The sequence below is a fragment of the Muntiacus reevesi genome, chromosome 1 (genome assembly GCF_963930625.1).
Source record: "Muntiacus reevesi chromosome 1, mMunRee1.1, whole genome shotgun sequence".
Taxonomy (NCBI): Eukaryota; Metazoa; Chordata; class Mammalia; order Artiodactyla; family Cervidae; genus Muntiacus; species Muntiacus reevesi.
This window is the reverse complement of record NC_089249.1, coordinates 21,797,432-21,869,520: the sequence shown is the minus strand read 5'-3', so window position 1 is coordinate 21,869,520 and position 72,089 is coordinate 21,797,432. Positions and strand designations below refer to the sequence as shown.

The 72,089-nt window shown below is 45.1% G+C and overlaps 1 protein-coding gene across 3 annotated transcripts; it reads right to left on the bottom strand.

The window, feature by feature from the left end:
* Positions 1-30,026: 30,026 nt before the first annotated feature.
* On the bottom strand, positions 30,027-60,798 carry USP18 (ubiquitin specific peptidase 18). Of its 3 annotated transcripts, none has more exons than XM_065939343.1 (11): positions 60,718-60,798; positions 50,167-50,274; positions 48,976-49,072; positions 47,827-47,972; positions 40,279-40,358; positions 39,855-40,001; positions 39,312-39,407; positions 38,722-38,889; positions 33,089-33,220; positions 32,562-32,611; positions 30,027-30,981 (listed from the first exon to the last, which is right to left on the bottom strand). In XM_065939343.1, the coding sequence occupies exons 2-11, from the start codon at positions 50,168-50,170 to the stop codon at positions 30,936-30,938; spliced, it is 966 nt and encodes a 321-aa protein (XP_065795415.1). In that variant the 5' UTR covers positions 50,171-50,274; positions 60,718-60,798; the 3' UTR covers positions 30,027-30,935. The 3 variants fall into 3 exon arrangements, with proteins under 3 accessions (XP_065795415.1, XP_065795424.1, XP_065795433.1); XM_065939352.1 differs by lacking the exon at positions 60,718-60,798 and adding an exon at positions 60,533-60,711; XM_065939361.1 differs by lacking the exon at positions 60,718-60,798 and adding an exon at positions 60,413-60,458.
* Between the last annotated feature and the right edge of the window lie 11,291 nt (positions 60,799-72,089).

Genomic DNA, 72,089 nt, shown 5'->3' with positions numbered 1-72,089 from the left:
TGTCTTTCTTCCCGTGTGGGTCTTCCCATTCAACGGTAAACAACGGCTGGTTGGCTGATGACAGATGGAGGCAGAAGAATGCATCCTTGAGATCGAAGCAGGTGAACCAGCTTGTCTGAGGGGGTAAGAGACTCAGGAGAGAGTAGGAATTTGGGGCCACTGGATGGATGGTGATCACTGCACTGTTGACAGTGTGGAGGTCCTGGACGGGGCAGTAGCTGTTCCCTCCAGACTTTTTAACTGGTAAGAACGGAGTGCTCCAGGGAGACTGACATTTGATAAGGATCTTGGCATTTTGTAGGCTCTGGATGTGGTCCTGAATTCCCAGGCATGCCTCCCATGGTAATGGATATTGTTTTTATCTAACAGGACTAGCTCCTGGCCTCAGGTCCTCTACAATGGGGGCATGGTTTTTGGCCAAACCTGGAGGCCCCTCCTCTGCCCAAACATCAGGGAATTCTTTTAGCAGTATGGGGGGATTTATTTATTCCCTCCCTGAGGAACGGAGATGCCATTCATCTTCCCTGGGCACAGTCACGGCCATCATCAGAATCGATTGTCTCCCCAAGGTGAGGCTTGCAGGCTTTCCGGGAGTAAAGGTGATTTGTGCCCCCAGTTTTGTCAGTAAGTCTCTACCCAGCAGGGGAATGGGGCATTCTAGTAAGTACAGAAATTCATGAGTCACCAGATGGCCCCCTCGCTGACATGAACGGGCCTGGCAGAATGAGCGGGCTGTCAAGTCCCCTCTGGCCCCGACAATAGATGCTGTTCGGCCTGTGAGGGAAGCCACAGGTGTGGTTACCACGGAGTGCTCAGCTCTGGTATCCACCATAAAATTCATTGATTGGCCCCCCACTTTCATCGTGACCGTGGGCTCCCAGAGGCCCAGGATCAGGAAGCCAGGTCTTCCCTAGTCTGATACTGCTCCAGCCAGGCGGATAAGGTTTTGGACAGCCGGCTCAGGCTGGTACCTTTCTATGTTGGGTTGACTGAACTTCTTCGACCCTTTAGATGTCCCTCTGCAATGCGGGCGCTCATTCCTCCAGCGCCCAGTCTCTTTGGAATGGGCGCGCTGGTCGTAGCACAGTTGTGGTCTCTTCTTAGTTTCCCCTTTCCAAAAGGGAAGAGTCTGTTTCACTGGATCTAAGCTCCTCAGTGCTGCTGTTAGCAGGGCTGCTTTCTGCTCATTTTTTCTGAGCAGTTGGGCCACAAATGCCCTACTCTGTCCCCGTCTGTTTGTGCAAAATCTTGGGGGTAGGGTCTGTGCTGTTAGAAGCAAGGAGTCTGTGTGTGGAAACTTATCTGAATGTCCTGGAGTCCCAGTGACTACCTGGTGTACTGCTTGGACAGTGAGCAGGTCAGAGTGCCCTCTGGCGGCCATCCAACGTCAGCTCAGTTCCGTTCAGTTCAGTTGCTCAGTCACATCAGACTGAGCGGGTAGGCCTCCCAGTCCATTGCCAACTCTCAGAGTTTACTCAAACTCACGTCCATTGAGTCGGTGATGCCATCCAACCATCTCATCCTCTGTCATCCCCTTCTCCTCTTGCCTTCAGTCTTTCCCAGCATCAGGGTCATTGCAAATGAGTCAGCTCTTCACATTAGGTGGCCAAACTATTGAGTTTCAGCTTCACCATCAGTCCTTCCAATAAATATTCAGGACTGATTTCCTTCAGGATGGACTGGTTGGATCTCCTTGCAGTCCAAGGGACTCTCAAAAGTCTTCTCCAATACCACAGTTCAAAAGCATCATTTCTTCGGCACTCAGCTTTCTTTATAGTCCAACTCTCACATCCATACGTGACTACTGGAAAAACCATAGCTTTGACTAGACAGAACTTTGTTGGCAAAGTAATGTCTCTGCTTTTTAATATGCTGTCTAGGTTGGTCATAACTTTTCTTTTATGAGAAGTCTTTTAATTTCATGACTGCATTTACCATCTGCAGTGATTTTGGAGCCCCAAAAAATAAAGTCTGCCACTGTTTCCACTGTTTCCCCATCTATTTGCCATGAAGTGATGGGACCAGATGTATAGCCCAATATATACATCTGGCTTACTTTGTTCCATACCTGTTCTTATTTTTTAGAGAACCTATATACTGGCATTGTCCATAAGGCACCCAGCATAGCTTTCTAGTGTTGTTAGACTGATTATCCTTAGTATGACTTAATTGTTCCCAGTATAGAGGAGATGTTAAATGGGTGCAAGGTGTAGCTCCTACAGAGTTAGGGGGCAGGAAAGCAAACTTAGTTACAGACATGCAGAGCCAGGAACGGCTAAAAAAAAAAAAAAAAAGGAATATTCAGGTCTGCTCATTGTTTTCTCTACTTCCTTTGTTCTCAGGAAGGGGAAAGAGAAAAACTGATTTCTCTCTTTTTTATCCCTTTTCACTGCAACACAAGTACCTTAGGACCCAGCAGTCCCACAGCTGGGAATAAACCTAAGAGAAAATTTTTTAAAAATTTAAAAGACAAGGGAACCCCTGCAATCTCGGCCCAACAAGGTACAATAGTCAAGTCTGAGAAGCACACTAAATGTAGAAATTACAGATGAATGGAAACAGAGGATGGGGCACATGTACACAATGCAGTATTTCTCAATGATAAGGAAGTAGGAAATAATGCCAAGTCCAGCCACAGGAAATAAGGTAGAGATGATCATTCTGAGTGAAGTAAGGGAGACAGAGAGAGACAAGTATCATGTGATATCACCTGTAGGTGGAACCTAAAAATGGATACAAATGAAGTTCTTTCCCAAAGAGACACAGCCTCACAGACTTAGAAAAGAAACTCCTGGTCACCAAGAAAATCAAGATGCAGTAGATGGAAAAGAAAAAAAAAACAAAAAAACCACAAGATTTTAATTCATTCCTGTTCAAATTATAGGGTAAAAACAGAAAAATATGGAAAAAGAAATGTTGATTCTATTCCCCTCGGGCCATAGTGACCTGAGCTGATGTCACATCCCTGCAGCCTGATGGGCTTGGGTAGCAAGGCTGGAATGTCCCGGGGCTGAGGGAGCTGGGAGCGAGTAGCAGGCAGTGGACCTCCACAATGAACCTGGGGTGCCTGTTGCCCTCTGCAGAGTCCCCAGCCTTCAGAAACAAGTGGGAGAAATTAAGAGTTTGGAATTAACACATACACAGTAACATATATCACAGAGATGATTAAAAAGTAACTACTGAATAGCATAGAAAAGTTGAGCACACTATAATCACCTATATGTGAAAATGAACCCAAGGAGAATAAATAAACATCCTGCATAACTGAATCACGTATCTGTACAACTGAAACAAACACATCGGAAATTAACAATATTCCAACATAAAATAACAAGGAAATTACAGGGGAAAAAAGAGTGGGACATGAAGAACTGCTGCCCCCTTGTGGCCTTCTAATTTAACAACACCTTGAAAAGCAGTGCGGCTGGGTATTTAATATGCACAAGGATCAAGGGGCTGAAGGTAAAAAATACCTGCCTTCAAGAAATGTCCTAGGTGTTACTGGAAAAAAAAAAAATTCAAAACAAGGCAGGCATTCAAGTGGTCAATTTCAAGAGGTAAATTTAACTCACATCCTTTCAAAGAATCACATGAAAAGATGTCCACATCACTAAATATTAGAGACATGCAAATCAAAACTACAATGAGGTATTTCCTCACATGGTTAACAATGACCATTGTCCAAAAGTTGACAAACAATAAATGCTGGAGAAAGTGTGGGAAAAACAGAACTCTCCCACATTAGTGAAAAGATGGACTATAAGTAGCCGCCACGAAAAACAGTGTGCAGGTTTTTTAAGAAATGGTCATGAGAATGAAACTAGAATACTCCCTAACAGCATACACAAAAATAAACTCCAAATAGATTAAAGACCTAAATAAAAGGACAAATAATATGAAACTCTTAAAGGAAAAAGCAGAACACACTTTGACATAAAATGTGGCAAGTTTTTCTTTGACCTATCTCTTAGAATCATGAAAAATAAAACAAAAATAAATAAAGGAAAAAATAAAAATAAATGGGACATAACTCCCCTTAAAAGCACTGGCACAGCAGAGGAAACCATAAACACAACAAAAAGACAAACCCCATAATGAAACTAACATGTGCAAACAGAGATGCCCACGAGGAATTTCTCACCAAAACATACAAACTGCTTATGCACCTCAGTATCAAAGAAACAACCCAGTCAAATAGGGGCACTAGATTAAAATGGACCTTTCTCCAAAGAAATCATAGAGATGGCCATGAAGCACATGAAAAGATGCTCAGCATCTATAAGCGTTAGAGAACTGTGAGACAGAAGTGGCATCACCTCACACACGTCAGCATGGTCAGCATAGAAAATCTAGGACAATAAATGCTGGAGAGGGAACGGAGGGAAAAGAACCCTCCTCCCTGTTGGTGGGAATGAAAGTCATTAAATCCACGAAGGAGAACAGGACAAAGGGTCATTAAAAACCAAAGAGCAAAGTACCATAGGACCCAGTAATCCCAGTCCTGGGCACAGATCCAGAGAAAACCATAATTTTAAAAGACAGATGCACCCAATGTTCATGGCAGCATTATGTACAATAGCCAATACATGGATGATGCCTAAGTGGGTAAGAACAGATGAATGGTAAACAAGATGTAGTACACGCACCCAGAGCAGTAATAGCTCAGCCATAAAAAGGGTGACGTCGCGCCATGTCCAGCACCAAGGAAGGAAGCAGAGATGATCACACTAAGTGAGGAAGACAAAGGAGGACAAGTATCATATGATATTTCTTGGAGGAGGATTCTAAAAATGGGTACAAATGAACTTCTTTAAAAAAAAAAAAAAAAAGAAAGAAAGGGTCTCACAACATAGCAAAGCACCTTATGGTTACCAAAAGGGAAAGGTGATGGGCAAAAGAAATGAGAAGGTGGAGATGAACATACACACACGAGTCTTTGTAAAATAATCAACAAGAACCCACTATAGGACGAGGACACTAATCAACACTGCATAATAAACTATATGGGAAGAGAACCCAAAAAGAACATGTACTATGCATCACTAGAACATTTATGCATCACTATGCATGAGTGAATCATTTGTACACCTGAAACAAATAACTTCTACAACACTGTAAGTCACCTCTACACCATTACAAAATGCAGATTACAAAAGGAGAATGCTGGCTCTATTCCCTTCAGGCCTTAGTGACCTGGGTTGCTGCCATATCCCTGAAGCCTGGGCAGGCTTGGGTCCCTTGGATGGACTGTCTTGGGGCTGAGGGAGCTGGGGAGGATGTGCCAGCCAATGAGCCCTGCCCCATGGACCTGGTAAGCCTGTTCCCTTACGCACTGGCCCACAACCACCAGATCCTGGTAGGTCCTCCTGCAGTGAAACTACACCTACTGCACCCAAAGGACGTGGAGCCTTTTGGATGGAGGAGCTTTGAAAGCCCCCTGGACTCCAATGTTTCCAGTTGATGGGGTTCCCACCCCCAGCTTCCTTCCTTAGGGTCACCCCCACTATGATTAAAGCACCCTCCACGAAGTGGTGTTGCAGGAACTGGGATATGTCCAGGGGATAGGGGTAAGGAAGGGAGAAGGAATGGGACACAAGCTTTGGGTATTTCTTCTGGCACAATCCACTCTAATTGACAATCCAGAAACAGGACTTTCCCTAAGGCTCTGGTTCCCCCGGTAACCAGGGGAGGGGCATAAAGACATGCTTGTGGCCACCTTGTGGCCATTTCCCATAACAACAACTTTAAATCCTTTGCTCACCGGCACTGCGGTGCCAACTAGGCCACACTAGGCCTGCGAGCTGTAAGTTAAACACCTGCCCTCAAGAAAAGCCCTCGGGGACGTCAACAGAAAAATATTAAAAACAGAGCAGGCCTTCAAGAAGCCAATAAGTTTAACTCACACTGTTTAAAAAAATCACATGTAAAAATGTCAATATCGCTAAATATGAGAGAAATGCAAATCAAAATTTCAAGAAGGTATCACCTCCTAACAGTCAGAATGGCCACAGATGGAAACTCTACAAGCAATAAATGCTGGAGAGGATGTAGAGCAAAGGGAACCCTCCTACACTGACGCTGGGAATGGAAATTGGGAGCAGCCACCGTGGAGGACATCGGGCAGGTTCCTTAGCAATGAAAATTAGAATGAAATTAGAATGCTCCCTAACACCATACACAAAAATAAACTCCAAACAGATTAAAGATCTAAATAAAAGGACAGATACTATGAAACTCTTGAGGAAAAGAGCACATGCCTTGGCATAAAATGAAGCGAGTTCTTTTTTGATCCATCTCATAGAATCATGAAAATAAAACAAAAACAAATGGGACCTAATAAACATTAAGAGCATCTGCACAGCAAAGGAAACCATCAGTGAAAGAAAAAGACAACCCTCAGAATGGAAAAAAAATTCTTGCAAACAAAGATACCTATAGGGAATTCCTCTTCAACACATACAAACCATTAGTACAGCTCAATGTCAAAAAAAACAACCCAATAAAAAATCAGCCAAAGAATAAATGCACATTTCTCCAAAGAAGTCATAGAAATGGCCATAAAGCACATGAAATGCTGCTCAGCATCGTTAGTTCTTAGAGAAAGGCAAATCAAATGTACAATGAGGTATCACCTCACATTGATCAGAATGGCCACATTGAAAAGCCTACAACAATAAAGTCTGCAGAGGTTGTGGAGAAAAGGGAACCCTCCTACACTGTTGGTGGGGACGTAAGTCAGTACACCCACTAGGGAGAACATTATGGAGGTTCTTAAAAAACTAAACATAGAAGTACCCAGTGACCCAGCAATCCCATACCTAAGCATAGATCCAGAGAAAACCAAAATTTAAAAAGATACCTGCATCCAACGATCATGGTGTCACTAGTACAATAACCAAGACACGGAAGCAACTTTAGTGGACAAGGACAGATGAATGAAGACAGAAAATGGGGTACATGTACACAATGCAATATTACTCAGATTAAAGAAGGATGAAATAATGCCATTTCCAGTTACCAGGAAGAAACTAGAGATAATCATACTAAGCAAAGTAAGTGAGAGAGAAAGACAAGTATAGGATATTACTTCCTGTGGAATCTACACATGGATACAAATAAATTTCTCAAAAGAGAAACAGCCTCTCAGACTTAGAAAAGAAACTAATGATTACCAAAAAAGAAAGGCAGAGGGACAGGGAGTAATTAGCTGGTTCAGATCAATATATAAACCTTAAAAGAGATGCTAAAGGGCTCATAATAGTCACAAGTCCAAGAGGGCTGTAAATAACACCTGCCCTCAAGAAATGTCCCGGGGTAAATCAATGGGAAAAAATTCCAAACAGGGCTAACTTTAAAGAAGCCAGATTGAAGAGGTAAACTGTTCTTCCAAGATGTAAAATAATAATAAAAGCACATGGAAAGATAGTTCACATCAGTAATTATTAGATTAATGCCAAACAAAACTATGAGTTATCACCTCACACTGGTCACAATGGCCTTCATCGAAAAGATCTACAAAGAACAATTACTGCAGAGAATGTAAAGAAAATAAAATCCTCCCACAGTCTTGGTGGGATGTAAATGGTGATGCCACGATGGAAAACAGCATGGAGTTTCCTTGAAAAACTAAACAGAGAGGTATCATATAATCTGGCAATCCCATTCCTCAGCTTAGGTCTAGAGAAAATCACCATTCAAAATGACACGTGCACCTTGATTTTCAGGGCAGCTTATTTACAATAGTCAAGACACAGAAGCTACCAAAATGTCCACTGACAGAAAAATGAAGACTACATGGTACATCTAAACACTGGAATGCTACTCAACCATAAAACAGAATGAAATAATGATATTGGCAGCAGCTTGGATATACCAAGAAATTATCATACTATAAATACTTTTCAGAGAGAAAAGGACAAATATCCTAAGATATCACGTACAGGTGAAATCTATGAGTTCATACCAATGAGCTAATCTACAAAATATACTCATAGACAGAGAAAATCAAATTATGACTAGCAAAAGAAAGTTAAAAGGGACAGATAAATTAAGAGGTTGGGATGAAAATATACATCAAGTTGATAATGAAAAGGGACCTACTGAATAGAACTGAGGACTCTACTGAACAAACTGCAATAACTTATATGAGAAAAAAACAGAAAAAGAACAGATATACATCTATGTATAACTGAATCAAGTTCACGTACATCTAAAACAAAACATCAGAAACCAACTCTACCCCCAATATAAAATAACAATAAATTACACATTAAATTACACAAACTTGGTCTAGAGGAAATCAAACAGTGGTGACCCTATGAATTAGATATGTGATATGCTATGATATTAACATGATACCACCAAAGGTTTTTTCACTCAGCAGAATGCAGAGCAGCAACTCACTCAAAGGTGCCTGACCTCATGTGAATGTGACAATATAAAGAAAAGAAAAAGGACCACAGGTTAATCAGGGCAACAACCCTCAATTCAGATGTTGGAAATCTCAGAGTGGAATAGATACACTGAGGTAAAGAGCACATATGGGGTCTCTGCATACAGGATCCAGACCTATGTGGATGGGGTGAGACCTATATAATCCCCAGACCCTGTACCTGGGGTTGCCCATCCACAGTCTCCACGGTGATCCCCCAGACCCTGAATCTGAGGTCACATGTCTACAGTCTCCAGGGTAACACACCTCCCAGGCCCTGTACTGGGGTCACATGTCCACAGTCTCTAGGATGACCCCCCTCCCAGACCCTGCACCTGGGGTGGTAAGACCCTTGGTTAGGACACCAGGTCTCTGCTGGTTGGGCCCCTCTGGCGGAAACGAGTGAGCTCCTGTAAGCTCCTGGCTTGGTAGATAGAAGTGTTGGGTCAGTCTCCTTCCCCCACACTTGTTCCAAAGAAGGCCTCCTCTTTCCCTTTGGTTCTATGTGATATTAACTGGTTTTACAGCTGTCACGATAATGCTGAACACACTACCTTGGTGCTGGCAGTCTCGGTCTTTCGTTGTCCTGCTGAGGTGCTGTGAAAACTCGCCAGACGCTGGGCTGGAAGACAAGGGGCAGGTCTGGTCTCTGCAGAGCATGGACAGTCTACTGGAAGGAGAGCCCGGCAGCAACCTCACCTGCTGCTTGTTGGCTTTTTGCCTGATTCGTGTGCCCTGCAATCAGCTGCGAAGGTAAACCTGCTCCTTCTTGCCATGGTCATGCTGGTGAATTGGAATAATTACCAGGTAGCTCACCTGAGGAGTCTCCAGAGCCCCAGGGATGCAGAGCCTGATAGGGGTAAACAGGGAATAGGCACAGGCCTGTATAAAATGATACTGTAAGCATTAATTCCTAAACACAAGTCAAGTAAAGCTCACATGTATGCTTCCCTTTTTCTTAGCTTTGAGTGAATGATCTCCCTCTGTACATGATTCTGACCCATGCAGATGGGGTCTCACAGAGACTCACATAGTCCCCAGCGGCCCCCCCCGCCCCGCCCCACCAACTGGGGTCACATGTTCCCTTGGTCAGGACCCCATGGCTACGGTCGATGTGAGAGTTGGACCATAAAGAAGGCTGAGCACCAAAGAACTGATGCTTTCAAACTGTGACGCTGGAGAAGACTGTTGAGAGTCCCTTGGGCAGCAAGGAGAGCCAACCAATCAATCCTAAAGGAAATCAACTGTGAATATTCATTGGACGGACAGATGCTGAAGCTGAAGCTCCAATACTTTGACCACCTGATGCAAAGAGCTGACTCATTGGAAAAGACCCTGATGCTGGGAAAGATTGAGGGCAGGAGGAGAAGGGGACAAAATGGGATGAGATGGCTGGATGGCATCACTGACTCAGTGGATATGAGTAGAGCAAACATCAGGAGATAGTGGAGGACAGGGAAGCCTGACGTGCTGCAGTCCACGTGGTCACAAATAGTTGGACACGACTTAGAGATTTAACAAAGGCAATCAGGTAGCCCACCTGAGGTGTCTCGATGAGCCCAGGGGAGGTGAACTTGTCAGAGGGAAAGACTAAGAGCCCTACCTCAGCACTGACCCCTGGGAGGGCCATGGAACCCCACAGTGACCCAGAGAAGCCCACCTCAGCGCCAGACCCCAGACGTCTGAGCAGTGACCTTCAGACGCAGGCACGGAGTTTTCCGGGACAGAGGCCAGGCCGGGTCTCTACCCAGGTCTCCATGTCCTACTGCACAGAGAACGCGGTCAGGTGTACATGTTTTCACTGCAGAAGCTCACGGTCTCACCTAAACATAATCAGTGTAGACAGGGCTTGGGGAGGTCTGAACCTACCGTGTAGACAGACCTTGGTCAGTAGCTTAGGGCTTCACTCCAAGGAGGCACAGGTCACACACCCGGGGTCTCTCATCCTTGGACAGGGGGCTCACCTGCGTGTGGGAATTAGGACCTTTCTTGAAGAAATCATCACCGGCTCCACACTTCACCCACACCAGAAAACGGAACAAAAGCGTTGTCACTAAACATTTCAACGGGTAAAACAAAACTGTAACCAGGTTCTGCAGACACGTGGTGGTCCGTGCCCGGGGAGAGCCAGGAGCCCAGTGTCCGGCAAGGACAGACCGGAAGTGGCCCGGCTGCAGCGCCCCAGGCTTCCAGCAGGAGGCGCTGCCCCGGCCGCCCAGGCAGGACTGTCCTGCAGGGTCCCGCGGGGAGAGCAGGCCCGTCCGTCCTGATGGTCAGTTAAGGGTGAAGCGCGCTCGGGTGGGGAGGGGGCCTGACACCTCCTAGGCTCCCGGGCAAGTGACTTCGTGCAGGGGTTGACGCCCACAGGGCCCCGCACTGCATCCAAGCGGAGAATGCAGGCAGAGATGGGGCACAGACGCCTTCAGAGCAGAGAACCCACGGGGAGCTCCCCGCCTGCCCACCTCGGGCCCCAAGGCCCCAGCCCATGACCCATTAGCGCACACACACACACACACACACACACACGCAGACGCCACATACATATGTGCTGAGCGCCTACACCATGCCCACAAACAGCCCATGTCCGCCCGCACACGCATAGCACACACAGGGGGAATAAAATGAATACCTAAAGCGTTCCTTCCTAAACACAAGTGAAGCTCACATGCGTTCTTCCCTTCTTCTGAGGTTTGATGGTTTTCAAAATAAAAGGTTTATAAAGTAGCTAATGGTGAATGACTTTTGGTTCATGGGACTTTCTGAAGTTATTCCACAAATATTACAAGATGTGAGAGATGACTGTAGATATTCCATGTGTCCCTCAACAGAAGAATGGACAAGCAGACCATGGTCCATCCACGCAATGAATGTTGTCCAGCCTAAAAGGAAGGCAGTTCTGACACACGCTACAGTGTGGATGAACCCTGAGGACATTATGCTCAGTGACATAAGCCAGACTCGAAGAACGAATACAAGCCCCTAGAGCAGTCGGCTCCATATTCACAGAAAGCAGGATGCTGGGTGCCAGGGGCTGAGGGAGGGGAAAGGGGATTGAGTGTCTCATGGGGACTGTCTCCATTTTGCAAGATAGAAGTAGCGACTGAACAACAACAAGAATGCCCACAAGCATGCACTGCAGCAGCCATAACAGCTGAGACACGGAAATAACCAAAATGTACATGGACAGATGAGTGAATAAAGAAGTCATATATGCATAGAATGGAATATGATTTAACCTTGAAAAAATAGAATGCCATTTTCAGGGATAATCTAGAGTTCTCATAGATTAATCTAGAACAATCATAGTAAATGAAGTACTTCAGAAGGAGAAACTGATACCAATGAGCTATTTTATAAAAGCAAAATACATGCACAGTCTTAGGAAACAAGCATGGGAGTTATGGAGTTTTACCAAAGGGGAGTTATGCGTGGAAGGGATAAATTGGGAGGTTTTGATTAATTTATACTCACAAATACATATAGAATATAGAATCAACATGGACCTACTTTAGAAAGTGTGGTGTGCTACATACCCTATAATAATGTGTATGTGAAAAAAAAAGATGAATCAATATGTGTATGAAGATAACTGATGAAGAATCTCTCCACCTACAAACACAGCTATCCTCCAAAAGAAGTAAACATTAAGTTTAAAAAAAAAAAAAAGAATCAATGAGACAGGTCTCTGGCATGTTTCAGAAGAAACTATGGACTAGGAGTAACCCTTAAGCTCTGGTTACTATAGTAACAGGAGTAGAACATGAAGAAATCCTGTCTCCTTGTGGCCATTTCCCACAACAGAAACTTTAAAGCTACTGCTTATGCTGCTGTAAAATAAGAAAAACTTTTTTCTCTTTGGTCTTTTGATTTCTTCTCTACTTTAGCTGTTCCTGACCTACAGTCTGCATTGATAACTGAGTTTCCTTCTTTTCAGAAAATGAACCAGTTAACTGTTTTGAAACAATGCAGGAAGGAACAAGAATAGAAGAACCTTATTTGTGGAAATAAATGTTTTTTTGAGGAAATAGAAAGATGGCTTTAATCTCCTCCTGGCAGAGGAGAGAACACAGTAGGCTTGTGCCTCAAAAACTGTATCTCCCCGGATGGGGAATTAAGGGGATTACACAGTTGGGCCTCATACTCAGAGGCTGGAGATAAAGAGCAAACATGTAAGGATCCTGTATTATTTCTTTTTGCATTGCTTCAAAACAGTCTACAGGCTGGCATCAGAGCCCAGTTGGGGCCATTGCCTTTTGTGAACTGCACTGTGGCTTTCTTTCCGTAAGGCAAAAAGAGGGACAAGCAAATGACAAGGGAAGATTTGCAGAGAGAGTAATATAAAGTTAAGCATGACTTAACTTAAGGATGTGACTAGCATGAAATTAAAGCATAATAGATGCGAAGTATGGTTCATGCACAGTTAGAGGGCGATAGGCACCAGATATCCCTGGAGAAGGTCATGGCAAACCCACTCCAGTATTCTTGCCTGGAGAATTTCCTGGACAGAGAAACCTGGTGAGCTACAGTACATGGGATCACAAGGAGTCAGACACAACTGAGCGACTAACACACACACACACACACACACACACACACACAGGTGCAGGATAGAGCTTACATAATGGGTTAGTCTTCTCAAAAGAAGGAAACAGCACAGACTGTAGATCAGGAACAGTTAAAGTAGACAAGGATTCAACAAGCAAAAGAGAAAAGGAAAACTATTTCTTATTTCACTGCAACACTTATACACACTTCATATTCACAAGGACTGCTGGACTCTAAATGATACCAGCACTTTAAAGATTTCCATGGGTAACTAACTGAAAATAAAAAAAAAAACTGGACAGACTGTGAAGAAGAAAATCTCCACAATCAATTCCACACACACTGGTTAAAATCAAAGCCTATGAAAACGTGCTGCACATCAGGAATTGTTAGAGACGTGCAAATCGAAACCACAGCGAGGGAACACTCTGCACCTGTTTGAAGGGCCATCCTCAGCATACAAAGGAAAGTGGTGGGGAAGACATGGAGGAAAAAGAACACTTAAGGTGCTGATGAGATGTCGAGAGGAGTATGGAACTGCCTTTGTTAGTTTTTAGTAAGACAAACATATTGATTCCAGACCAGGTCACAGGAGGACTTAAAACATGTCCTGCTCAGCATTCCCTCATTGTCAGAACCAGCAAGGGAAGAAGGTGCATGAACAGCAGCTCTGCCCAAAGCCGGCAGACAGCCTCAGTGAGGGACGCAGCAGTCAAGTCTCTTCCTCATCAGGTGGTTAATGAAGCTCCCCGCTCATAGCAAAGCGCTCCTTAACTCCAAATTTATTTTGCACAGAGAAGAGGAAAGAATCAGACATAAATTATAAACTAAATCAAGCATCTCTATTTTTAAAATTTAAATATAAAAAGTGAAGGATAAGATCAGTAAAAATTACACTTTAAGTGAATAAATTACAAGCTAAATCAACTGTATATTCTGACATATAAAGAAGAGGAGGAGGATGGAAGTCACACAAATTACTGTGAGTGGGCAGCCCTTGCCTATGCGGGTACCACCCAAGTTCTCCAGTCGACTCCAACTCTAGACTCGGCTGCAGACACCATCCGGGAACCAGAGCCGCTCTTTCCATCACACCAGAAGGAGCCTTCTTTGTCACCGGGGCATAAAGAGAAACCAAGTCTGTGCCTTCACGCACCTCTTCTGCCAGGCTCCAAGCAGAAGGCTCAGCCTGAGCTGCGTTCTTCATCTTCTTCTCCTGCAGGTTAGCGGCAGTAAAATGAGGCAAAGGAAGTGCCTAGAGCTCGGACACTTCCCCTTTCCGCAGCTGTTTTATTTTCTTCTTTTTCTGTAAGTGACTTTTTTGAGTCAAAAGAGAAAGGGGTATTTCCACAGTTCTCCTCACCGGGATTTGGGGCTTAAAATGTACTCCACAAGGGGGCAATTGCTAAGCTCTTATCATTCCTGACTGCTCCTCATCCTCACCCCCTTGGGTGGGTTTTGGGGTCCTTGTCTTCTAAAGGCGGGAGTCCTGGAGACAGTGAGTGGAATTTCTTTCTTATCCGGAACACCCACAACACCTAACAAGATACAATAAAGGCAAGGCTCTGCATAAATTTAAAGTGTTTATCCTCTAATATCCTCTTTGCTTCTCGCTGTTTGATTCTTTTCTCCATTTCAAAATCAAAGCCAACAGGCACGGTGGGTGGCTTCTCTCGCAGTTTCTTAGGGAAAAAGCACCCACTGTAAAAAAATTCCAGAATCCAGTTTCCATGCTTTAAATGTGTAGAGCCCTGCTTCTACAGGATTACATTTTTTTGATTTTGCGTTTGTTTCCAACACCTCCACCACCTCTTGCTGCATTTTTATTCTCTTCTCTGACTCACTTCTCAGTACTTTTTAGGATCTTCTGTATATGGGAAGAAGAACCTGAAAAAGAATAGATATGCATTTATGCATGACTGAATTAAGTTCCTGTACGCCTTATACAAACACAACACTGGAAATCAACTCTAATCAATATAAGATCAAAATGAAAGAAAAAGAAAAAAAGGGCATGAACAATGCTGCCGCCTGGTGGCCATTTTCCATAACAACAACTTTGAAAGCTGTGCTGATGGGCACTTAATATTCAGAAGGGCCATGGGGTTGTGAGTAAACAACACCTGCCTTCAAGGAATGTTCTTGGAGTGTTCATCAAAACACCGGGAAGATGTTCAAGAGTCAACTGCAAGATGTTTCACTCATACTCTTTAAAAAAATTCACAGGAAATGATGTCAACCTTGCTAAACACTAGAGAAATCCAAATCAAAACTACAATGCTCAACCACTTGTAAAAGAATGAAACTAGAACACTTTCTAACACCATACACAAAAATAAACTCAAAATGGATTAAAGATCTAAATGTAAGACCAGAAACTATAAAACTCCTAGAGGAGAACATAGGTAAAATACTCTCTGACATAAATCACAGCAGGATCCTCTATGACCCACCTCCCAGAATATTGGAAATAAAAGCAAAAATAAACAAATGGGACCTAGTGAAACTTAAAAGCTTTTGCACAACAAAGGAAACTATAAGTAAGGTGAAAAGACAGCCCTCACGTTGGGAGAAAATAATAGCAAACGAAGCAACAGACAAAGGATTAATCTCAAAAATATACAAGCAACTCCTGAAGCTCAATTCCAGAAAAATAAATGACCCAATCAAAAAATGGGCCAAAGAACTAAACAGACATTTCTCCAAAGAAGACACACAGATGGCTAACAAACACATGAAAAGATGCTCAACATCACTCATTATCAGAGAAATGCAAATCAAAACCACAATGAGGTACCATTACACGCCAGTCAGGATGGCTGCTATCCAAAAGCCTACAAGCAATAAATGCTGGAGAGGGTGTGGAGAAAAGGGAACCCTCTTACACTGTTGGTGGGAATGCAAACTAGTACAGCCGCTATGGAGGACAGTGTGGAGATTTCTTTAAAAACTGGAAATAGAACTGCCATATGACCCAGCACTCCCACTCCTGGGCATACACACCAAGGAAACCAGATCTGAAAGAGACACGTGCACCCCAATGTTCATCGCAGCACTGTTTATAGTAGCCAGGACATGGAAGCAACCTAGATGCCCATCAGCAGACGAATGGATAAGGAAGCTGTGGTACATATACACCATGGAATATTACTCAGCCATTAAAAAGAATTCATTTGAATCAGTTCTAATGAGATGGATGAAACTGGAGCCCATTATACAGAGTGAGGTAAGCCAGAAAGATAAAGACCATTACAGTATACTAACACATATATATGGAATTTAGAAAGATGGTAATGATAACCCTATATGCAAAACAGAAAAAGAGACACAGAAGTACAGAACAGACTTTTGGACTCTGTGGGAGAAGGCAAAGGTGGGATGTTTTGAGAGAACAGCATCGAAACATGTATATTATCTGTGGTGAAACAGATCACCAGCCCAGGTTGGATGCATGAGACAAGTGCTCCGGCCTAGTGCACTGGGAAGACCCAGGGGAATCGGGTGGAGAGGGAGGTGGGAGGGGGGACTGGGATGGGGAACACATGTAACTCCATGGCTGATTCATGTCAATGTATGACAAAACCACTACAATATTTTAAAGTAATTAGCCTCCAACTAATAAAAATAAATGAAAAAAAATTAAATTAAATTAAATTAAAAAAAAAAAAAACCCTACAATGAGGTATCACCTCACACCAGTCAGAATCAGTTCAGTTCAGTCGCTCAGTCATGTCCGACTTTTTGCGACCCCATGAATCGCAGCACGCCAGGCCTCCCTGTCCATCACAAACTCCCGGAATTTAATCAAACTCATGTCCGTCGAGTCGGTGATGCCATCCAGCCATCTCATCCTCTGTCAGCCCCTTCTCCTCCTGCCCCCAATCCCTCTCAGCATCAGGGTCTTTTCCAATTAGTCAACTTTTCACATGAAGTGGTCAAAGTATCAGAGTTTCAGCTTCAGCATCAGTCCTTCCAATGAACACCCAGGACTGATCTCCTTCAGGATGGACTGGTTGGATCTCCTTGCAGTCCAAGGGACTCTCAAGAGTCTTCTCCAACATCATAGTTCAAGAGCATCAATTTTTCGGCACTCAGCTTTCTTCACAGTCCAACTCTCACATCCATACATGACCACTGGAAAAACCATAGACTTGACTAGACAGACCTTTGTTGGCAAAGTAATGTCTCTGCTTTTTAATATGCTATCTAGGTTGGTCATAACTTTCCTTCCAAGGAGTAAGCGTCTTTTAATTTCATGGCTGCTGTTACCATCTGCAATGATTTTGGAGCCCAAAAAAATAAAGTCTGACGCTGTTTCCACTGTCTCCCCATCTATTTTCCATGAAGTGATAGGACCAGATGCCATGATGTTAGTTTTCTGAATGTTGAGCTTTAAGCCAACTTTGTCACTCTCCTCTTTCACTTTCATCAAGAGGCTTTTTAGCTCCTCTTCACTTTCTGCCATAAGGGTGGTGTCATCTGCATATCGGAGGTTATTGATATTTCTCCCAGCAATCTTGATTCCAACTTGTGCTTCTTCCAGCCCAGTGTTTCTCATGATGTACTCTGCATAGAAGTTAAATAAGCAGAGTGACAATATACAGCCTTGACGCACTCCTTTTCCTATTTGGAACCATTCTGTTGGTCAATGTCCAGTTCTAACTGTTGCTTCCTGATCTGCATACAGGTTTCTCAAGAGTCAGTTCAGGTGGTCTGATATTCCCATCTCTTTCAGAATTGTCCACAGTTACAGTCAAAGGCTTTGGCATAGTCAATAAAACAGAAATAGATGTTTTTTCTGAAACTCTCTTGCTTTTTCGATGATCCAGTGCATGCTGTCAATTTGATCTCTGGTTCCTCTGCCTTTTCTAAATCCAGCTTGAACATCTGGAAGTTCATGGTTCACGTATTGCTGAAGCCTTGCTTGGAGAATTGTGAGCATTACTTTACTAGCGTGTGAGATGAGTGCAATTGTGCACTAATGGTTCAGTTCAGTTTAGTTCAGTTGCTCAGTCGTGTCTGACTCTTTGCGACCCCAAAAATTGCAGCACGCCAGGCCTCCCTGTCCATCACAAACTCCTGGAGTTTACTCAAACTCATGTTCATCGAGTCGGTGATGCCATCCAGCCATCTCATCCTCTGTTGTCCCCTTCTCCTCCTGCCCCCAATCCCTCCCAGCATCAGGGTCTTTTCCAATGAGTCAACTCTTCGCATGAGGTGGCCAAAGTATTGGAGTTTCAGCTTCAACATCAGTCCTTCCAATGAACACCCAGGACTGATCTCCTTTAGGATGGACTGGTTGGATCTCCTTGCAGTCCAAGAGACTCTCAAGAGTCTTCTCCAACACCATAGTTCAAAAGCATCAATTTTTTGGCGCTCAGTGGAAGGCAAATCAAAAGTCCAATGAGCTGTCACCTCACACCAGTCAGAATGGCCGTCTCAGAGAATCTCCAACAATCCATGTTGCAGTGGACGCAGAGAGAAGGGAACTCCCCTGCACTCTTGGTGGGAATGTAAATCAGTCCATCCATTAGGCAAAGAGTATGAAATTTCTTTTAAAAAACTAAACATAGAAGTACCTTAGGATCCAGCAATTTCACCCCTTGGTGTAGATATGGAGAAAACCAAAATTTGAAAAGACCCTACAGCCCTATGATCGCAGCTGCACTAGGACCATAAAGAAGACATGGCAGCAATCTAAGTGCAGAACACAGATGAACAGATAAAGAAGACAGGGTACCTAGACATAATACAATATCATTCAGCCATTAAAAAGGATCAAATAATGACACTTTCATAGGGAGGAAAGTAGAGGTGATCATTCTAAGTGAAGTAGGGGAGACAGGGCAAGATAAGAATCATATGGTATCATTTCTAGGTGGAATCTAAAAATGGAGACACATGAACCTCATTACCAAAAAGAAACAGCCTCACAGACTTATGGTTCCCAAGAAGAAACTTATAGTTCCCAAGGAGGAAAAGAGAAGGGCAGGGAGAAATGAGCTGGTTCAGATTAACATACACACACTGCTCTTTATAAAATCATCCACAAGGACCCACTGCAAAGCATAAGGAACCCTCCTCAACACTCTGTAATAACCTATATGAGAAGAAAACCTAAAAAAACCAAGTATATGTCTAGGTATTCATGAATCAAGCACCTGAAAGGACATTACCCCTCCCTCATTACTGTGCTCAGCCACCTAGTCGTGTCCAACTCTTTGCAACCCCATGGACTCTAACCTGCCAGGCTCCTCTGCCCATGGGATTCTTCGGGCAACAATACTGGAATAGGTTGCCATTTCCTTCTCCAAGGGATCTTCCCCACTCAGGGATCAAATCTAAATCTCTTGCATCTCCTGCACTGCAGGCAGATTCTTTACTTCTGAGCCACACAAGGGAAGACACACTGATTAGTAAATCGAGGCAAACCAACTCTACACTGAGGAATCCCCTCCCACTGGTCTGAATGGCCATCATCAGAAAGATATCCAAAGAATAAATGCTGCAGAGGACATAGGGGAAATGGAGTCCTCCTACACCCTGAGCGGGGATGCACAAGGGTGCAGCCGCAATGGAAAACAGCATGGAGGTTCCTGAAAAAAGTACCACAGAGGAGCCATGGGATCTGGCAACCCCACTTCGGGCTCAGATCTGAAGACCACAATCTGAAATGACACGTGCACCCCTGTTTTCAGGGAAGCAGTATTTATAATAGCCAAGACATAGAGTCCACCAAAATGTCCAGCAACAAGAACATGAAGACTGAGTGGTCCATCTATACACTGGACTACTCCTCAGGCTCTGGGGGTGGAATCAGGATGGGGGAGTGTGGGCCTCTAAGCAGCAGCTGGTTGGAAGAGAGACAAATTCTGGGGGCAGGGGTTCCTTGAAGTCTATGGGCCCCTGTGCCCTGATGGGCTTCATCCCCAGTGGGGACGTGGGCAGGGCCTGAGCCTCTCTGATGAAGCCACAGCAGCACTGGGCTCAGAAGTCTCCTGAGGGTGCCTCAAACTCTGACAATGTTTTACAAAGGAGCAAGAGGATGAAGCTGAGCTTCTGAGGGTCAGTCCTTCTGGCTCTGAATTGGTTCCAACAGGACCACCGTCACCTGCACGTAGGTGCTATAACCCCACCTGCCCCCTCCTGACCTTTCCTCTTCCTCCCAGTGATTCCAGTGACATTTCCAGCCTGGATCCCTCCCCCAGGTCAGATGAATCTGTCCATCCACTGCCTCCCCATCTCACCTTGGGGACTAACAGGCCCCTCAGAGGACTGTGCTCCTGTTCCTCCCCATGCCCAGGAGGCAGCCCCACCTTCCTCGGTTGCTGAGCCCAGACACCTGGTGTAACCGAGCAGGAGCCTATGGGGCCTTCCCAGGAAAGACCCCATCCCATAACCTCTGCTGCAGCTCCTCTCTGAGTATGGAGATAACAGTATCTGAGGCACACTCCCTGAGTTGTTTTACAGATGTTAAAACCCCCACTGAGTGGAAGAAGTTAACTATTTGATGAGCATGAACCCATAACCCCCAGAGCTTCCAGTGCCTGAGAATTTGTGAGTTTAGCCACCTGTTACCTCACCAATCAGAGAACCATGCACCAGAGGATCACATACTCTATGACCCCCTCCCTCATGTGGCCTGTACAACTGCTTTGCTGAAACACTTCAGGGAGTTCAGGGTTTAGAGCACAAGCCACCTTTCCTCTTTGAATTGGCACTTTTAGAATTATCACTTCACTTTCCTTCACCACGGGCATCCCTTGTGGCTCAGCTGGTAAAGAATCAGCCTGCAATGCACGAGACCTGGGTTCGATCCCTGGGTTGGGAGGATTCCCTGGAGAAGGGAAAGGCTACCCACTCTAGTATTCTGGCCTGGAGAACTCCATGGACTGTATAGTCCATGGGATCACAAAGAGTCGGACACATCTGAATGACTTTCACTCTCCTTCACCACAACCTGGCATCAGTAGGCTGGCTTTATTGCTCCCAGGAGTGTGGACCCAAGTTTGGTCAGTAACACTGGGACCTCCCAGGCTCCCAATTCCTTGTGCCCCAGTGACTGTCAGCACCTCCTCCAGAGCTCATGGCCAGTCCCCACACTAATTCCCCTCTATCTCTAAGCCCGCAGTTACTGGTTACATGATGGTATTGATGATGACATTCAGAAAAGCCAGCTTTGCAAGGTAGAGACTTCTGGGCTTGACACTGGGTCCCTTTCCATGGGTAGGATGGAGTGACTGCTCTCACAGGCCCTATGGAGGAAGTGCTCACCTTCTGATGAAGTCAGGACTTGATCCTGTCCAGGTGATTCCATGGTCCTCATTCTCCCCAGACCCCCACCCATATGGCTGCTGTCTGTGCCAGTCTATATGGGACCTTGGTAATCTCCTAAAATGAGGGTGATTTTGTACACAGCTAATGGGTTGAATGGTGGCATCAAAAGATGTTCAAGACCGCATCTGGGGAAAGGGCTTTTGTAGATGCATTTAAATATGTCAAGGCGAGGTCATCTTGGGTGTGGGTGGCCCTCAATCCAATTGGCAGGTTCCATGTAAGAGACAAAAGAAGGGAGTCACAGACACAGAGGACAAGCTGCACGAAGACAGAGGCAGAGATGGGAGGGAGCAGGCCACAAGCCCAGGAACCCCTAGAGCCCCCAAAGCTGGAAAAGGCAGGACGGACCCTCTCCTGGAGCTTCTGGAGGGACCTCAGACCAGCACCACCTTGATCTCAGGTGTCTGGTCTCCATGACTGGGGGAGGATGAACTCCTGTTTTATTTATTTATTTATTTACTCCTGTTGTTTTAAACCACCCAGCTTGTGGTCATTTGTTAGGGAAGCCACAGAGCAGCCACACAGACCCTGCTCTGTAGGATCCTAGAAGTGTGGGTCTCACTAAAGGCAGATGGAGGCTGGATTACAGAACCCTTAGAGTCAGCATTGGTCCCCCACCCACCAAAATCCTAAAGCAATGGCTGGACACCAGAATGTTGAGGGGCCAAGTCTGAAGCCTGTCCCTAGGGGTACCAGCTACACACACTTCCCCAGGTTCTTACACTGTACACAGGGTGTGGTAAGCATTTAGTCCTGATTTAGGACATTTAATGTCACCGCTCACGTTGCTCATTAAGAAGTCACGAGTTACAGAGGTGAAAACCCAGTTAAGATGCTTGCTACACCAATGAGCAAATCTGAAGATGGTCAGGGGTGGGGACTTACGTGTAGCCAGCAGCCCTTGCTCCCTCCCCACCCCCTCCTCCACCCCTGGACCCTCTTCACTCCCCCCCATCCCCCTAAGAGTCCTCAGTGGGAAGCTGGGGTAACCAGCAGAGGCATCTCTAAAAAACCTTGGCTGACCCCCAGGCTGGCTGTTCCTGAACCTCATCCACTCTTCCCAGGTAAAACACCCGAATACAAGCAAAGATCTCACAGGCAAGAGCCACCCCAGCGACAGCGGGCTTGCTGAGTGAGCACGTGCAGGCCAGGCAGGGTGGTTCCGACCCTAGGGGCTCTTCTGCAAGATTTACATTTCCCTGCCGGAGTTATCTTTCCCATCCTGGCTCCCACTGCCTTTTCTCTTGTTTCCTGGGGGAGATCCAACAGCAGGTACAAGTGACACACCCCTTTCTTACCTGGTCTACAAAAGACCTGATCGCAAACAGCAATCCACAAGGCCCTCTCACCAGCCCAGCTCCACACATCCAACAGAGTATGGCATAGAGTATAGCTGCCGGCCCTCTTACACCCACTTACACAGACCTCAACCCAGGCACACCTGGGAAGGGCTGGCTGGCCGGCCAGTTCAGATCAGCCAAATCCTTGCCCATCAGGGGCTCACAGTTGTGGGTCCTGGGGGCCAGGATGGACATGGGGCTATAGCTCTGGCTTGTTTTCTAATCATTTTATCTGGCCCACAAGTGGGAGGTAATTTCAAGAAGACCCTCTCCTAAAGAGAGGAACCCAGGAGTCAAGGAGAGGAGGGGTGGTGGTGAAGACAGGGGCCCTGTGCCCACATGCAGAGGAAGCCTCTGCAAGACCCACTGGAGGGAGGCTGCATAGTGAAGCCCAAGGTCACTGACCTGTCCAGGAGCAGCTGTTTTTTAGTTCAGGTCCTGCTCTGAGGGGCTCGGGGTCAAGCCTGACCAACAGGTGGGCTGGAGGTGCTCTGCAAAGAGCACAGTTCCTGGGTGCTGAGCCCTGCGGGTACCTGCTCAGGTGAGCCCCATATCCTGGAAGGAGCCTGCTCACCAGAACCCCATGCTCCTGGACGGGGTGTATGAATGAGCATCCTATCTGTGCAGCCAGCACAGACTAGCTTAGTGAGTCCCCTGTAGGCAGCGCTGGGATGAGATGAGAACCAGGACACGCAGTGGGGCCCCTGAACCCACCCTGGGCCCATCCAGAGTGAAGTGGTCAGTAGGCGGGTGCTGGCCACTGTGCTGCGTGTGGGAGGCCCCACAGGTACCTCTTGTTTCTTCCACCTGACACCACGGAGGCCTCCCCAGGACACAGCAGACAGCTTGCCCTGGGTGGTGGGAGCTCCTGGTGACCCTCAAGGGGATGTGAGAGAGAAGGATCAGGCAGGAGGGGAGTGGGTGTCCCGGCAGAGCCATGGGGCTCGGGACCTGAGGGGGCCTTTCTGGTCTGAGCTGGGAGTGGACGAGCAGGTGGTGAGTGTGGGCCAAGAAAGTGGCCCTGGTGACATAAGACTGATCCTGCTTCAGAGTGACAAGCCTTCTGGATGATCCCAGAGACAGGATGTGAGACAAGAGCCCTGGTAAAAGATGAGTCAGCCCCCTAAGAGGAGGCTCTGTGAGCGGCCCAGGGAGGGGTGAAGGGGACAGGTGTGAACCTGCTGTCAATAGGCAGTCACCCTGTGCGGGCAGCGGGCACAGACCCCACTCTGTGGCCACATGTATGTCTTTCTGGGTGGGTTACTTGGCTTCTCAGAGCTCCAGCCTCTCAGCCTGCTTGTGGAATGACGGTAGCATGGACTGACTAGTCATTTGCTCAGGACAGGGCAGAAAAGGGTCTCATGGAAATTCCACAGAACACCATCAATATGGGACTCACAGCCCCTGTTTCCTGCAGGTCTGTCTTCGGAATCCGGAGAGCAAATGCAAGCAGACTTGTAGCAGAGCCTGGCACGGGCTTGGTTTTGGTGGTTGGTGGAGTGACCACTCTCATCCCTAGGCCCTGCCAGCATTGGCCCTTCAGGCTTTGGATTGGGAAGCCCATGGAGTGTGAGTCCAGCTGTGCCCACCAAGGAAGCCTGGAGGACTTGGCAAGGAAGCCCCGGGGTGGTCATCACCTGTACAGCAGCTTCCAAGCCAGGGTCTGGTGGGAACTCTTGTCTTGTGCATGGGTTTCAAGTCCAGAGCATACATCAGCTTCTAGCAGCTGTTTGTTTTCTGGAAACAATGTTCTAATATCCAGTATCGCCACTGCCCGTGAAAAGACACGTCTGATCTGGCTCCAAGTGCTGCTTCTGGATCCCTCCTGATGGGAGACCCAGCAGTCAGCATCACCGAGTCACTGTCAGGTGGTGTCAGGGGTGGGGGGGGACAGGAGCACACGTCCAGGCCCAAGAGGGGCCATGCTGTCCACGACCAGGTGCTGGGGTGGTAGGTGTGCCCTCCACCCGCTCCACGGGCACAGACCACCGTCCCCTTACAGACTGTCACAGGTTAAGTCCTATGGACCCTGCTCGGGCCCTAGCCTGCCGAGGCTCTCTGCCTCAACAAGCAAGGTTTCCTTCCTCCAAGCGGGTTCACATAGGCGATTATGAAACCAAAGCCAAAAACAACACAGCACAGGCTTTACTCAGAGGTCAAAGAACAGAGAAGAAAGCAGGTTCACAGCTCAACTTCTCGCCCTCTGCAGAGAGGGATTTCATTCTCCAGAGTAAAGAAAAGGAGGAGGAGAGTGAGGCTAATGCTGGGGAGGCACGTGCATTAGGAAAGGGAGAGGAAGGCCACCTCCTTTTTACCCTGTTTAGGTTCTTCCTGTCTGGTCACGGTCACCGGTAGATGTGTCACTTAATACGATACATCAGTTCAGTTCAGTTACTTAGTTGTGTCTGATTGTTTGTGACCCCATGGACTGCAGCATGCCAGGCCTCCCTGTCCATCACCAACTCCCAGAATTTACTCAAACTCATGTCCATTGAGTTGGTGATGCCATCCAATCATCTCATCCTCTGTCAATCCCTTCTCCTCCCACCTTCAATCTTTCCCAGCATCAGGGTCTTTTCAAATGTGTCAGTTCTTCGCACTAAGTGGCCAGACTATTGGAGTTTCAGCTTCAGCATCAGTCCTTCCAGTGAATGTTCAGGACTGATTTCCTTTAGGATGGACTGGTTGGATCTCTTTGCAGTCCAAGGGACTTTCAAGAGTCTTCTCCAACACCACAGTTCAAAAGCATCAGTTCTTCAGCACTCAGCTTTCTTTAAAGTCCAACTGTCGCATCTGTACATGACAGTAGTTTTTCCAGTAGGAAAAACCATAGCCTTGACTAGATGAACCTTTGTTGGCAAAGTAATGTTTCTGCTTTTTAATATACGATAGATAATTCAGTAAAATCAGCATACAATGAAACTCAGGGTCTGCTGGAGGTCAGAATCGGTTGCCATCTTGGTCCCAGCTGGCTCCATCTGGTTTTCCTTCTTTGTAGCTTCCTTTCTTCTCTCTGGACCCTTTGACTTAAAGACTTCTGTTCCTCTTGCTAAAGGAGGCGCTTGGAGGGTTGTGAGCAAGGACACCCCTATTAAAGTGGGTTCACGGGTTTTGACCAAGGGCTGCAGCAGCCCTGACAACACAAGGAGGCTGAGGGCAGTCAGTCTTACACCTGCACTGGGCCTGTAGCCAGATGTGGAGGCGGTCAGCACGGAGCGTGAGGTCAGGGGAGGTTCTCACCGTGTTTACAGGGAAGATGTGAACGTGGGTCTGTGGCAGTTTCACAATCGACGATTCTCACAAACACACAGGATTGTAAGAGAGAGTGCAGGGAAAGCTCTCAGAGAAGCAACTTCCCAAGAAAATACTGAGCACATATTTATTGGTAATTTATCTTATAATCTTTAACTAAGAGCAGTAAAGCAAAACAGAGACCAGAATGCAGGGATTAAAGGAGGCTTCCTCCTGGAGGTCCAGAGGTAATCACACGAGAGTCATCAAGAAAGGTGTTTGAAGATAAGGGGGCTTGTTTTGCATGCAGAACAGCATCTAACTAACGCTGACAGGTCAGCCAGAACATCTAACTTAAGGGTAGGGGAGAGAGATCAGGAAGAGGAAATGAGTAAGATTAAATTCCTGGAGACATTTCTGAGAAAACAGTAAAACATGGTTCCCACATGGGTCCAGACACAGACTGCCTGCAGACCCTGCTACAGAATCCCTGACTTTTCCTGCGGATACTGGGTGGGGGAGGAGGGATTCAGGCAGCAAGGCAGACATCCAGAGCTCTGGATGCTCGTATGGGGAAACAGGGGCACAGCAGCAGGGGCTCAGTTTGCAAAACCCCAGAACCACTCCCAGATCAGCTCCAGAGCCGCTCCTGGAGTAGCAAGGAGAAGCGGGTCTCCCACCTACTAGACGTGGAAGAAGAGGTGGAGTCTGTGGGGTCACCTCACCTAATGGGAGGGAGGCTTTAGATCAGGGCAGGAGTTTCCCACCAGCTGCATGAGCTTCCTGGGGCAGATGCTCAGAACAACAGAAGCCTGTCCTCTCTCAGTCTCAGACACCAGACATCTGAGATCAAGGTGTCCCAGTGCAGTTCCCTCTCCAGAGGCTCCAGCGGAGAGTCCTTCCTGCCTCTTCCAGCTTCCAGGCATCCCTGGGCTCGTGGGGCCCTCCCTCCCACCTTCGCCTTCACCTGGTGTCTCCTCTGTGTCTCTGTCTTGGGGAAGGAAGGAGTCTTGCTTTCATGGTCCTGCCTCAGTGGACCTGGGGATGGTGGTGGAGTTTGGAGTGCAGCAGCCCCAGGATCTGTTCTGACAGATGCTTTCTCTGGACAAGTCTTCCCCCACTTCTCTATCCTCCCTAGAGACTCAGGAGCCCACAACATGGCGACCTCCAGCACCAGGACCCACCCTAGGGAATTTCTCAGAAGCAGGGACCAGGCCTGGGGGCTGTGGGGAGGAGGGAGCTGGTTTCTTTGTGATGCACCAAGGGGGCTAGGATGCCTCATACCCAGGAGTGCCTGGGACTCAGCTAACCACCACCTGGGATCTCCTGCCCCTCCCTGGTAGAGGGCCCCACAACGCACCCCCCATATGCTTCTGACCCCAGCTACAGAGTCAGGGACCCAGAGACCCCCTCCTCGGCTTCTTTTTATGTGAAGGCTCCCAGAAGTCCCTGAAGTGGTTATACTCAAGGTGAGTTATGGTGAAGGATGAAGATTAAACTCAGCGAGGAGAGAGGTGAGCACGGGCTCTGTAGTTGTGTATCGTGGGCTCTGGAACGCGGGCTTCTCCAGTTGAGACACACAGGCTTAGTTGCCCCAAGGCGTGTGGGATCCTAGTTCCCCGACCAAGGGGGGAAACCTCATCCCCAGCCTTGGAAGTCAGATTCCTAACCACTGGGTACCAGGCAAGCCCCTAAACTGTCATTTAAAAAATTTCTTTCTGTTCAGCTTGAATGACTCCCACTATGGTCTTCCAGCTCACCGTCCATTCCGCCATGTCAATCTAATCCACTACTGTTTTCTTTGAGCACATTAGTGATTTTCTTCTTCAGCTCCACTAGCTTCTTCTTAACATCGTCTCTGTTAAACTTGTGTGTTCACCCAGCCTTCTCCAAAGATCACTGGGCATCTCTATGATCAGAACTTTGAGATCCACTGGGTAGACTGTCATCTCCACTTCACTTAGTTCTTATTTTATCTCGTTCCACTGTTTGGAAGACATTCCTTTGTTGCCTCATCTTGCCTAAATCTCTGTGCTTATTTGTATGTTATGTAGGTTGCTCATGCTTCCCTGTTATGGAGAAGTGACCTCATAGAGGAGACACCCTATGGGGCCCAACAGCACACTCCCATCTGGTCACCAGCAATGGAGCTGTACGGTCTATGGGAACTCTGTGTGAGCAGAATATTGTGGGCACCCCAGTAGGCAGGACTTGGCCTTGGCCTGGGTGGCTGACTGGGGATTGAACCCATGCCCTTCACCCTGTGGAGTTCCAACCACTGGATCACCAGGGAATTCCCTAAAGTACTACTTTAAAACAAGGGGGCAAAGATATTGGGTGTACGTGCTGAAGAAGTCTGGGGTGGCAGACAGCAGGGGTACATGGGGGTGAAATAACCACAGACCTCAAACCCTCAAAACAAGACCACAGCAAAGTTCACACAAGGTCAGGCATTGGGCATCTCTGTGAACCTTGATTTTTGGACAAACGGATATATGGATGGATAAGGGAGCACTTTGGAGAAGAAACAAAATAGCGCAGAAATCAGCTGCTTCCAGAAACTCAAGTCCATTGATTCCTTTTTCTTCTCCTTCAATCCAGGACGTTAAAAATGATCTATTAGTACCCTTCCTCTTTAACTTGGAGTCTACATGTAACTTCTCCCTTCAGTCTCTTTGATCCATAATTTCACCCCTCAGTACCTACAGAAATATTTACTCATGTACAAAAACACATCTAAAGGTACTCAAAATAGTGAAAAAATGGAAATGCCCTAAATATTTACCAATATGGGAATGGAAAAAATATAGTATATCTATTTATGGAGTAAAAGTCACAATTCAAAAGAATGTTATCCATCTACATACAAACTTGGAAACTTTCCTAAGACACTATTATGAGAAAAAACAATGAGCAGAATAATTTGTCCAGTAGAATTCATGATGTAAAAATTATTCATATCTGTGAATATGCATGCCAACACCTAGAATAAGGCCTAGAGGAATCAATACATTTTATTACTCTGAATAGGGTCCCCCTAAAATTCCTATCCACCTGGAACCTCAGAATGATGAAATTAGCCAAATGAAGACGAGGTCATGCTACACTAGGATGGCCCCTAACCCATGGCTGGTGTCCTTGACTAACACATGTAGGGAAGACAGTGCGTGAAGATGCAGGTGGAGGCCAGAGGGACTCAGGTCCACACAGGGGATGAAAGTGGGGCTGGCCTGACCAGGCTCCAGGAGAAAGGCCAGGGCAGACTTTCCTTCACAGCCTCCTAGAGAAACCAGTCCTGTGACACCCTGATTACAGACTCCAGCTTCCAGACTGCGAGAAAAAAACACAGCTTCTGTGGCTTTCAGCCAAGCGCTTTATGATCGTCTGTGACGGGAGAGGTAAGAATATACACACACCTGTTTAGCGACGGTTAGCACTAAGGAAGAGGATCTGTCCATGACTACATTGTTTGGCTAATATACGGTGAGAATTTACTCTCTTGTGGCTAAATTCTTGCCAATAAAAAGAATAAATCACCCTCATTTCACGTTGGAGGTTTTGGTTCTGCCACTCACAAACTGAAATCTCGAACAAGTCGTTAATGACCGAGTCAACTTCATCTGTAGGTGGGGCGTGTCCACACACTTCTTCCCAGGCTGGTGCAGAGTTTCCCTGGGCACCCCACGATTCATGTTCTTCTTCTGACATGGCTCCAGGGGCTGTGCACGCCTGTCCATACATGCTGCCATCCTGTCTCTAACCCATGTCACCAGCAAATCCATTTTACTGAAACACCACTAATTGCTCCTTTCCTTTTGAACACTTTCCAAAAGAAAAAAAAAAAAAAATCCTCATTACTTATTAAGTTAGACCCAAACTTCTGAGCCTGGATCAAGATCAACGTGCTGGGCCCCCACCTCCCTTGCATCCAAATTGTGTGGAGGGTCTTTGAACCCTGAGCCATGCCACTGGGTCTGCTTCTCCTTGTAAACAGACTGTCCTCACTCTCAACCCCCTTCCAGCCTTCAGGCTTCTCCTGTGAGCACAGAGCAGAAGAATTTTCATTTATTTTCCTTCGAATTCCTGTAGCATAAACCCTCAGTATCGTATGTATTTTAATCAACCCTCATTCAATTAAAAAGTTCTTTTTGAGAGAAAGAATTGTATTTATTATTGTGTTTGGCATACCATTTCACAGAGTAGGTGATCAACACATATTTATCAAATAAATGAATAACAATTACAAAGCACTTGAGTTTCATGTAACTGATACGCATTTTAAAATTTCTTTTTTTAATTTTTGGCTGTGCCGGGTCTTTGTTGCTGCGAGAGCTTTTTTCTTGTTGTGGCAAGCAGGGGTTATTATTATCTAGCTGTGGTGCACAGGCTTCTCATTGCAGTGACTTCTCTCGTTTCGGAGCACAGGCTCTAAAGCATGTGAGCTCTGTCCTTGTGGCTCCTGGGCTCTAGAGCATAGGATCAGTAGTCGTGGTGCACAGGCTTAGCTGCTCCACGGCATGTGGGATCTTCCCAGATCAAGGATCAAACCCATGTCTCCTGCATTGGCAGGTGGATTCTTTACCACTGAGCCACTAGAGAAGCCCTGAAAGTTTTTAAAATTATAAACAGAAATGATATACAGTCAGTACCTACCAGTATAGTCACATTAGCAGTAGAATATTGAAATAATTCCTGACGACAGCCCTTTGTTACTCAACTGCCTCCTGCTACCAGCACTGGCCTGGTCTCTCCTCCCCTGGGAGCACTCGGACCTTGCAGCTCCCAGCCAAAGGATCACCGCCTAGTGCAGCAGGAGCAATCCAGACCTGACCCAGCCATGAGTCCACCAGTGGCACCCGTTCTGACCGATCCAGACCTGTGTAGTGTCACTGCTAAATATTCTAATAATCACCACTAACTATAAATAAAATGTAAACAGTTTGAAAATGGTGCCTCTCCTCACTGCAGAATCTCTTACAAGAGTCTGCAGAGACAGGAACAGAAGAGGAAGATGATACTCTGTAGGTCTCTGAAGGTTTAGGGAACATTCATTAGGACTCAGTCTTCATGTAAAACAGGAGATAGGCAGTCTCCCCCCTAGAAAGAAAAAAAGTGCAAGGGCATCACTGAGACAAAACATTAACAGTTCATTACCACATTATTACTTCATGATAGAACTCCCGTCAGAAAACTTCCCGGGTTACTAGATCAGCTCTTCATCTATCTATCAGCTCTATCATCTATCTATCTACAAAACTGGGAACCCAGGTAAATAACTACTGTTAAGCTATCAGCTAACATCTCAAGCAGGGGTTGACAAACTATGAGCCCATGAACTTAAGTAAATGTAACAGGAACAAAGCCACATATGCTCACTCACGTACCACCGGTGGCTGCTTTTGCGTTGCAGAAGCAGAGCCGAGGAGCCAAGACACAGACTGTGTATCCCAGAAACTGAAACATTCACTCTCTGGCCTTTGACAGAAAAAATCTGCCAAACCCTGATCTAAATAACGGGGGACCACTGACAACCAAAAGGTGACAAAGTGTGTATCTAAGAGTGTATCTAAGGGAGATGCTTAGAAGAAAAGGAGACGAGGAAAAGTAGCAGGTTGGGGGTGGGCAGGATTTCAAGCAAAATTTCACCCAATTTATCAGTTTCCAAGTGAAGACCTACTCGTGTGGCTGGGGCCACATCCCACACCACACTCAGTGTGTAATGTCACCTCCAGCCCAGAAGCTCTGCAGAAAAAACCTGCAAAGTCTCTGCTTTATCTCTGCCCAGCGTTTTCCTCTCCAGCCTCCCCTCTGTTTAGTTACTGATTTTCAACAATATATTTACTGCTATTGACTAAAGTCAAGCCTCCGTACCAGACAACAGAGGAGGGCAAGAGTGATCCTTGCCTCCGAAGAGTTCATGGTTAACGTGAAAGAATGTTATGTAGGTGAAGCGAGCAGTGTGGTCCTGGCTGTGAAGAGGTGAGCACATGACGGAAAGCATCTGAGGGGCTCCTGCAAAGCTGCCTGGATGGTGCCAGGAAGGCATTACAGGGCAGGCGGGCATGAGCAGAAGCATGGAAGCATGAAGGGGGTTTGCCCCAGGGCCAAACTAGGGGAAGGGACAGCACGTGCAAAGCCAGGGATGGTGTGACATTTGCGAGCCTCAGACACTTCAGCACTGCTGGGTCTAAACTGCAAGAGGAGGACTTCCCTGGCAGTGCAGTGGTTAAGCCTCCACCTGCCAGTGCAGCAGACACGGGTTCCATCTCTGGTCTGGGAAGGTTCCACGTGCCATGGGGCAGCTAAGCCTGTGCACTACAACTGCTGAGCCCGCAAGCTCTGGAGCCTGTCCTCTGCAACGAAAGAAGCCACCACAGTGAGGAGCTTGCGCACCTGCAACAAACAGTAGCCCCCGCCCGCCACAACTAGAGGAAGCGACGAAGACACAGCACTGCCAAAAATTTTTTTAACTAATCCAAAAACACATACGTAATGTCCAACCTTTACCTATGAAAAAAATTTAAAAAATAAACCAGGAGAGGAGCAGTGCAGTGGATGGGGCTGAAAAGACGAGGCTGAGCATATTCTCTGGGCCTCCAAAGGTGAATGGCAGCCCTTTCCTACAGCAAGAGATGCCCTGCGTGAGCTCATGGGACCCCCTACCCAGCCCTCCTTACCAGCGGTAGCTGCGATTCCCATAGGTACACTGGACGTCTTCCCAGGACACCTGCAAGGACAGAGACAAACCAGGTTAAGTGGCCAGAGAGTGATGATGCTGCCAGCTGCCCTCCCTCCCCCAGACAGGCCAGTCTGACTACTCCCAGGCTCGATCACCCAGTGATAGGCACTCGGCACACCGAATCCCTCAAGTGCATTGTCTACACTTGGTTATGCTGGGCCCAGATTTTGTAACTCTTTCTAGAGCTTCCTGCCTTCATAGGCTAGCCCAGAGCACAAGGTTTCAGGGCCCTGAGCCAAGAATTCCAGAAACCGGGATGCTAAGCTCAGCAGACTGTAGCAGAACTATAAACCAGATGGGGCTCCATGCAGAAAAGGGCTTCAAACTTCACAAAGGCCCCCCCCAACACAGAGAGAAAACAGGACCTCAGTGTGTCTGGGTCTCAATGGCCTTCCAGGCCTGGCTCAGAACCCATTAGAGATGGAGAACCCAGGGCAAGGGGCAGTTTGGGAGGACGCTTCTCACCCAACAAACATTGGAATCGTTGAAGTAGAACCATTCTCCATCTGCAGAACTCCGGATGTAGGCACAGTAGTGACCGTAGTCAGCATTCCCCACGTGGGCGATCACAGCAAAGAGCTCATAGTACCCTCCACACTGAAGGACACAAGGATAAAGGGACCCCCATGATGCCTCCTCTTCCGGCCCTCTGCTTCTCAGAGCCTCTCTGCCAGGCACTGGTGCGCCCAGGGCCCCAGAAGACCATCTCTGACCACAGATGCTCATACCTAATTACAGCACAGCTGTGAAGTGAGGTTTCACACCAGGCTTACAGACAAATCTGGGAACCAGTCTCTGCCCCCAAAACAAGAAGGAATGAGCAGTGGAGGAAAGCTCCCCAGAGACAGTGTGCTTAAACTGACCCTGAAGGATCTGTGGAGGCCCGGCAGCACGCCCCGGGGGATGGTGGAGGGGGATGGGGTTGAGGGATGGGGCAGAGGTGCAGGGAACCAAATCAGGTTCCCTTGAGGCCAAGTCAGGAGTCAAAACATCCCAGCAGTGGTGGCCTCGGAAGGCTCTGCGCAGGAGAGCAGCGTCATCAGATTTGTGTTTGAGAACACCAGAGAGAAGGGATGTGAAAATGGCCTGAGAGTCCAAGTGAGGCAGAGTCACAGCTGAGAGAGGAAGAAATGGTGAGAGACTGACCACCTGCAAGAAGCGCCAGGAAATGACAACAAGCATTATTAACATGATAATTACTAGCTAACTTTCAGCTTTTGGCTAAGTCTTCACATACATTACTTTTTTTCCCCCAAAAGTGAACTAATATTGTATTTTTCCATGATTTAAATATAATATTTCCTGGGAGCTCAGCTGATAAAGAATCCACCTGCAATGCAGGAGACCCCGGTTCCTGGGTCAGGAAGATCTCCTGGAGAAGGGAACAGCTACCCACTCTAGTATTCTTGCTGGGGTCACAAAGAGTCAGACACGACTGAGTGACTTTCACTTTCAGATACAATATTCTTCTTACATATTACATCATAAAGTGCCCTCAAAGAAAAAAATAACTTTGCATTGTGAATTAAATGTTTCTTATTCCTCCTGACCAACTAAAGAGTCATATCCAGATGCTGAGTCTATCATTTTTTTCTTTAGAAACCTAAGGTTCATATGCTGTAAGAAAAATAATGAGCATAAATATATAATTTATGCACTATAATATTAATAGCATACTTGAATTGTTACACGATAGGTGATAGACAAATGTATATGTATAAATGTATATTTACTCAAACTCAGGTTCATCGAGTCAGTGATGCCATCCAGCCATCCATCTAATCCTCTGTCATCCCCTTCTCCTCCTGCCCCCAATCCCTCCCAGCATCAGGGTCTTTTCCAATGAGTCAGCTCTTCGCATGAGGTGGCCAAAGTATTGGAGTTTCAGCTTCAGCATCAGTCCTTCCAATGAACAACCAGGACTGATCTCCTTTAGGATGCACTGGTTGGATCTCCTTGTAGATTTGTATTATTTATTGCTGCGCTAAAAGTTACAGCTTTTTATGATTTTACAGTGCCTTTAGCAGTCTCGTGATGACAATTTTATTAGCTACAGACATACTCACACACCTATGCTGTATACAAACAAATGCCTAAATATGTCTAGCCACTGAGAGAAAACTGTCTTCACATCTTTCATGAGAAGTGTAAGAATTAGAAGCAGGAAATACTTTGCAGTTCACTTAACAATACATCTTCAGGGACTTCCCTGGCGGCACAGTGGATAAGAATCCACCTGCTGATGTAAGGGACACAGGTTTGATCCCTGGTCTGGGAAGATTCCACATACTGCACACCTAAGCCCGCAAGCCACAACTACTGAGCCCAGGTCTGTAACTACTGAAGCCCACGCACCTCGAGCCCGTGCTTCACAACCAGAGAAGTCACCCCAGTGAGAAGCCCACGCACCACAATAAAGAGTAGCCCCTGATCTCTACAACTAGAGAAAGCCAGTACAAAGCAACAAAGACCCAGTACAGTCAAAATAGATAAAATTTTTTAAAAAGATGCTATGGGGACTTCCCTGGAGGTCCATTGTTTAAAACAGTAATACATCTTCAGAACAAGACATTCAAGGCTCATAAGACAACATGGTATATCTTCATCTAACATGATGCATTCTGAAATGGATTTTGATGACAGCTAATGACTAAATAGGACTCTGTGTTTAGAGATAAATGTGATTCATATGCACTGTTTCATTTAATATCCACAGCAAACCTGTACATGGGGTGTCAGCATCAATCCCATTTTGCAGACATGGAATCTGAGCTCAGGGAGTAGAGAAACTCACGTCAGATTCAGAGCTCATCAAGAGGTGGGACCTCCACCCAAGCCTGCCTGGCTCCAAAGCACCAGCTTTTGGGAGGGGGCTGGGAGTAAAAAAAAAAAAAAAAAAGCACTAGCTTTTGACTCCAGTACTGAGGAAGTGGGGGACAGATTGTGCAAATCAAGGAAAAACAGTAAGTCACTCTAACTGATGGATACAGTGGGGAGGAGTAAGTAGGGGCACCACAAGGATGAACCCCAGATTCTCGGCTTGGAAATTAGGAAGATGATGGTGCCATAAAGTTACACATGGAACAGAGGTGTCTGGGGATGAAGACAGCAAGTCTCAGAACTCAGCAGGAGGTGGACACCCTGGTTTGGGGATCAAGAGAGACCTGGGTAGGGGATAGGGACTGGGAAGTCCTCAGTATCTGATGATCGAAACCTTAAGAACTAATGAGAAGACATTTGAACAATGGGAAGAAAAAGGAATGCGATGAAAACTAAATACCAATAAAAACGGGCAGGAAAGGATCCAAAAGCAGAGAAAGAAGCCCCAGGAGAGAGGCCTGGAGGAGACAGATTTGAAGCAGAGCAGAATCAGTAAGAGAGCATCACGGTAAGGGAATGACCCGCATAGCCACCAGGTTTGGGGTAAGTAACCCTGCTCCCTTTGGTCTCAGAAAGGCTAGATAAGAGACGATTCTCTGTGAAAAGGGAACAGTGGTGAGAGTTTTCATTTTGAGCAAGATCTCCACAAGAGTCAGGAAAATTGTATTTTTCTTCTCAATACAGTCAAATAATGCCCCCTTACCTGATATTCTGAAATGGGATTATGAAGGGACAGGATGAGGGTGGTACAAACTGTGAAATGAAAATTTCTTCTGCCTATTAATAAACAAGAATTGTCACAGCCATCAGCGATTCCTGGCCTCCAAATGTGAAAGAGGGCTCCCCAAAACTGAGGTCCAGCGGATGCTGCCGCCCCCCACAGTGACTGCTGGTGGGGGTAGGGGGAGATGCAAGACGCAAGGTAAACAAGGAAACAGGATTGGCTGAGGTGCTCAGGTAGCTGAGGTACCCATGAAAGGAGTGAATTCAAGCCCAGAGGCTTGCATCTTCCCATACAAAGAATGCTAAACTCCCTAACTTAATACATGACCTTTGATGTTCAGGCTGCCTGCTCCCTCCATTGCAAACTTGTATATAGCCTGACTCCTTGGTGGTTCAGATGGTAAAGCGTCTACCTGCAATGCAGGAGACCTGGGTTCGATCCCTGGGTCACAAAGATCCCCTGGAGAAGGAAATGGCAACCCACTCCAGTACTCTTGCCTGGAAAATTCCAGGGTTGGAGGAGCCTGGTAAGCTACAGTCCATGGAGTTGCAAAGAGTTGGACACGACTGAGCAACTTGACTGGTTCACTGCCCTCCTGCCTGCTTGGAGCAGTTTTCTCAGAGCTACTGTCTCTGGGACTCCCGAGTACTAAACATTCCCAGCAAATAAAACAAATCTCTACTTTCAGGTTGTGACTATATTTTTTAGTCGACAAAACAAAGCTTGGTCCCTAGAAGGGAGGGCTCAAATCATTTTCTGTTCTTGCATGACGACATTACGCTGGGTTGTTAAATTACACTGCGGCAAACGCTGGATGAAACTATCAGTTTACAGGAAACACAAGGAGAGAGTAATGCGCCAAACAAGACCACTAGCCAATTCTGGGTGTACTCAAGACCCTTCAGATAAATTCATCTCAAGGAAAAGAAAAGGAGGGAGAACAACAAAGAAATGGAACCTACAGAAGAAAGAAAGGCCAAGGGAGGGAGGGAACAAACTGAAGCAAATGCAAGTGCAGACTTTATGTGGATCTAGATTCAAACACAGCAAACAGCTTACAGGACAGTCAAGGAGATCCACATACTGACTGGATATTAGAGGATATTACATAATCATGAGATGGAATTGGTCATGTTTGGAAAAACTGTGCTTCTTCTTTAGAGAGACATGTGCTGTGTGCCTAGGCACTCAGTCATGTCCGACTCTTAGAGACCTCATGGACTGTAGCCTGCCAGGCTCCTCTGTCCATGGGGATTCTCCAGGCAAGAACACTGGAGTGGGTGGCCATGCCCTCCTCCAGGGGATCTTCCTGACACAGGGATTGAACTCAGGTCTCCAGCATTGAAGGTGGACTCTACCGTCTGAGTCACCAAGGAAGCCCTACAGAGACATAATGAAATACTTGCAAATGATATACACGGCATCTGAGATTTGCTTCAAAATAACCCAGTAGAGGTTTGGAGAAGGAAGAGGATGGGGTGCCAGTAAAGAAAGACTGGTTGTGAGTCTGCACAACTGTTTAGGCTGTTGGTAGATAGGGAGACATTATATAATTCCTCACACGTCTTTTCAAAATAAAAGAATTTTAAGATACTTCATTAGGTAGGCTGTGCAAGTGGAAATAAGGAAACTAGAAGGAAAGAACAGAATGCTATGCCCCAAACAGGGAAGGAAACCCTGTTATAATAGGAGCCACTCAAACACATGGTCAGGCCTCAATTTTCAAAAAAAAAACAACAACACATAGTTCTAGAACATGATTAGTAAACATCCCAGTGGAACAAAACAGACAGTCCAAAAATGGACCTATGTATATATGGCAATAAATGTAGGATTTTAAACCTATGGAGAAAAGACTTTTATGTCACTTTTCTCAGAATCTCCCGACAACTTACTAGCTCAAGACAACTGGATCCAACTTTACTCTAAATCAAATTGGCCCCAAGTACTGGCTGCTTTCTTATCCCCTAGGCGAGTGTAATCTGGCGGGAGAAGGAAATGAGGCTGGTACTGCTCAGGACCCAGGACGCGGGTCACCTGAGGCACATCCTATGTAAAAGGAAGGTTCTGACGTATCGTTCCTTCCATCAGTGCTGCGAGGTAGCTGAGCACAAATCCAGTCATTAGAAATAAAGTCTTCTGAGTCTTAACAGAAATGCAGCTGCCGACACAACATTGGTGGGAATGTGAAGCTAACAGCCCCATGGCTGCTATTCGAGAAGACTCTAAACTCCTTATTTGAAAGATCAGTGTTTCTTGAATGTGTGAGTGTGTTTCCACGAATCACACTAAGCGTTGGTGAGTGTTCCTCCCTGTGCCTCCCGAGCTCGGGAGAGGATGACGCCCCAAACCCAAAACACATCTCTGATGTGTGTGACACTGGGCAGCTCAGGGGAGGGAGACAGACAAAAGACATGGGCTCTGATGAGGCCAGGGTGCATGTGTGTGTGTGTGTGTGTGTGTGTGTGTGTGTAAGGAGCACGAGGGCCCTCACCTGCTCCTCAGCACTGTAGGGCTCTCCCTCTGTCTCAAGGAGCTTGGTTAGATCCAGATTCTGGGGGAAATACAATGAGTGGCAGATTTTTTCTGCCCGCAGGTTTCTGATGGAGAATCGCATGAGGTGGATGGTCAGTGTTTGGGGCAGGTGGGTCAGCGTCAAGACCTGGAAAAAACACAGTCACCATGGAGATGAGTCCCATGCACTTGAAACAGGTCAATTCCAAAAAGCACCAGGGCCAACGGGATGTTCTTCCTTCCCAAAAAGAAGGGAGTGGAACAGCACCCCTCCTCTGAATCTGCTGGGTCTCCCACAGAAGGCTTGAGCAGCCCAGGGCTCCACAGGAGTTTGGAGGGGACTGCGGAGTCTGCTCCCGAGCCCAGGCAAGGGTGGGCCTGAGTGTGGCTCTTGTGCCCTCCCACCCCCACAGTGATGGGGCCCCAGGAGCATATCCACAGCTCCAGGCATCAGAAGCCCCAGGATCCTGTACCCAGCCTGGCGGATTCCCTCCCTCAGCGTGCCCTCTCCCCAACACCCCGCCCCCACTGCCCCATGGTCCAGGGAAACCTCTGATCAGCAGCGAGTACCTGCTTCCAGCGAGTCTTCCTGCCACAGCTCCCACAGAAGCACTTGTCAGCGCTGGACAGCTCCTGGGGCTGGAAGAAACAGTGGAGAGCGTCCTCCTGCCCCAGAGAGCAGAGAAAGCCAGGGTTACTCCACCTGGGGTCACCCCTCTCCCCACAGATGAGGGTTCTCCCCAGGCCCCTCTAACATCAGCCCGCAAGGTGCACATGCCAGGATCTCAGAGAGAATCTCAGGAAGGACAAGGGGAGTGGGAGGAGAGACTTATTTTTCCTGCAAATCAAAGAACTTAGCCAGACTCATGCTTAGGAAATGGAAATTAGTTTTTAAAAGCCAAGGGGGGAGTGGGATGGGGGACCGGGATGGGGAATACGTGTAACTCTATGGCTGATTCATATCAATGTATGACAAAACCCACTGAAAAATAAAAAAAAAAAAGAGGCTTGAAAAAAAATAATAAATAAAAGCCAAGGGTGCATTACAGAAACAAGGGAGAGCCGGCAACATTGGGCTGCAGGGAATAGCAAACTCCCCAGGAGGAACCTCACCAGCGTTTTCAGGGGCTTCGAGTCCATGTCAAAGACAGACAGAGGGAGGGCCAGCATGCTGCTGTTTCTGCCCACCTCCGAGGCACATTCAAGACAGGCCAAGGACTCCTTCACGCGGATGGTGTAGAGGGCTTGCAGCCTCGCGACCTGCAAGGTGGGGCGGTGGGGGGGTGTGGGCAGGAGGAAGAGGGGCAAAGAGAGCCCGAGTGAGCAGGTCGGCCACGTCCAGAGCTGGAGCCGCCACACAGCTCCGGAAACAGCGGCTGCTCCCGCCCCTGCTCATTAAGGTGCAGAGAAGTCACAGTGGCCACATTGCACAACTGTGGTGAGCATTCTACACGTTTCCTCTTTCAGTCCTTTCTACACGGCAGCACCCTTTCTACACAGCACCCTCCCTTTCTGAGCTCTCCATTCTAGGACTTACCAAGTCCACGTCTGTGATCTGGTCCTTGATCAGGTTCCAGACTGTGAGGTAGAGCTGGGCAGCGTCGTGCTGGACAAACACTGGCCAAAGAGAAAAGCAACTCCCAGGGTGAGGGCCCAGGACGCCGGTCATGCCCTCCTGCCCCAGCTGCCGGACTAAGTATTCATACCTGCTAACTCAACACCATCTCCTTTGTGATACTTATCACAATTTGTACTCAATATTTGGGGGTTTTATTTTGTTTTGGCCTGTCTCTCCTCTCAATTGTCAGCTCCATGGAAGCAAAGACTCTGTCAGCCTAATTCCCTTACCAACTCAATAACCAGCACATAATCGGTGAGAATCACTAATTAGATCTTCCACCCAGGGATCGAACCCGGGGTCTCCTGTGTTCCAGGCAGATTCTTTACCATCTGAGTCACCCAGAAAGCCCAGCTGAATGGTTAATCAATTCAAATTCCAAGCTGATAATCCAAAAACAGGGATTAAGAGGCTAGTTACAGGTTGAGTACATCATGAGAAACGCTGGGCTGGAAGAAGCACAAGCTGGAATTAAGATTGCCAGGAGAAATATCCATAACCTCAGATATGCAGATGACACCACCCTTATGGCAGAAAGTGAAGAGGAACTAAAAAGCCTCTTGATGAAAGTGAAAGAGGAGAGTGAAAAAGTTGGCTTAAAGCTCAATATTCAGAAAACTAAGATCATGGCATCTGGTCCCATCACCTCATGGGAAATAGATGGGGAGACAGCGGAAACAGTGTCATACTTTATTTTTTTGGGCTCCAAAATCACTGCAGATGGTGACTGCAGCCATGAAATTAAAAGACGCTTACTCCTTGGAAGGAAAGTTATGACCAACCTAGATAGCATATTAAAAAGCAGAGACATTACTTTGCCAACAAAGGTCTGTCTGGTCAAGGCTATGGTTTTTCCAGTGGTCATGTATGGATGTGAGAGTTGGACTGTGAAGAAAGCTGAGCGCTGAAAAATTGATGCTTTTGAACTGTGATGTTGGAGAAGACTCTTGAGAGTCCCTTGGACAGCAAGGAGATCCAACCAATCCATCCTGAAGAAGATAAGTTCTGGGTGTTCACTGGAAGGACTGATGCTGAAGCAGAAACTCCAATACTTTGACCACCTCATGCGAAGAATTGACTCATTGGAAAAGATCCTGATGCTGGGAGGGATTGGGGGCAGGAGGAGAAGTGGCTGACAGAGGATGAGATGGCTGGATGGCATCACCAACTCGATGGGCATGAGTGTGATTAAATTCCGGGAGTTTGTGATGGACAGGGAGGCCTGGCATGCTGCGATTCATGGGGTCGCAAAGAGTCGGACACGACTGAGCGACTGAATTGAACTGAACTGAACAGGCTGAACTGATGTTGTCTCCAGGGAATTACTTTCAGCAGGCTGCCTGCCCCAGAGCCAACACAGGACATGAAGAGGGTCAAGTCACTTTGCCAGGTAGAGACATCCTGCCTCATCTGTGCATTCCAGAATCAGGAGTCTCAATTCAGCTGAGAAATACAGGGGCCCTGCCCAATCTATAATTTCCTTCACTCCTGCTACATGCAGGTACTGCACAAGCCAGGGAAAGTTCCTGTCCCCAGGAAACCTACATTCTAGCAGAAGGTGAGTATCCATGTACTCACATCTACGGACTCACAATTTAGAGAAGACTTCCCCAGGTGTACAAACTGTTAGGAAAACTAGAGAAACATGAGCTATACCTGGGGCAGCAGAGAGAGGGTCTCTCTAAACCCACTCCTCCACAAAAGCAACAAAATCAAGAGTTTACAAAAATCTTAGGGATTCAGGAAAAACTGCAGAGCAGGGATTGCGGCTTCCTCAATTTGGCTGGTTCCCATGTCCTCTTCACTGCTCTGCAGAAGCCTTGAAAACCAGAACCCTTGCAGTTGCCACAAGGCGACAGGCTGGGGCTGGACTGGGCACCTAGGAAAGCCCTGGCCAGGAGCATTCCCAGGATCTGACCTGTTTGCAGCAGCTCCAGGGAAAAGACCATTTAAAGGAGGTTGCTGTTATTTAACCTGACTCAGAGCTGAAAGCCTGTATTATTCCTAGGGCATCTGTGGAAAATGCTCAGCGACAATAAACAATGCAGTTACCTAAGGCAACTATGCCAGCTGAGGCAAGAAAAGCCTGGCCAGAAACTCAAAGGAAAGATCTTGAAGGGAATAACATGTTCACTGCACACTTTCAAAGTGAAAGTGAAGTCACTCGGTTGTGTCCGGCTCTTTGCAACCCTGTGGACTGTAGCCTACCAGGCTCCTCCGTCCATGGGATTTTCCAGGCAAGAGTACTGGAGTGGACTGCCGTTTCCTTCTCCAGGGGATCTTTCCAACCCAGGGATCGAACCCAGGTTTCCTACACTGAGACAGACGCTTTACCGTCTGAGCCACCAGGGAAACCCTCACACTTTCAAAGGCTCTGACATATTCCTGGTGATCTGGAAAGTCATTATCACGCCCAGGACCTGAAAGGACCCCAGTCTCTTCCATCTAACTGATTTTAAGGTTCTGTGCAAGCATGAAATGAAGGCTCAAAGCATCATAAACTGCCTGGGCTTTGAAGATGCACCCAGTCAACACACAGGGTCCCTTGGTAAAGACTAGAAGATTTGTTAGTGCAAAGCATTTACAGAAATTTCTAGTCAATCACTACCTGACACTTAGCTAACCACACAAAAACTCTCATGGCCGCATACTACAGGGAATATAAACGTTACAGAATTAGTCTTGGAAAGTCACTAAACGAACAGCCACAGTAAAAACAATGGCAAGAACAGACTCCACTGTGGGGGTTTTTCTGATGTTCAGTGTTGTCACATTATCTAAAATGTCGAGTTTCTAACAAAAAATTACAAGACACACAAGGAAAAAGAAAGATATGGTGCACACACAGGAAGAAAAGCAATAACCAGAAACTCACTGAGATGCCCCAGATGTTATCGTACTAGACAAAGACTTCAGATTAGTTATTACTATATGCTCAAAGAACCAAAGCATCCAAAAACTCCAAATAACTCAAGAATGAAAACAATGTCTCACCAAACAAAAAGTATCAATAGAGAGAAAAAATATGTAAAAGACCAAATTGAAATTCCTGACTGGAAGAGTACAAGGACAGACGTGCTCACCAGTAGTCAAGAGCAGATCTGAGTTGGCAAAGGAATCATCAAACCTGAAAACAGGTCAACTGAGGTTATACAGCCTGGGGAACGAAAGGAAAAATGAATGAGGAAAAATGAACAGAGCATCCACTAGGTTCACTGATGAATTCAACCAAACATTTATGGGAGGAATTCTTCCAATTCCCCCAAATCTCCTCATAACATAGAAGCAGAGGGAATACTTCCCAACTCATTCTATGAGATCACCTTCACCCTAATACCAAGCCAGACAAAAACATTCCAATAAAAGAAAACTACAGATCAATAACTCACATGAACACAGATTCAAAATCCATAAGAAAATATTAGCAAATAGAATATCCAAAAAATGTAAAAAGAATTATACATCACAACCAAGACTTATCCCAGGCATGCAAGACTAGTTCAATTGGAAATCAATTAAGGAACCTATGACATCAACAGGCTCTAAACAATATTCACATGAGTACATTAAGAGATACAGAAAATCATCTGCCAAAATCCAAAACCCATTCATGATAAAAACTCTCAACCAACTAAGAACTGACAGAACCTTCCTAAGATTGATAAGGAACATCTTCAAAAAACCTACAGCTAACATCACATTTAATTGTGAGAAACTAGCAGTGTTTCTTCCAAGATCAGGAAAATAAACAAGGAAGTTCCCTCTCACCACTCCTTTTCAACGTTGTATTGGAAGCCCTAGCTAATTAGAAATAATAGAAAAGGAAATAATAATAAGAAAATATAATAATAAAATAAATAAAATTTAAAATAAAATAAAATAAAAAAATAATAAGAAAAGGAAATAAAGGGTATACTGACTGGAAAAGAAGATTTAAGAATGTCCTTCTTTGCAGATGACATGATCGTTCACATAAAAAATGCAAAATAACCAAAAACTCCTGGAATTAATAAGTAATTATGGTTAGACTGAAGGCTACAAGGCAAATATACAGTCAATCACTTTCTTATTTATCAGCAATGAACAAGTGAGATTTTAAATTTAAAACACAATTTATATTAGAGCACATGAAATGAAATACTTAGATATAAATCTCACCAAATATGTACAAGATCGATAGGAAAAAAGCTACAAACACTGATCAATAAAATCAAAAGACCTACCTAATGGAGAGATATTCCATGTTCATGGATACAAAGACTAAAAATTATCAACATGCCAGTTCTTTCTCTTGACCTGATCTCTAGACTCAATGCAACTCCCATCAAGATGCCAGAAAGTTATTTCATGAATATTGATAAACTTATTCCAAAGTTTATCTGGAGAGGCAGAAGACTCAGAATAGCCAACACAGTACTGAAGGAAAAAATCAAATAAAATCAGAAGACTAATATCAAACTACAGAGCCTCAGCTATCAAGACAAAGTGGTATTACCAAAGAATAGAAAAACAGATCAATGGGACAGAATAGAGAGTCCAAAAATACATCAAAATAAACAATGTCAAAAGATTGAAAGATCTTGGGAAAGACTGAAGAGAGGAGGAAAAGGGGAAGACAGAGGATGAGATGGTTGGATGGCATCACTGACTCATGGACATGAGTTTAAGCACGCTCCAAGGGTTGGTGATGGACAGGGAAGCCTGGCATGCTGCAGCCCATGGGGTCGCAAAGAGTCAGATGTGACTGAGCGACTGAACTGACTGAAACAACTGTCAACTGCTCTTTCACGATGGAGACCAGTGTTTTCACCAAATGTTGCTAAAATACCTGAACATCCCACATGAAAAAACCAATCTGAACACAGACCTTATATCCTAAAAAAGAAAAAAATGAACAAAATAGATAACAGACCTAAATGTAAGATGCAAAACTGTAAATAAAACTCCTAAAGATAATATAAGACTAAGTCCACACGACCTTGGGTTTGGTGATTATTTTTTTAGATATGACAGCAAGGTATAATCAATAAAAGAAAGAACTGATAAGCTGGACTTCATTAAAATTAAAAACTTCTGCTCTGTCAGGAGCATGAGAAAACAAACTACAGATTGATAGAAAATATTCACAAAAGAGATATTTTAAAAACATACAAAATATACCAAAAAATCTTCAAACTCAACACTAAGAAAACAAACAACCTAACCAGAAGGGCTGATGCTGAAGCTGAAGCTCCAATAACTTGGTCACCTGATGCAAAGAGCTGACTCATTGGAAAAGACCCTGATGCTGAGAAAGATTGAGAGCAGGAGGAGAAGGGGGCCACAGAGGATGAGATGGTTGGATGCCATCATCAAAACAATGGACATGGGTTTGAGCAAAGTCTGGGAGATACTGAAGGACAGGGAAGCCTGGTGTGCTGCACTCCATGGGGTCTCAAAAGAATCAGATACGACTGGGCGACTGAATAACAACAAAAAGGGAACCTGAGCAGTCTCCATTGTGAAGTGGAAAGAGGAAAGAAATATGTGAGTGAGATTAAGAGGCACAAACTTCCAGTTGCAAAATAAGTGAAGCACAGGTACTAAATGTGCAGTGTGGGGAACAGAGTTAACAGTTACGTAATATCTTTGCATGGTAACCCATGGTAATTAGACCTATGGTGTTCATTTTGAAATGTATAGAAATATCGAATCACTTTGTTGCATAACAGAAAAAAAAATGAGAATATTGAGAGACAAATGAAAATAAAAACATAACATACCAAAATTCATGGGATGCAGTGAAAGCAAAGCTAGAGGAAAAATTCAGACTACAAATGCTTACGTTAAAAAAACAAGAAAGATTTCAAATCAACAACCTAACTTACAAGACATGGAAAAAACCTACACTTTGATGGAGTCCCAGAAGAAGAAAAGGGAAAGGGTAGAAAACTTACCTCAAGAAACAGTGGCTAGGATGTCCCAAATTTGGGGAGACATTCAGACATTGAAGTTCATGAACTTTGTTGATGCCCAAACATATTCCTCTCAACTAGCCGTTCTCTAAGACACATCATAATACTGTCAAAAGTCAAAGACAGGAATTCCTGGTGGTGAAGTGGATAGGACTCGGGTTCAATCGCTGGTCTGGGAAGACCCCACAAGTCACAGAGCAACTAAGACCATGGGGTACAACACTGAGCTTGTGCAATAGTCAGGGAGCTGCAACCACTGAGCCCACGTGCCCTAGAGCCAGGGTTCTGCAAGAGAAGCCACCACAATAAGCCCAAGCGTTGCAAGGAAAAGTAGCCCCCACTCCCCCAGACTGGGGAGACGGCCCATGCAAAGCAACTAAGACCCAGAGCAACCAAAAATAATTTTTTTTAAAATCAAAGAGATCTTAAAAGTCATATGAAAAAAGAAGCCTATGGCCCACAAGGGAACCCGCTTCATAACAGTATCAGTACATTTTCAGCCCAAACCTTACAGACCATGAGAAAGTAGGAAGGTATACACAAAGGGATGGAAGGAGAAACTGCTGATGAACAGAACTTTATGCAGGAACGCCGTCCTTCAGAAATGAAGGAGAGACACAGGCTTTCCTAGACACAGAAACGCTGAGAGATCACCACCACCAGGCCTGCCTCACAAGGATGGCTGAGAGGCGTTTGCCAGGTTGAAGTGAGAGGACACTCACTGGGATAAGGCAAGAGACTGGACCAACTCAGCAAGAAGAGAGGAGCACCTTCAACAACTGGTGTTGAAACAACTGGATACCACATGCAAAAGAAAGAGGCTGGACCCCTACCTCACACCATGCACAAAATTTAACTCTAAATGGAACACGGGTCTAGATCTAAGAGCTAGATGTATGAAACCTAGAAGAAAACAAAGGAGAATGGTGAGGAATTATTAATGAGTAGAGGATTTCTTTGGGGGGATGATAAAAATTTGCTAAATTTAGACTTGTGATGATAATTCCACAGCTCTGTGAAATCCTGAAAACATCTGAATTGTATACTTTTAAATGACTGAATTTATAGTATGTGATGTATATTTCATTTGAGTCTGTTTTTAAAAAAAAAAAACTAAGCTATTTAAGAGTTTCCTTTCGTAGAAGATGGTTTCTCCTTACGAATCCTTTACTCTGTTTCTTTAGGATGCTTTACCTGCAGCTGAACCAGCTTTGAGGATACTCTTAGGCTGACTTACTCCATTGAGAGGCAGGAAAAGAGTGAGTAGGAGAAAGTAACTCACTCATGAACAATAAAAGGAATGCCGTCCTGCAAGATGAGGGCGTCTAAGGTATTTCAGATCCACACATGGGCATCCAACACAAGGAGGGTTTCCTTCTTGCGCACTCAAGGGCCATCCGGCCTCTCCTTTCCTCCACTCTCCTCTCTTCTGCTCCCTCCCCCTCACCCCTCCGAGAGCTCCCCTTCCCCTCAGAGCACCAGGCCAGGAGCCAGGGCAGGAGGACCGTCTTACATGGAATGTTGTACTTCTGCAGACAGTAGGCCAGCTCCTTGGGCTGCACCGCCTTCTGCCGGCTGTCCTGCATCTTCTCCAGCAGCAACAGCAGCTGGAAGGGGACACTCCTCCTCTGCTCCTCAGCTCCACCTGGCACCGTTATCCTGCCGGGTGAGAAGAGCCACGAACCTCCCTGTCCCCACTGTTCTCAGCGCCAGGGCCACACTAGAGTCACCTGGGAGAACTTTCAAAAATCTCCATGTCCGGGCCACTCTGCAGATGGACCACATCAGGATTTCTGGGGGTGGGGCCCAGTTATCAAAATTTTTATTTCCCAGATGACTAAGATGTACAGACAAGGCTGAGGGCAGCCATGTAAGCAAATCACCTATAGAGCGTCCTCTCGAGATGGGGCACCCTCTCCCCACCCTGCGTGAGAATCACAGCAAGATGAAGGGCAAGAGCAGTAGGTCCTGGGTCCACAGCACACGCCCAGCCTGAAGTCCTTCAAAGGGAAACAGCAAGTAAGGTCTAGTCCTGGGAAGGACACAGGAAGGAACGTCAGTGTATTCTGGCAATGATTTGTTTAATTACAGGCAACCTCCTGTGCCCATGAAACAGGAAAAGGAGGAAGATCAAGGCAGAAAAGAATGAGTAATAGGGTATATTATGTGAACATGCACACATTGGCATGGTGTTCCACAATAGTCACTGCTGGCTGAGCCTCAACATTTCTTGGCAGAACCCACTGAGAAGAAGGGTTTTCACACTGTGTGTACTGTGTGTGCTATTTGAGAAAAATCAATAGACTCATGGACCCACCCGCTGATACTATCTCAACTTCCTTTTAACCACATCAGTGGTTCTCAGTCTGGCTGCATTTTAGAATCATCTGGGGAGTTTTCTGGAAAGTGCCAAACCTTGGGCCCCACCCTAGACACCCATCCAGACCCCAAGTGAAACTAAATATCTGGGATGGGATCGGCATTTCACATTTTTTTAAACTTCCTAGATGATTACAATGTATAGTCCAGATTGTACAAAACAAGATCTCTTCTCTGGCAGCTTTTGAAAGAAGACTTCTCAAAGTGCGAATAACTGTGAATAACTGAATAAATGACATCAAAAAACAATACACACATTTATCTGCCTTAACGATGGTCTTACCTCTTCAGTATCTTGGCAAATCCCACGTTTCTAACCAGCACCTGGATCAGGGAGTTAAGACAGCATGTCTGTCCAATGTTGTGTAAACCGACTGGGCCTGCAAGGAGCAGAAGATACTGAGAGAAAGGCCCTCCATGGAACTCAACAAACACCAAACATTCTTCTCGGCCCTCATGAGGACGTGAAATCCTACGAAGGACTCTCAGGGGCACAAAGAATTCACTAAGGAGCTTGCAAACAAATTGGAAACGAAAAACACCAGCCTCTGAAAAGTGAGACAGCAGCCGAAGTCTCCACTGTCCAGGAAAAAGACACGCCACAACGCGAGGCAGCCCTCGCTGTCAAACTGATAACAGTAAAAAAAAAATAAAATTAAAAAAAAAAAAAAAAAACTGGTAACAGCGCGGCAGTAAAGGCAGAGGAAGAGAAAACTACAGACAGCACCTGGGGGAGCTCAGAGCCCCGCCCGGCAGCCCCCCAGAGCTGGGCCAGGGTGGGCATCCACAGGGTCAGGGGCGAGAGCACCCTCCCAGACAATCTACTCCAGACCCTGGTGCAAACGCCCTACCCAGGCCCTACCACACAATGGGAGGAAATCAAGAGAAAGCTTGGGGGACCCACCTCATCCAAACTCACCTCAAGAGGCTACAAGCTACAGGGAACTTAGACGGATGTGGGAAAACCAAGAGATCCTTTCTCTGACCCACTAACCACCAACCTCCCCTTTCCCACCCACCCTGTGCTCAGCAGACCCTACAGTGTGTCATTTAAGAGGAAGGGAGTCCAGTTTCTCAAGAGTTCCTGGGGAAAGGGCTCTGGCGTACATGCTAGGGCAACAAGAACCAGGAATCTGGGCCAGCAGGGCCACAGATGTCTGCTCCCCACTCAGCAGAAGCCCCTGGTGCGTGGGATTAAAGCAGTCCCCATTTTTCCCAACAAGCCTATGTGCTCAGAGCTCAACAGTCCCCACTTCACAGCTGCAGAAGTGGAAGGACAAGAGAGCAGGCCTCATGGACCGCATGACTCCACGGCTTCAGGGTCCAGTGGACAAGCAAAGCGTTTCTAAGCAGACAAAAGAGCAGAAGCAGGGCCTCGGCTGGAGGGCTTGGGTTTCCTCTGCCTTGTCCTTCTCAACGGGTTCTGCCGAGAAACGCAGACACAACCAGGACTGGCGGGGGTCCCGGCACGTACCCATCAGCGGTCGCTCCAAGGTCGGGGCAATGGCAGCTGCAGGCGTCTTCAGGACAGCTCGACCTCACTTCCCAGAAGAGCTTTCATGAGCTGGCCTTGGGGGGCCCTCTGTGAAGAGGAGGAACATCTGTGTGACCAGTTTTGACTTCCAAGGGCCAGTCTTAGAGGGTCAGTGTCTGGGGAGACCAGCCACAAAGCTCTAGGGCGAGAAATGACGACTCAGCGAGCACCGTCCCCGTGGTCCCTCTTCCCCACTGTCTCCTCATCAGGACCCACGGCCACAACCTCTCCCCCTACCTCCGGGCTCTCTATTCAGGCAAACGGCTCCACATTCACCAAGGGTCCAGGCCACACACCTGAGTCTCCCTGCTGCTCACTCCCAGGCCCAAACAATCCCTGGGGGCCATCAGCGCCACTGCCTGAAGGCTGTCCTCACGCTGGGGCCAAGGAAGCCTGTCCTGGCTCCTCGGCGGGGAAACCAGGGTGCTGTTGACACCCCACGGGTGCCGTGCACAGAACCATCCCAATACCGGGCTCATTGTACCCTGATGTGGGAACAGCTATGTTGCCTGGTGGGAGGTGGCGACACCCAGACTCTGGCAGGACAGAAGCCCTTCCCCAGGCCGACGGGTGTTGGTGGTCGACAGCCCCCCACTGAGGCCCCTGAGGAATTCACCCCAGTGAAGACAGCTGGCCCAGTCCCTCTCCAGGGGTTGGACAATGAGGCGCATGAGGGCCTTACCACCTGCCTGAAGGTGTGATAGCTCTGAAGGGTCACCCAGTCCCGAGCTCCCCTCAGGATCAGCTGAGGCCTCTGCTGCACAGTCTGGCAGTTCGAGTCCCCCCCTTTGCCCACCCTGCTGTGCTCACTTCTCCCTGCCCCCTGCCCTGGTGTCTTCCCAAGGGTGCTCCCCAGCACACCTCTCGCACGATCATCTCAGCTGGGACGACACCATCAACGGAGGAGCAAGTCAATGGCAGGTCCTCAGTCTATTGAGGTTTCTTAGACAACACACACACACAGAGTATACACTCTTCTCAACAGGCTCCACCAAGAAATGCCAACACTCAGCCAGCACTGACGGGCAAACGTCCTTGGGAACCCAAACACCATGCCCATGTGTGCACCGTCACATAATAAACTTTATCACACATTCTTTTCTGCCCTGGGCTTTTTCCTTTTCCCCTTCCATGGTCACGGGTCATTGACAGAGGCCTGTAATTTTGTTGCTACACAAGATTTTGTTGCAGCACACAAGAAAATTTGTGAAGCGCTTAAAATGACTTGGGAAAATTCTTGTTGTAACATGAGATAGAAAAAGCAGTACATTATCAACCATTTCACAATGATTCCTAATAAAGCAACAAACACTGTGGAATACTCTGGTTGTTTTCAATTATTTACCATTACTTAAAAAAAAAAACACTACAGTGAATATCTTTAGGTATAAAACCTTTCTCTACGTATCTGATTTTTCCTCAGGCAAACCAAAGGTCAGAGATGCAACAAAACCACAGCATTAAAAGAGGTCATGTGAACCAGAACCCACTTCCTCCAGACAGCACAGACTTCGGCTACCTGTGCGTCCTCCCCTGGTATGCTTGGAATCTCAGGAGGAGTCTCGGAACAAGGTCGCCAGCACCGTACCCTGTCCGTGCCTGCCCAGAGTGCACACGGGTGTATGCAGGTCATTGCCCAACACAGCGATCCAAGCACAAAGGTTCCCTTGTGTCTACAAGCAGGCTTGATATGGAAGTGTGATCCACGCCCAGGCCTCCCACAGCCTCCTGCCTTTTCATCTCACTGAGTTCTGCTGAAAGGGCTTCAGCTTTGCCAGCAGCTCAGGGCTCAGGCCTGCCCGGAGTCTAAGCTGAGGACACAACCCATATTGTTTGCTCAAGCAAACAGTTCCCCTTGTTGTTGTTTAGTCGCTCAGTCGTGTCCAACTCTTTGCGACCCCATGGACTACGGCACGCCAGACTTCCCTGTTCTTTATCTTCCAGAGCTTGCGAAAACTCATGACCATTGTTTCCCTATCCTGGTGCAAATAAGTCTGTGGCTTTCTAACTTACCTGACCATCAGATACAACCAGTCGCTAAATCAATATTTGGGAGAGATTCTTAGAAATATAACTACAAGGTCACAGTGTACAAAGTTAAGGTTTGGTTTTAAACATTTATTTGGCTGTGCTGGATCTTAGCTGTAGCATGAAGGATCTCTTAGTTGCAGTGGGCAGGATCTAGTTCTCTGACCAGGATTGAACCCAGGCCCCTTCATGGGGAACACAGAATCTTAACCACTGGACCACCAGGGAATGCCCCCTAAGGTTCTTAATAAACATAGCTAAACACCTTGCACCCATCTGCACTTTAGCCACTGGCTGAGAGGCCCATCGGGACTCAGTGTTTAAATGAAGTGACCTAAATTCCCTGATGTTCACAAGGGCAAGTTTTGTGGGGAAAGTGGGTCTGGATCTAAGTTTATTATGGAGGAAAGGGTATAGTTTAAAACAAAGGACACCTTGGGGCAAGGCAGGTGATGTGCAAAGAAGCCCAATGGTTGGGGGAGGAGCATGTGGGAAGAGTGTGCTAAGGACTCTAAGCAAATTTGCATGGGTGAATCCAAGTCAGGACTGGAAAAAAATGTAGAGTTCCAGAAATTGAAGTTTTATAAAAAGTTAAGTGGTCACTAGTGGTCAAGGAACTGCAAACCTTGACCATAATGAGATACCATTTTACACTGCTTAACTGGCATTGGTTAAGAATTCTGGGGACTCCCCTGGTGGTCCAGTGGTTAAGAATATACCGTCCAATGCAGGGGACATGGGTTCAATCCCTGGTCAGGGAAGATCCTCATACCACAGGACAACTAAGCCCATATGACACAACTACTAAGCCCGTGCTCTAGAGCCAGCACTCCACAACCAGAGAAAGCCTGTGTACCACAACAAGGGCTCAGTGCAGTCAAAAAAAAAAAAAAATTCTGATTGAACCAAGTGTTGGAAAGAATGTAGATAAATAGGATCTCTTATATACCACTGGGGGGTGTGTAAAATGGTACAATCACTTGGGAAAACAATTTGGCATCATCTAGTTTCCCTTAACTTCAACCCAAAAATTCTAAAGAGAAATTCTTACATGCGTCCCTGGAGACATATATAAGAATGCTCACATCAGACCTGTTTGTACAGCAAGAACGTGGAAGCAATCCAAGCACTTGGCCCAAAGGTCAGAAGAATGGGTACATGGGCTGTAATAAATTTACACAGTGAAATAATACTCCTTAGTTGCACCTGAGTGAACATGTCCCTAAAGGGTGAATCTTAGGAACAGTGCTGAGTCAAAAGACAATTCTTAAGAGATAATATATAATATTTCTTTTGTAATTCAAACTCAAGGAAAATGAGATATTATATTGTTCAAGCATCAATGGGCACGGGAGGCAAAGCTTCTTAAATGGATAACTATGATTAAAAAGGCCATTACCTCCGACAGGAAAGCAGAGGGAAGAGACAAGCAGAAAGCATGTACTTGCCAGTAACGTTCCAGCTAGGGGGAAGGGGTTCATAAACGTTTATTTATTATCCACTAGCTAATGAATTAATTGGAACTTGGAGTCAAGGCCAGTAGTCTGAGCAGACAAGACATAGGCCTGAAGACATAGGGCTGACGCGGGCATGAAGGAGTCATTCACACTGCCCAGCCCAGCAGGGAACACAGAGCTGACCGGCTGCTGACAAACCTGAATCACAGATCACTCCCAGGATTTTCCCCAAAGATACTCAGTTTAATTAATTTAATTAAGAAGAACCCTAACCTTAAAGGCAGGTTCCCTCAGAGCTCTGTCTCCAGCGAGAAAAGCAGAAGCTGAATCATGTGGGTGTGTCAGCCCTGTCCCCTAGAGGGACGCAGGGGAATGACCGGGTAGACAGAGGCTGAAGACAGACTGCAGAGCAGAGTACCAAGTAGGCAGACCGGAGCACACGCTGAAGAACAGATGGTAAAAGACAAAATACCAAACCCTAGATCTGACAGAAAGACCAGTCGCTCCCATCTACAGCCAGAGCTCTGGACGGAAGTGGCACTGTATCCAGACGCACACTAAACACTGCATGAAGACTTTCATTTTTCAGATGGAGTAGGAAGTACCAGAGCATGGCTTCACTTTATTAATACTCAGCTAAGATCCATCCACTCCTTGGCCTCAGCCTTTGAGAGGCCAACCACCAGACGCCCACCTCAGTGTCCCTTCTGGTGTCCCTGCACTGGTACATGACTGAATGGTCACTGTGGTCACCACCCAGGTGACCAGTGTAACAAAAAACGATGGTCACCTGGGTTAACTGTTAATATCTGAAGATCCAGCTGCAAACGATCCACACAACTTAGGGCAGAGAATCTCATATACTTTCTATGTTGAGACACTAAAGCATAATTTTCACTGCAAAAGAAAGATGCTGCAACAGTGAATGGTTTGGACCACTAATTATATGCATAAAATTATTTTAAAATATTAAAAAAGGAATGGAAATTGAAAATACATGTAGTAAAGAGTGAATAAGTTTGCTAAATATCTTACAGAGGATATTATATCCTTTTTGGCTTCCAACTTTATGAAAATTTTTATTAGAATATAGCTGATTTACAAAGCTATGTTAGGCAATTTTATTAAATTTTAAAGTAATTTAGAATAACGGAGTTAGATTGAACAGTTCTACACTTTGCAAAATTGTTTGGTATGTCAGACTTCTCATATTAAACAAAATAATCTTTAAGAATTGCATTTAAATTTTAATTATGTAATTCCAATTAAGTCAGGAGTCTTTCAAGAAAAAAAACCGCATTTGCGAATTATTTTTTTTTTTGCAAATACTTCAAATCTTGTGTAGATGAATTTAAACCAGAGCATCAGTTTTACCAGTTATCATCAGGAGGAAAAATTCCAAAAATATCTACAAAAAAATCAAGAATAAATCACTATTCAATCCAGGTGTAAGAAACAATATAAAAAAAAATCTGAAAAGAAACCAACACCCAAAACACAGTTGGTTCACACTTGTCAAACTTCAAACATCACAGACTATACACATGAATCAAGCACACCGCTCTTTTTAAGATCTGGTCTACGTGTGGAGGTTAAAAACTCTTGTCTAAATGATGACTTTAGACGGTCACTCAATTCAATGGTTGGAAACCAAACGCTTGACTTTTGACAGTTACCTAAACTATGAATCCTAAGGACAACCTGCTCTGGAAAATACGTTTCTAAAAACAAATTTTCTGAATTACATCCTGCTGTACACATCGAATAAACAGTGATCATTTTAAATGTGCTACTTTTACATCATATACACCAAGCATCTGAACAGGCAGAAACAACCAGAGCCTATTTTAAACAGCATGATGGGTTAATGGTGAGTCCAGTCAGATTCTCTCCTAAAAACTTTGAAGAATATTTATAGACTGGAAAATCAGTTTTTTAAATGTCAATGTCATACAGTTGTCATCAACAGTGGAAAAAACAAGATGAAGGCTATGAATGGTTTGGCCGTCACATAGTCAGGGCTGGCTTGATGAGTACACAACCTGTGTAGCCGCAAAGACACACTCAGAAGTGCCTGGTTTGGTTTAACACTCCCCTGTTGCAGTCTTGAAATTCTTCACAATTGTTTAATAAGGGGCCCCATATTCTTACTTTACTAGAGGACCCACAAATTATATAGCATGTCTGGCATACAGTGTTTTGTTCACACCCTTCAGTATGTGTCCAGGAGGTAACTATAGCACAGAAGAATGTAACAAGAAACCCTGGTCACAGAAAGACATCGAGACAGTTTTGCTGTCCTTCATCAGAGATTTTGGAGTGGTTTTGTCACACACTTAATGTGAGATGTTCAAACACTATGGAATAGCAGACACTATGTGATTAAAAGGCTACTCAAACAATAACACACACACACACACACACACACACACATGCCCTAATGCTGTAGTTTGCAGAGCTTAGCACCTGCAGTTTGTTCACTGAAAACTACTGAAGAAGTAACCACACTAAAAGCCTTGTTGAGAATTCAAACACTTCTCAGGGGACACCAGTTGTAAAATCCTCCCATTCTTCAACCCCAGTGATGTGCTGAAATTGGAGTGCATTTCAGCACAGGCGAGAGGCATACGACCTCACCTCTAACCAAACATTGAGTTTAACACTCAGCCCTTTAGTGTTCTGCCAAAAGGTGTAAAAGCTTTTCTGAATATGTAGTAATTTCCAGTGTGTTTTCTCAATTAATGAATATTGAGAGTATAATTCTGATCTGAAGGGGAGGTTTTCTTTCATTTTGCTAAGATATTGGCCACCACTTGTCTAACATCTTGTCACTAGAAAGGCAGGTCTCTGGACCAGTGGCATCAGCATCACCTGAAGTAAAGAGGCAAGACTGGAATCTGCATTTGGACAAGATTCCCAGGTGAATGCGCCTCCAGGCACATTAAGCTATTCTCGACAAGCACTGACCAAGTTCAGGCTGCAGGGGGCTGAACACTGGCACAGAGGTGTGCGTGCAGACCAGCTACCTTCAAGTCATTTCATGAAGACTGTTTTCAGTTCAGTTCCAGTATTGCTCTCCCTAAAGGGGCATGACTTCTCGGCTGTTTTACTTCCATTTAAGGCGTCAGCCGTGAAGATCTCATGGTGTCACCTGTGCAGACACAGATGCAGTGCAGAGCAGCAGCTCCTCATCCACACACGGCCATGGGGAGTGGACAACCACAGTCAGCTTGGGCGCACACTTGGCAACGTGCACCACAACCTCAAAAATGACTTCAGAGGACAGTGGTTATTTCTGCAGCCCAGTACCCCACCTTTTCGTAGCAGACTCACTTTTTCTTTACAAAACTCTCTCGACTTTCAGACTATGAAGACTGCATGGAGCCCACACCCACTGCCTGGCTCAGAAGCCTGGCCTCACAGGGCTCATGGTGGCTGTTTCAGCAATGGTCACGCGACCCAATCAAGACTGAAACTAATCAGCCTTTAGACTTCTTAGATGAGATTTTAGGCCAGAAGATTGTAAATCAAACTATCTTTCCCACTACAGGAACCCCCAGCCAAGGAAAACAGCCAATGACAGGTAACAGAACCAAGAGATGGAGGAGAGAGTCCTGAGACAGCCAGCTAAGACCCTGGACCAACCCAGCCTCCAGATAAACGCCTGCCCCCAGAGATCTCCACTCAGAATCCCCTCTGCTGTTTTCAAAATTAGCCTGAAATGGGTTCCTGACACTTTTAGCTGAAAGACTAATGATTGACATGACTCTGCTCTGGGACTCTGGCTTCAAGAAACAGATATATATATATACAAAGATCTATGTGAAGACTGTTCACCAAAATTCATTTTTACAGCCTACTTTCTTTCTGTATTTTACAAATTACATAGTAGGGACACAATTTTATAAAACATAACTACACACACAGAGAAAAAATGACTGGGACAAAATATATCAAAAATGTCATTAAAGGGTAATTCCAATTGGTTACAAATCATTTTTGTCTTTCCCTGGATTATTTCCCTTAATTTCTTAATTTCCTATAATTAATATGATTTTAAATAAGCAATAAGTCATTTAAGGCATACAGATATTAAGGAAGCCTTTGTTAGCAATAGTGTTTCTATTCTAAGATCCAAAAAATTAGTGAATTAGGAATGAGAAGTTTTACAAATTTTTCTCAATCCTTTTATAAAAGGTGAAGGGAGGAAAACATAAGAAGCTCGCAAACAGCTAAATATAAGTGGCATAATTAACAGGCTCATGTTAAATGGCTCATATAACAGTCTCTTTTCTTAGTAAATATTTTCAGTAGTCATAAACAGTTGTTCCTCTTATGAGGCTCAGCCTAGAAAAGTTAAACTGACAGAGAAATGATGGCAGTTGACAATTCCATGAGCAAAACCTAGGACTTTGAGACCACATCGAAGGAAATCTGATGAAACAGTAGGAAGGGATCAGCCTGTTTTCCAGATACATTACTCTGCAGTCTGCCAGACCTTGAAAATAAGACAGTAAAACACAGTGGAGGTATCATCTGGAGAGGTGAGAGGCCAGATCCCAAAGGGCAACAGAGAAAGGCAAGAAACTTCAGAGCTAGTCACAGAGGAGACAAGTAGGTGGGGCAAAAAAGAGAGGAAAGTGAAACTTAAAGATCTGAGAAGGATGGGGGAAATGAGCCAAGCAGGTGGTGATGGGGGAAAGGAGAATGGATATATTTTGAGGAATATTTATATTTTAAGGATGCTGAATTTTCAAGCTCAATGCGTGACTGAAAAATGGGCTCCAACACAAGATTCTTAGGGCAGTGATACTATTCTGTCTGATACATGGTAGATACATGCCATTATATATTTGTCAAAATTCATAGAATGCACAAAACAATGAACCCTAATGTAAAGCACAGACTTTGGATGATAATGACCTATGTTTATAAATTGTAACAAACTGTTTACAGTGGAGGAGGCTGGAGCGGCAGGAGGTATATAGGAACTCTGTGTACTCAATTTCACTGTGAACCTAAAACTGCTCTGAAAAATAGTCTCTTATTTAACAAAATTTTAGGTTCCAAAGAACAAAACTAACTTAACCCACTCTTCCTAAAATTTTTACTCTTATAAATGGGAGACGTGAAGGACAGAAACAGCTGGCTTGGACTGGGCACCACTGTAGGCACAGAAACAACCGGAGACTTCAGAGAAACAGTACGTAAGACACGATGCAGGAAACCTGGGCTGCCCCGGGCTCTAACTGGGCTCTTCACTCACTACTAGACTCTCTGCAAGGAAAACCAACTCCATCTTTAAACGCCCAAAGAGAAACAAAACCTACATGCCTGGAATGTGATGCAAGCCTCACAGTCCAAATCCAACCCATCATGGCAACAGATTCAGATCTCATATTTCATGTCTGTGTGTGCTACTCCAGTAACAGTAACGCGCTGGGCACACAGACTGAAACACTCCAGATGAAACCTCTTTGCAAGCTCATCACCATATTTAATATAAAGGCATTCATACTGTGCAATGAATTTTTATTGGTTAAAAAAATAAATAAAAAGTTGTGGTTTTTTCCCCCCCCCCAGTTCCTTGATAGAGATCCAAAAACCAGGAAGGAACTGTGTACCTGTTAGCTGATGGCCTGTCTGGTTCCTATGAGCACAGCAGATCTCCTAAATGTCCAGGCTGAAGCCCCCACCTAACCCTCACAGTGTAACACCAAATGGAAAGTATGTGTCAGTCATGTCTGACTCTTTTGTGACACCATGGACTGTAGCCCACCAGGTTCCTAGGTCCATGGAATTCTCCAGGTGAGAATACTGGAGTGAGTTGCCATTTCCTTCTCCAGGGGATCTTCCCAACCCAGAGATCAAACCCAGGTCTCCCGTATGGAGGCAGATTCTTCACCATCTGAGTCACCAAAAAGAAATGTTTTAAATATTTGCCCCTATTTCAATGATTTCAAAGTATAGCTAGCTACCTCAATGCCGTAAAAAGCATGAAAGTAAAGGCTGTGCTTTAATTTTCAAAACAAAACTTTAAGTCCAGATTTTCAGGGGTCATAGAATAGAGTTTCAGGTTTAAAGGTCTAAATTCAGACTAAAATATTCTGATTTGCACAATTTAACAAAATCTTTAAAATTTCTCAGTTTGTATGCCCACTGACCCAGCAATTCTACTTATAGGAACTCTCCACAAATATGCTCATATATTCGCACAGTTGTGACTATGAACGATACTGTTGTATCATCTACACCAGTAAACACGGTAAAGAACCTAAATGTCCACGGAGTGCTTAAATAGAAAGATGTACCTCTCATATTTTTCACCAGTTTTTAAAATGAGGTGGACCTACCGTATCGCTTGCCATGGAAAGATGTCCATAATATACTGTTGGGTGGGGGGAGGGGGGAGGAAGCAAAGTTACAGAGCAATTTTGAAGAGGTGTACATACAAAAATTTCTGGCAAAAAAAAAAAAAAAATTTCTGGTATAGTACCCAATAAAATGATAGAGAGTTGAGGATTAAAAGAAACCTTATTTCTATCTCACAGATTTGTCTGCATTTTTTGCAATTTTTTTTTTTTACAAACTTCGACAGTTTTGCAATTTCTTCTTTAATTAAAGTCATGCAAAAAGTCTAAATCAGTACATCAGCGTGGGAAAACTGCATCGATCCAATACACCTATTAACGAATACAGACCATTATTATAATCCGCGAAGCCCAAATAAATCCCTTAAGTAGCCACGAGGCAACGAGCAGAGAGAGCCTCGCCTTATCTTCCCTGGAGACAAAGTCTGCAGTAAGTACCACCAAACTTGCCCTAAGAGCCGCGATGCGTCAGACCCGCGCTGCCAAGTCGAAAGCGGGGGAAGCTCAGCCACTGTCCGGCCCTCCAGGAGGCCGCGGGGCTGGCGCGGCGGGCGAGGCTCGATCCGTCCACCTCGGTCCCCTCGTCCGTCGCCGCGCCCCTGTCCTCGCCTCGGTCCCCGAGCCTCCCTACTCACCTCGGTTCCCTACTTCTGGCCCTCTGGGTCCGGGCGCACCGGGCGCCCCAGCGCCAGCACCTCTGTCCCCGCCCACACCCCCGTCCCCGCCCCGTCCCCGCCCCGTCCCCGCCCCCGCCCCCGCCCTGCCGCAGGGCTTTCGTTTCCTGCGAACTGAAAGCGAAACTCAGCGGAGGAGACGCAGTTGAGCGCCGAGTCGGAGCCTCGGCCGCTGGTTACGCGTTTAAACGTGCAGCGCCGTTTGCAGAACGAGGCCTAAGCTGGTTCCTAGAATAAGCTCTTGTTTGGACATTTTAAGATCTCCGTAATCATTCGGAGGTGCTTTACAATCGTTTGACATTTCTTAATACACGTGGCAGCATTTTTTTTTCTTTCTTGAAGCGATGATGTAATTTCTTTTTTTGTTTGTTTTTTGTTTTTTGTTGTTGTTTGTAATTTCTTAAATTGGGTATCTTAAAATTGGATGGCTTGTAGATTCGATGACATACGGTAGAGAGATACGATACGAAGCTCGCTGTCCTCTGGTGCCAGCGGGGCGGCGCGGGGGCGGGGACGGGGACGGGGAACCCGATGTGACACCGTGCTGGTGGGGAAAAGAAAGTGAACTAACTGTTCCACCTTAGAACCTCAAGTACACTGGGTCCCTGAGAAATTCCAGATTCGCTACAGTGAAGTCGCTCAGTCGTGTCCGACTCTTGGGATCCCATGGACTGTAGCCTACCAGGCTTCTCCACCCATGGGATTTTCCAGGCAAGAATACTGGAGTGGGTTGCCATTTCCTTCTCCAGGACATCTTCCTGACTCAGGGATTGAGCCCCGGTCTCCTGCATTGTAGGCAGACGCTTTACCGTCTGAGCCGCCAGGAAAGTCGCTACTGAGCTCTAAACCTAATTCAGTCTATATGACAGGTTCCTAATAGAGGCCCCATTTTTATTTCAGTTTTATAGGCGAGAATATTAATTTTCAGGGAGGCTAAGTGGGTCTTCCCGGGCGGTCCAGTGGTTAAGATTTCCCCTTCCACTGCAGATGGTGATTGCAACCATGAAATTAAAAGAGGCTTAGTCCTTGGAAGGAAAGTTATGACCAACCTAGAGAGCATATTAAAAAGCAGAGACATTACTTTGCCAACAAAGGTCCGTCTAGTCAAGGCTATGGTTTTTCCAGTGGTCACGTATGGATGTGAGAGTTGGACTATAAAGAAAGCTGAGCACCGAAGAATTGATGCTTTTGAACTGTGGTGTTGGAGAAGACTCTTGAGAGTCCCTTGGACTGTGAGGGGATCCAACCAGTCCATCCTAAAGGAGATCGGTCCTGGGTGTTTATTGGAAGGACTGATGAAGCTGAAACTGCAACTGTTTGGCCACCTGATGGGAAGAGCTGACTCATTGGAAAAGACCCTGATGCTGGGAAAGATTGAGGGCAGGAGGAAAAGGGGCTGACAGAGGATTAGATGGTTGGATGGCATCACCGACTCAATGGACATGGGTTTGGGTGGACTCCAGGAGTTGGTGATGGACAGGGAGGCCTGGCATGCTGCGGGTCATGGGGTTGCAAAGAGTCAGACACGATGAGCGACTGGACTGAACTGAACTGAACTTCCAATGCAGGGGGTCTAGTTTGGTTCCTGGTCTCCCTGGTTGGGGAGCTAAGATCCCACATTCCTCATAGCCAAAACACCAAAATACAAAACATAAACAATAAAACACATTAAAAATGGCCCACATCCAAAAAAAAAAAAAATCTTAAAAAAAAAGAGGCTTAAGTGACTTGCCTAAAGTCACAAGATTACAAGGGGTGTGGCCAGGATTCCAGAGGGGTCTTAACCTTAATTCCCACTGCCACACCTTCATATGAAATGCCAGGTCACTGAAACTAGAGGATCACCAGATGGGCATGCAGAGAAGTTAAGGTTCAAGGACAAATTGACAACTTGCAGTTCAGTTCAGTTCAGTCACTCAGTCCTGTCTGACTCTGCCAACCCATGGACTGCCTATCCACCACCAACTCCCGGAGTTTACTCAAACTCAGGTCCATTGACTTGGTGATGCCATCCAACCACCTCATCCTCTGTCATCCCATTCTTCTCCCACCTTCAGTCTTTCCCAGCATCAGGGTCTTTTCCAATGAGTCAGCTCTTCCCATCAGGTGGCCAAACAGTTGCAGTTTCAGTTTCAGCATCAGACCTTCCAATGAACATTCAAGACTGATTTCCTTTAGGATGGACTGGTTGGATCTCCTTGCTGTCCAAGTGACTCTCAGAGTCTTCCCCAACACCACAGTTGAAAAGCATCAATTCTTTGGCACTCAGCTTTCTTTATAGTCCAACTCTCACATCCATACACAACTACTGGAAAAACCATAACTTTGACTAGACGGACCTTTGTTGGCAAAGTAATGTCTCTGCTTTTTAATAAGCTGTCTAGATTGCTCATAACTTTTCTTCCAAGGAGCAAGCATCTTTAAATTTCATGACTGCAGTCACCATCTTTACTGATTTTGGAACCCAAAGAAATAAGGTCTGTCACTGTTTCTACTTTTTCCCCATCTATCTGCTATGAAGTGATGGAACTGGATGCCATGATCTTAGTTTTCTGAATGTTGAGCTTTAAGCCAGCTTTTTCACTCTCCTCTTTCACTTTTATCACAAGACTCTTTAGTTCTTCTTTGCTTTCTGCCATAAGGGTGGTGTCATCTGCATATCGGAGGTTATTGATATTTCTCCCAGCAATCTTGATTCCAGCTTGTGCTTCCTCCAGCCCAGTGTTTCTCATGATGTACTCTACATATAAGTTAAATAAGCAGGGTGACAACATACAGCCTTGGTGTATTCCTTTCCCACTTCAGAGCCAGTCTGTTGTTCCATGTCCAGTTTTAACTGTTGCCTCTTGGCCTGCATACATTTTTCTCAGGAGGCAGGTCAGGTGGTGTGATATTCCCATCTGTTGAAGAATTTTCCACAGTTTGTTGTGATCCACACAGTCAAAGGCTTTGGCATAGTCAATAAAGCAGAAGTAGATATTTTTCTGGAACTCTTGCTTTTTTGATGATCCAACCGATGTTGGCAATTTGATCTCTGGTCCCTCTGCCTTTTCTAAATCCAGTTTGAACATCTGGAAGTTCATGGTTCACATACTGTTGAAGCCTGGCTTGGAGAATTTTGAGCATTACTTTGCTAACATATGAGATGAGTGCAATTGTACAGTAGTTTGAACATTCTTTGGTATCTCATTTCTTTGGGATTGGAATGAAAACTGACCTTTTCCGGTCCTGGGGCCACTGCTGAGTTTTCCAGATGTGCTAGCATATTGAGTGCAGCACTTTCACAGCATCAGCTTTTAGGATTTGAAATAGCTCAACTGGAATTCCATCACCTCCACTAGCTTTGTCCATAGTGATGCTTCCTAAGGCCCACTTGACTTCACACTCCAGGATGTCTGGCTCTAGGTGAGTGATCACACCATCATGATTATCGGGATTGTGAAGATCTTTTTTGTACAGTTCTTCTGTGTATTCTTGCCACCTCTTCATAATATCTTCTCCTTCTGTTAGGTTCATACCATTTCTGTCCTTTATCGAGCCCATCTTTGCATGAAATGTTCCCTTGATATCTCTAATTTTCTTGAAGAGATCTCTAGTCTTTCCCATTCTGTTGTTTTCCTCTATTTCTTTGCACTGATCGCTGAGGAAGGCTTTCTTATCCTTCCTTGCTATTCTTTGGAACTCTGCATTCAAATAGGTATATCTTTCCTTTTCTCCTTTGCTTTTAGCTTCTCTTCTTTTCACAGCTATTTGTAAGGCCTCCTCAGACAACCATTTAGCTTTTTTGCATTTCTTTTTCTTGGGGTTGGTCTTGATCCGTCTCCTGAACAGTCACAAACCTCCATCCATAGTTCATCAAGCACTCTATCAGATCTAGTCCCTTAAATCTATTTCTCACTTCCACTGTATAATCATAAGGGATTTGATTTAGGTCATACCTGAATGACCTACTGGTTTCCCCTACTTTCTTCAATTTAAGTCTTAATTTGGCAATAAGGAGTTCATGATCTGAGTCACAGTCAGCTCCCGGTCTTGTTTTTGCTGACTGTATAGAGCTTCTCCATCTTTGGCTGCAAAGAATATAATCAATCTGATTTTGGTGTTGGTGATCTGGTGATGTCCATGTGTAGAGTCTTCTCTTGTATTGTTGGAAGAGGGTGTTTGCTATGACCTGTGCGTTATTTTCAACATATTCAATATTCAAACTTCACCAGTTATCCCAGTATTGTCCTTTTTATCAACTCTTTTCCAATACAGAATCTAAGCCATGATCTCCTTCATTTAGGTTTTTTTATTATTAAACTTTTTATTTTGAGAGAATTGTAAGAAATCATGCAGAGAGATTCAAGTTTTCCCATCTAGTAGGACTGTGGCACATATTGAAGAGGAAATTTAAAAATTTTACATAACCTCCTTCTCCTCTGCCTCTGTAGCTGTTTACCCCTTGCAAAGGCCAGATCACGTAGGTCACACAGTCTCAGAAAGTGGGGTCTTGCAATACTAGTAACTGGAGTTTATCTCACTCACCCTTGTCCGGCTCTTTGCACCTGCAAATCTGCTTAATCATGCCTGTCCAGGCCAGGCATTCCCCTTCCCACCTTGACTGCTGTTCCCATGCATGCAAAACTCCTTAGTTTAAACCAGCCAATTAACAATTAGTGTTGCCCACTATAGTCTGTCTATAAAAACTCTGTAATCCCTTTGTCTGGGGCTCGGAGCTTGGAGTGTTAACTTTAGTGGGCCCGCCGACGTAATAAACCTGAGTTCTCCAACTCTCTGAGTGTGGTGCTTGGTTTCTCAAGTACTGGTTTCTGCAACAATATCGTGACCAGGACATTGACATCGATGCAGCCAATGTTCATGCAGAACATGTCCATGGACTCAAGCATCCCATAGGTCACCCTTCATAGACACACTTACTTCCATCCCCCCACCCCCCACCTCAACCTCTGCCAAACACTAATGTGTTCATCATTTGTATGACTTAGTCATTCCAAAAATATTATGTAGGGGAATTCCCTACCAGCCCAGTACTTAGGACTCTGTGCTTCCAATGCAGGGCACATGGGTTCAATCCCTGGTGGGGGAAAACTGAGATCCTGTGATCCTCAGGTGTGGCCAAAAAACCCAGAATGCTATCCAAATGAAATCACACAGCATGTAATCTTTGGAGGTTGGCCTTTTTCACTCAGCTTAACACTCTAGAAAGTCATCCAGGTTGTTGAATGTATCAGTAGTTTGTGTCTTTTTATTTTAGTGGACCACAGTTGGTTTATCCATTCATCTGTTGTAGAATATCTGGGTTATTTTCAGTTTCTATCTATTACAAATAAAGGTACTATTAACAATTTTATGGGAGTTTTTTGTGTGGACCTAAGTTTTTATTTTCCTGGCATAATGTCCAGAAGATCAATTTCTAGTACATGCTTAATTTTTTAAAAAATTGTCAAAATCTTTTATAGACAATACCATTTTACATATCCACCAGCAGTGTGTAAGTGATCCAGTTTTCATGCATCTCTGCCAACACTTAGTGTTGTCACTATTTTTCATTTCAGCCATTCTGATAGGTTTATAGTAATATCAATCACTGGTTTTTCGTCTAGTTTTAATGTCTCTCTAGATTCCTTTCCTCTGGAGTTGACTTTTTATTGTCCTATATGATATTGGCCTTTTTTAAAAAAGTATAGGCTTCTTGTTTCTCAAAATGTTCTTTAATCTGGGTTTATCAGCTTGCTTCCTACTGATAGGATTTGAGTTCCGCGTGATTGACAGCCATGCTGTGTACATTACGTATCCTCTGTGCCCTTAGTCAGAGGCCATCCAATGACCATTGGTCTTGCTCTTGGTAAGGATAACATCCATCCCAGGTTAAGACGATGCCCACCAGATTTCTCCACTGTAAAGGTAGTCCCCCTTTAATTAATGAGTAATCTGAGGAGAGATGCTTTGAGAACATGTAAATATTCTTTAGCCCATGAGAATTATAAAAACTGCACACAAACACTCCATCCAAACCCCTGAACAAAGAAGCTTGATTTAAAAAAAATAGAGTGGAGGTAGGGGCAAGGGGTGGGGTGGGGGAGTGGGAGGCAGAGCAGAGAGATGAGATCATCTCTGGCAGCAAAGCCACAGCCTCTGGCAGCAAAGTCACATCCTTGGGACACCCAGCCCTCTTTTGAGTTCTTGCCTGAAAAAGCCTCAAGGCTGTCAAAATAATTTACTGTTTGTTCTAACTGTTACCAGGTGGTATGCCCCAGTTTCTCAGAGTATTTATTCAAAATGGCTTATAATTGAGAATCCTTTCTGTCCCTTGGAGATGTATCCGTACCTCCTTCAACTCAGGAGTGTCTTTCTCAAGAACCTGAGAGATCTCAAGGACCTCTGAGACATGGACCTCTATCCCCAGTCTCTGTGGGGACAGAACCCTCCCTGGGAGCCCTGCCAGCAACAGACACAGCTGATCACATTACAGACCACTGTCTGTGACTTTTCACTTGAGCCTCCTCCCCACCCCCACCCCCCATTCTCTCCTTGAAACACCCAGTCCCCTCTGTGCCAATTAGAATGGAGTTCAGCTCTTTCCCTTACTGTCAGTGGTTACCAAATAAAATCTGTTTTCACTGCTCAAACTAATAGCTGCCTTTATCTTTGAATCCCTAATGATTCTGCCGTGGTTCTTCTATGTTTGTTAGTTGGCATTCTGCTAAAAATGAGGGCTTTCCCTTCTTCTCCTTCTCTTTGCTTTTCTGTTTCTTCGGATGCAAAAATTCATTTATAGTCAATGTGTACTTTCTTTGTCAATTTTGGTGTTCAGTTGGCCAGTAGGAGCTCTGTCAAACTGACTCTTGGGTCTTTATGACCTGTTTCCCATCATTTTTTGAGCACTTCTTTACCTTCTGGCCCAAGATATTCCAGGATCATCTTATATTAATGCTTTTCTGACAGCCCTGAAATCAGCCAGTTCTCCAGTGAGTCATAATTCCTTTTAGAGGGGGATGGTATTTAGAAACCAGGATACAAGCACTAGATGTTCTCAATGCTATGGCATGCCATTGGTTCTGAGTTCTTTCAATGGCAGAGCTAAGAAAACAAAATCGAGGACTTCCCTGGTGGTCAAGGGGTTAAGCCTTTGCCTTCCAGGGCAGGGGGTACAGGCTTGATCCCTGGTCAGGGAGCTAAGATCCCACATGCCTCTCGGACAAAAAAAAAAAAATCCATAAAAACAGAAACAATATCTTAACAAATTCAACAAACACTTTAAAAATGGTCCATATAATGGGCCAAAGAACTAAACAGACATTTCTCCAAAGAAGACATACAGATGGCTAACAAACACATGAAAAGATGCTCAACATCACTCATTATCAGAGAAATGCAAATCAAAACCACAATGAGGTACCATTACACGCCAGTCAGGATGGCTGCTATCCAAAAGTCTACAAGCAATAAATGCTGGCGAGGGTGTGGAGAAAAGGGAACCCTCTTACACTGTTGGTGGGAATGCAAACTAGTATAGCCACTATGGAAAACAGTGTGGAGATTTCTTAAAAAACTGGAAATAGAACTACCATATGACCCAGCAATACCACTTCTAGGCATACACACGGAGGAAACCAGATCTGAAAGAGACACGTGCACCCCAATGTTCATCGCAGCACTGTTTATAATAGCCAGGACATGGAAGCAACCTAGATGCCCATCAGCAGACGAATGGATAAGGAAGCTGTGGTGCATATACACCATGGAATATTACTCAGCCGTTAAAAAGAATTCATTTGAATCAGTTCTAATGAGATGGTTGAAACTGGAGCCCATTATACAGAGTGAAGTAAGCCAGAAAGATAAAGAACATTACAGTATACTAACACATATATACGGAATTTAGAAAGATGGTAACGATGGCCCTATATGCAAAACAGAAAAAGAGACACAGAAGTACAGAACAGACTTTTGAACTCTGTGGGAGAAGGTGAGGGTGGGATGTTTCAAAAGAACAGCATGTATATTATCTGTGGTGAAACAGACCACCAGCCCAGGTGGGATGCATGAGACAAGTGCTCGGGCCTGGTGGGCTGGGAAGACCCAGAGGAGTAGGGTGGAGAGGGAGGTGGGATGGGGGACCGGGATGGGGAATACATGTAACTCAATGGCTGATTCATATCAATGTATGACAAAACCCACTGAAAAATAAAAAATAAAAAAATAAAAAATAAAGATAGTAAATGATCAAAAAATAAATAAATAAATAAATTTAAAAAAATAAAAATGGTCCATATGAAGAAAAATCTAAAAAAAAAAAAAAAAATCCAAAGGAGCAAACGTGAGTTCATATTGAAGACTCCAAATTTGAAATATGATCCACTGTTACAGAGTTGTTCTGTGCTCTATCCCATTTCATAGTCGTGTATTCCATCTTCTACTGAGAACTTTGACTCCCACTAGCATCAATCTATTTATTTCTTTGCTTAATCTGAGAACACACAGTGGGAGTTTCAGAATGGCTATGCTGTTTACCAATGGCAAACTTACTAAATTCAAGTCATTTTTTTCTATTCTTTATATCTTTACACAGAAGATATATAATCAAAATACTGTGTTCATTGCCATGGATTGTATTTTTTTTTTCTTCTATGTGGTTGTGGTATTCATTTGATACACAGTTTAATGTATTTATTTCCAGTGAAGTAGTTTCAGGATTCCATTGGCGTCCCAGGTGACTCTGCTATGAATGAGAGTACAGGAAAATAGAACAAAATCACCATAAAAAATGACAAGGGCTCTTTGAACAAAGGAGACACTAAGCATATGGTCCAAGGGCTTAGAAGGACAAAGCTGTATATGAGAAGAGGAAACAAGATGTATTCCAGAAATTCACTTGAATTCTGAGCATTCTATATGAAAGCAAAGACTGAAGATGACAGACTTGAAGGCAAGATCAAAGATGAGGACAAATAGAAGATTCTGGACAAGTATAATGAAATCTTCAACTGGTTCAATAAGAATCCAGCTGCAGAAAAGGAGGAATTTAAACACTGGCAGAAAGAACTGGAGAAACTCTGCCACCTCATCATTATCAAGTGGTTCCAGGTACAAGAGGCATGCCAGGAGGAATGCCCAGGGCTTCCATGGTGAGGGAGCGCCTCCTCTGGGCCCACCTTTGAGGGTGAGAGGCAAAGCTGAGCATAAACCCGTTAGCACTGTTCCACAGTAAAAGAACACAGTTAAGGAGCCACGTTTAAAGCAAATTCAGTGACAGTCATTAAGGCTGAGTTACTATTCTGAATTACTGGCTTTCTTATTACTGCACAGGGGAAGGAAATAACATCTCACACTATTAACACTGTGTTGTAAAATGCTGTGTATTAAAATCTGTACTTAAAGTCAATGCACCAAAAAAGAAAAGCTTATTAAAAAAGAAAAGTTTGCTTGGTCATGTCAAAGGTTCAAAAGGAAAAGAAAAAAAAATCGCTGTGTGAGCTCAACAGAAGATGACAGAAGAAAAAATTGGTGAATTTGAAGATTGAGCAATATAAATTATCTAATGCTAGCTGCAGAGAGAAAACAGACTGAAAAATACTAACAGAGTCTCAGTGGCTTGTGGTTGTTCAGTCATTAAGTCATGTCCAACTCTTTGCAACCCTGTGGACTGCAGCGTGCCAGGCTTCCCTGTCCTTCACTATCTTCCAGAGTTTGCTCAAACTCATGCCTATTGAGTTGGTGATATCTAATTATCTCATCCTCTGCCATCCCCTTCTCTTCCTGCCCTCAGTCTTTCCCAGCATCAGAGTCTTTTCCAATGAGTTGGCTCTTCAAATCAGTTGCCCAAAGTATTGGAGCTTCAGCTTCAGCATCAGCCCTTCTAATGAATATTCAGGACTGATTTCTGATCTCCTTGCAGTCCAAGGGATTCTCAAGAGTCTTCTTCAACACCACAGCTCCTTGGCGCTCAGGCTTCCTTAGGTTCTAACTCTCACAATCTGTACATGACTAGTGGGAAAGCGATAGTTTTGTCTCTAGGGAACTTTGATGGCAAAAGTGGTACTATTAATATAGTGAAAGATCTAACATTTATGTCATTGAGCTCCAAAAAAGAGAAGAAATTGTGAGAGTGAAAACTATTCAAAGATATGACAAGTTAAAATTTTCCCAAATTTGGCAAAAGATATAAACCTGCAGATTCAAGTAACTGAGTGGACTCCCAAGATTAGGCCAAAGAAATCTACATCAATATACATTGTAAGCAAACTTCTAAAGACAAAAGAAGAAAATAATCTTGAAAGCAGCAAGACAGAAATAACACCATATCTAAGGGACTTCCTTCGTGGTCCAGTGGCTAAGACTCCAGATTCCCAATGCAGAGGGTCTGGGTTCCATCCCTCGTCAGAGAACTAGATCCCATATGCGGAAACTAAGAGTTCAAATGCCGAAACTGAAAGATTCCAAATGCTGCAACTAAGACCCAGAACACCCAAACAAAATAATAAATAAAAATAAATATTTTAAAAAGTAATATTAAAGATAATTATGTTATATATGAGGGAGAGTAAAAAAGACTTAAAGGAATGTAAGTTTTCTACATTTCATTTAAACTGGTAAAATGTCAACATCAGCAGACTGTAATACCAGTTTAATGTAATATCTAGAGCAACTGCTACAGAATATACACAAGGAGATACACTCTAAAAAATCACTACAGATAAATCAAAATGGAATTCTAAAAAGGGTACAAATGACCTAGAGGAAGGCAAGAGAAAGAAAATAGAAAAGCAAAGAACATTAAAAAAGGGGTGATAACAAAAATTAAATGGTAGCTATAAGCCCTAACATACTAATAATTACATTAAATGTTTATGATCTAAATACATAACTAATTTATGTATTTGGTAATTAAAAACAGATTGAGTGGCTTTTAAAAAAATGAACCAATAATATACTGCGTTTAAGAAACTCGCTTTAGGAAATTCCCTGGTGGTCCAGTGGTTAGGAATCACCACTTTCACTTCAGGGCCCTGGGTTCAATCCCTGGTCAGGGAACTAACCCATGGCCATGCATCCCTGGCCAAGCTGCAAGCATGGCCAAAAAAACAAAGAAGTAACCGACTTCAAATATAATGATATCGTGTATAATACTGCTTACATATGGAATCTAGAAAAATAGTAGAGATGAACTTATTTGGAAAGCAGAAATAGAGTCACAGATGTAGAAAAAAAACTTATGGTTACCAAGGGGGGATGTGGGGGCAGGGGTGGGATGAATTGGGAGATTGGAATCGACACATATATACACTACTGTGTGTAAAACAAATAACTAATGAGAACCTGCTGTAGAG

What these genes read in the sequence shown, in the direction of transcription:
- USP18 (XM_065939343.1), bottom strand. An exon ending in ACGATTCCAATGTTTGTTGG is followed by an intron (nt 32,612 to 33,088) that starts GTGAGAAGCGTC and finishes CTGTCCTTGCAG; the next exon opens with GTGTCCTGGGAAGACGTCCA. An exon ending in GGGAATCGCAGCTACCGCTG is followed by an intron (nt 30,982 to 32,561) that starts GTAAGGAGGGCT and finishes TTTTCTTTCTAG; the next exon opens with GGGGGAGACTGCCTATCTCC.